This window comes from Ochotona curzoniae, unplaced genomic scaffold (assembly GCF_017591425.1).
Source record: "Ochotona curzoniae isolate NIBS_2020 unplaced genomic scaffold, NIBS_Ocur_1.0 contig_523, whole genome shotgun sequence".
NCBI lineage: Eukaryota > Metazoa > Chordata > Mammalia > Lagomorpha > Ochotonidae > Ochotona > Ochotona curzoniae.
The window spans coordinates 11,063,618-11,130,716 of NW_024466459.1; the positions used below are offsets into that span (position 1 = coordinate 11,063,618).

The window sequence follows — 67,099 nt, forward strand, 5'->3', positions numbered from 1 at the left end:
CCTTGTTCCCGCTCGCCCGGCCCGCCCGGCCCGGCCCGCCCGGCGCGCGGGTCCCGGGAGCCTGTGCACGGCGGCCGGGCCAGATGTGCCGGCGCGGCCAGCTGCGGCGCGATGCGGCCGCCGCCCAGCTCCCCGCTCTCCCCGCTGCCTCGCCTCCTCCTCCCGCCCCACCCCGTTCGCGAGGTGCGAATGCAAATGAACCGGGATTCGCATCTAATTGCTTTTGTTTAAAATAATAATAACGCGAGCGAGTCCGCCTTGGGCTCCAGCCAAGGACCCCAGATCCCAGGAAACCGAGCCGCTCGCTGGGGGGCGGCCTAGCTCTGCCGCGGGAAGTTGCGAGTCCCTCCCCGAAGCTGGGCAGCGCATCTCAAGGTCCCCTTGGCGCAGGGCCTGGCTGAGGTCCCGGGTCACGCTGCTGCGCGCGCTGACGGTGGCCAGGGACGGAGACGTGTCGCTGCCTCCTCGCTCTTCTTCCCCAGCTGTGCCGCTTCCTGCCGGCGGTGGCTGCACTAGCCGGAGATGTTCCCACCTGGGTCCGAGAAGTGTGGGCAGGAAGGGGCTCCGCGCGCTTCCCCCTTCACACACCCACTTGTGTCTCATTTCACTGCCGACCAGAAGAAGAGTTTGGGCTGCTGGGAGGGCACTGGGGCACTGGAGGTCTCAAAGGAGCCCCCTTCCCCATTCGGGATCCCGGTATGGGTGTAGGGGCCTGCTGTCATGCTGATCCAGTTAGCTATGGCTGTGTTTTAGACTAAACCCCAGGTCTCTTCCTTCCCCTGTGGGTAGCTGGTAGGGGTGTTTTCCCGACACACCTCTCCACCGCAGCCCTGCCCAGCTCTGCAGGCCCTGCTGGCCGCGGGCACCTGGACCAGGAGTGTGCTCCCCTCACCATATTGAGATCTCAGCCCTGGCAACATCCCCACTGACCAACTGCTCAGGTGGAGTGCAGCTTCGGCCCCACTTGGGCTCCCGTGCCTGGCGATGTAGGGAGAGCTCTGTGCCCTCCAGCGAGGCCGTTTCCAGTACCATGATGCCACCTATAGAACGTACCTGGAATTTATCTCATCTGCAGCTGCACAGCCAGCAGCGAACAGCAGGGAGTGTCAAGACCAGGGACGTGCAGGCGTGGAGGGCAGGCGTGGAGGGCGGCTGAGGAGGGCCCCTGGCCGGGGGTCTGACAGGCTTGGGTCGGCTGAGTCGGGGCCTCCCGCAGCTGGGACCTCGGCTGGTGCCAATGCATGGGGGGCAGGCAGACTCTAGAGTTCCACATACAGCCTGAGGCTGTGCCCGGTCCACAACCATGGAGACCCCTGACAGATCTGCCCGACCCAACCCTGAAGGCCGCGTGTGGAGACCAGGCAGGCTGCCCGCTCCAAACGCTCGTTCCATAGGGAGGGACTGCGGTTGAGGCAGAGGGTGGCTGGGCTAGCCTGACTCTGGGACCTACCGCTCAGCAAAACGCAGGGGTGTCTCAGCCGCAGCACCGGCTTCTCTGTCCCACTGCCTGCCAGCCAAAGACCCCACAGCCCCGGCGGTTTGGGAATCCGCAATGGCTGTTTCCAGGGCTTCAAAGTGATGGCACCCCAGATCCAGCCAGTCATCACGCTCTCTGGCAAACCTTGGTGGGCTCTGGCCCCGGGGCAGCTGGCCATCTCTTCATTCTGCTGCAGGCTGGGGACAGGAAGAACCAGTGACTCCCGCTGCCCCCATTGCAAGCCTTCCAATGCCAAACCCCGCGTGGGTGCTCGGTGTACGCCCGCCGCGACCTCTGCACCCTCCCTTTGGGCTCCTGGATATCAGCTTTGCGTCCAGTCCTGATCCGAAGCCTCACTTAGTCAGCAGCAAATGGCTTTGCACACCCAGCCTGTCTCCTCATCCTTCTCTCTGGGAGTTTCTTGAAGAGCTAGAACAAAGGAGACCCAAACTCCTGAGCAGGAGCTGCCCTTGCTGGCGGAGAGGGCCCACATCCATGCACGGCACCTCGTGCCAGGCCGGGTGCCAAGTGCTGTGGACACCTACAGCTATAAAACCCTGTGCACACCACAGCCGGGTGCAACTAAGGACTGGCTCCCCGGGGCAGTGGCAGGGCTGGGGCGGGAAGCGGTGTCACCTCCTTTCTGTGCCTACCTGGGCAACCCTCACTTCCCGGCCAGCCCTGTTGCCTGCGCTCCCCGTCCCTCTGCCCCTTGCGCAGCCCAGGCCTCTGAAGTCCTTCACTTGCCCAGTTTCTGGCTTGTCTTCCTTGGGACGCGGGGCAGTGTCTTCCTAGGGAAGTACCTGTGCTGGCAGGGAGGAAGAAGCCCTGGCTGGCTCCAGAAGATGAGCCTGGAACTCCCCTTCTGGGTCCCACAAAAACAGTGGGTGTGTGTGCCTGCATTCCAGGGACCTGTGGATCCATAGCCAACACCTGGAAGGCAGCTTCAGCGAGGGATGGTGCAGAACTCAGGGCACTTTCCTGGAGCCCATCACTGCCCCACTCCCACAAACAGTGCTGGGAGGAACTGCTCCAGGGCACTCCCGGCTTATTCCGCTCATCCCAGGGACCTGGGTGGGAGCAGTGGGGGGATAAGGCAGCTCCCGGCTCCTCCCGTCCCCCACCCCCTTGCTGCCACTCACCAGAGGTCTGAATGGTGGCCCCAGTTGTTATTAGATGTGCCCAGCTACTGACAGGGAAGGTGCCCACCCCACTGCCCGGTGGGGATGCCGTGGCCACAGTCGCTGTTCTCTGTTCTGCCCTCTGGGGGCTCTGCATCTGGGAGGAGAGGTCTGGGGCTGTGGCAGGGAGGTGTCGGGGGGGGGGCACAGTTCCAGGACAGGCTCTCAGGGCAGGGTGGAGATCTGCTGGTGCCCCTCTCCTATCCACCAAAGGGAGGTCTAGGGCACAGGGGCTTCAGCCAGCTCCACCCAGCACCCCCAACCTCTTGTGGGCCACTTCATCCCCTCCTCTTCCCCAGACACAGGGGCCGACCCTTGGGAACCTGATCCAGTGCCCAGGAGCCAACTCCCCCTGCGTTTACTGGCTAGGACAGGACTGCGGGGCAGGATGCCGGGGCACTTCACGGTGGGTGCCTTCTCTCCGGGATGGGGATATTGTCCCTCTCTCGGGAAAGCTGAACCGTCCTGGGGGCAGCAGAGCTGGGACAGGGCGGCAGGAGTGACCACACAGCACAGAGGGAGGAGCAGGAGCCCCTGCTGTCCGGCTGTCCGGCTGTCCGGCTGTCCGGGGAACGCTGCCCCACCTCCAGGCCCTGGGCAAACTTTGTCCTTCCTCAAGGTGCTGCGATCCTCTGCCCACGCCTCCTCCCGCACCTCCCTGACTTTCCATGACTCAAGGGTCACCCAGTGCGGAACTTGGCAGAGCTTCCTCCTCTGAGGCAGAGGGCAGAGCACCTGCAGCCCATGCCCGCCCTGGAGGGGGACGGCGTGGCAGCGGGGGGGGGGGACCTCCGGGCAAACAAATTCTGTTATTAAAGTCAACAGGAGCCCAGTCCCCTCAAATTCATTTATTCGTGGGCTTTTCTCCTCACTGTTCTTCATATTGGAAGATCAAGGCTTCTATTTTATTATAAAAACATACTGTACATAAACACAGATTGTATTATATGTGTCCCCCCACCACGACCCACACCCCCTACCTGTTCTGCTCTGGGTCCAGTCCACAACTGGTCCACCGCACCGTGCTCCCACCCAGTGTGAGGGAGTGCTCTGACCCCATCTGTCCAGAAGTGGGGGACAGTCCCTGAAGGCCCAGCCCCTCCCCACTCTCCCCCTGCGGCCACAGCTCCTGCGGCCGCTGTCTGTGCCCCCTAACTCTGCCATCCCCTTCACCCATGTGGCCAACCCCCCTGAAAGTGGCAAATGAGACAGGCAGGCAGGAGAACGCCTTCTCCTCTACTCTCAACTCCATCCTCCCACTCGCCCCCAGTCCTGGCCAGAACCCCCCTCTCCCAGGCTCTTCCCACCGCTAACCTCCCCCTCTCCCGGCCGCCCCTTCAACTCAGCTCTCCTGACCACCAAGTCTTGGTTTTCAGGCTCTCAAGAACTAGCCCGAGAAAAGAAAATTAATTTCGCCTGTGATTGCAGTGCTATTCCAGATAAGCCATTATTATGCAAATCAGGGCGCGCGCTCGCGGGCTGGAGGGGGACGGGGCGGCAGTGGCGGCGCGAGGCAGCCCCAGATGCGTGTCTTGATGAGTCGGGCCCCAACTTTGGACAGCACGGGACCGAGGGAAGAAGTCGCGCGCGTGGGGACGGCACCGCGTGCCCCCGCGTTGGGCTTTCTGGGGCGAGGATGCGGAAGGCTGTCGGGGCTCCCTGGAGAGGGGCTCCCAGCTCCCCGTGTCCGGGCTGCGCCGCCCGGAGGCCGTTGGGGCCGTGGAGACCCGGGGCTCGCAAGGCCAGCGCGGCGCTTGCGCGGGGACGCAGCCGCCTCTGGCCCCGCGCCTTCCGGCGGCCCAGGAACCGGCTTCCCGGCTTCTGGGCGTGCGCGGAGCCGCTGCAGCCTCGACGCCACCCAGCCCCGGCCGCGCCCCATCCCGGGACAACGACCTGTGGGTGGGTGGGGGCGTACACGCCACGGTCTGGTCCGTGGGCGTCCAGCAAAGGTGCCCGCTGCAGCAGAGGCCTCAGCGGTTTCCCCAAAGTCCCTCTGAAGCAAGAATCCAGGTCTTCCTCGCCTCATCCCGTGGACTCCCAAAAGTTTTACCCGGGCTTGCCCGCACCTGGGCACTCCCGGTTCAGGGCGGGGCCGGACTTTGGATTCTGGCCTGCGCCCAAGGACCCCGCCGTCGGTCCGGAACTAGCTCCTTGAGGTCCTCGGCGAGCCCAGGCCAAGTGGCTTCAATTCCTTCCGCTTGGGGGCAGGGTAGGAGGCAAGACCGGCCGGGAAAGGCCAGGCAGAGCCGAAGGGGCCCTGGGGAGAGCCCGTGTGGAGGCTGCCGTCGGGGTGGGCGCGCAGCCACGGCCGCGCTGGAGGACGCCGTGCCCAGCCCTGCGGGGCTTGGGGTCGGGGCAGCCCAGGGCGCCAGGCGGCCTCGCTGCGCGCAGGCCCTCGGCTCACCGCCCCGCGCCCTGTCCTGCAGCGGGAGGCTGTGTGCGCCCACCTTTCCCGAATGCGGAATCGCGGGGTGAGGGGGCGCGCACGCACCCAGACTCAGCCCGCAGCCAGGGGGTTGAGCCGTCGGGGCCAGCGCCACGCGGTGCGGAGTCGGCCGTCACCCCCACGCCCAGCATCAGCCGGCGCTCCGGCTGCCCTCGGCTCCCTGCAGTCCCGCTCTGGGCTGTGTCTGGTCCCCTCCCTCTGAGCTCCCTTTTCCTCTGGGGTCAGAGGGGAGGACAGGGCACGGAGCCCCCAGATCTACACTTCCAGAACGGGACAGGGGCGCGTAGCCGCCCAGCTCTCTAGGACACCTCCGGATCGCCTTCCCCTGCACCCCCGGGCCGCCTCCGGGCTCCGCCGGCCCCATTTCGCCGGTTACACCGGGCGGCCTTCCCGGGAAAGGGTGAGGAGGGGTCCGTCCCGCGGCGCGCATGCGTGCCCGGCCGGGCGCTGTGCGCGTGCTCCCGGCGCCCCGCGCTCCCCGCCCGCCGGCCCCCCGTTTGCGGGCAGGTGTCCCCCGAGCGAGCCCACCCTGCGCGGGGCAGCGCGCAGTAGGTGTCCCTGCAGGCTCGCCCTGCCGGTGGGCTGGCGCGCGTCCGGGCGGAGGTCACCCCACTGGCAGGAGGCGGTGCTGGGCGCAGGACACGGCCGCCGCCGACCACAGGCGCAGTAATAACTGCTGTTGAGCGCGCCCTTTCCTGTGCCTGCCCGCGTGAGCTCACTTCACCCTGCCATGAACCCTGCCGGGTGAGCCGGCCGAGAGGTGGGAAGACCCCTGGCAGGAGGACCCGGGCGCTCCACCACAATGGAAAGGGGAAGGCACCAGCCACCAGCCGCCAGCCGGGCTGTCCCGCTCGGCTACAGCCTAATCCTCCGCTTCAGTATTGTTATTCTTTCTCCAGAGAGCTTTGGGAAGCCACTCAGCTGGGGGTCGTTTCCAGGAGAAGCCACTAGCCCTTGTCTAACCTTGAACTCTCGGCTCAGGTGCTGCCAGAGCTGCCGAGTCCTGAAACACCTCCTGCGCTGTGTTCCCAGGCCAGCCGCCTGGCCTCCGGGTAGCGGCTGCCAGCTGGGATGTAGGGACAGCAGCGCCCGTCTCCGGGCGGGGCTGTCAAGTTTCAGGGGGCCGGGAAATGCAGCTGCTGGAGGGGGACCCGTCCCTGGTGGACGTTCTGAGCCTGCAGGCTTGTGGGCAGTTCAAGGGCATCCGACCCTCTGCGGGAGCAGCTAGAGGCTGGCGCCCAGGCCCGAGGCGCGGCCAGCCGGCGGGCGCGCCCCGGCAGGGTCGGCCACCTCTGCAGGATGAGCGTGCTGGGGAGGGGGCGAAGGGCACGCCCCTGGGAGCCGGCGGTGTCCCCCGCTCCGCGCAGCAGCCCAGCCCCGGCCCCGGTGCGGGTGCCTGCGAGCTAGGGATGCGGCCCCGGGGTTGCGGGGCGGCGGGGGCGGCGGCACACACGGCCGCGCCTCGCAGCCGCCCGCCCAAGGCAAGCGATTGGCCTCCAAATCCGCCCTCGTCCGCGGCCAAGACCGGGCAGGTCCGACGCCCGCCAAGCCGCCGAGTTGAAAGGATCCCAAGGAACGAGCCGAGGCCGGCCTCAGCCGCGGGCTGGGAGGACGCGCCGGGGCTTGCTGGCCGGGCCGGCTCCCGGGGCGCGGGAGCCGATCCCCGCGTCCCCGCCGCCCCTCCCCTCGGGCCTCGCTCCTCCGAGTCGCTGTCCGTGGGCAGTGGACCCGGGGGAGGCGCCAGCGGCGTTCCAGGACGCCGGGGCTCCGAGTCCAGTCCCGCGCATTCTGGAGGACGCTCTGGAGCAGGTTCGAGGCCCTTCTTCGCGAGGAACAGGAGACCAGGCTTGAGGAAAGTAGGTGTCCCCGGGGTAGGCGAGTGTCCCCATTTCCGTCAACAAAGACTCCAGGACAACTTATTGGGAGAAGGGGGAGCTAAGAGAATCGCCGACAGTCTCCTTCCTAAAAACGCGGATCTGGGAGTATTTGATTTCCACTTTCACTCCCCCACCCCCGCCCCCACGCACGCCCCGTCTCCGAAGACACTCAAATTGCAGCCATATGGGGCGCAAGGAAGAGGCGGCGGCTACCTTATTCACTGCAGAGGCGGCGCACGCGAAGCCGGCTCCGGCAGGGCAGAGGAGCAGCCGCGGGGTTCTCCGCGCTCTGGAACTTGTGCAGGCTCCGGGCACGGGGTTCTCAGCTCTTCCGGATGGAAGAAAGGCTGCGCCAGAACCCCGCCGCTCGGGGAGCCAGGGTGGAATGAGACAGGCGAGGGGCGCGCCGGGTCCCTGCTAGGTCCCTCCCGAGGCCAGTGCCCCGTCCCCACCTGCCAGCAGGCGCCCTCTCCGCCTGCCCGCCTGAACTTACTCGGGCAGACCCTAGCTGCACGTCCTCTGCAAGTTCATTAACCAGAACCTGCCGGGTCCCACCCCGTGGGGGGTGCAGGCTGCCGGGTTCCTGCCTTCTCACCTTCTACCCCACTACCCCAGACCGCTCAATCTCTCAGCAGGGGTGAGACCCCCCTCAGCGGGGGACTGCAGTGGTGTTCCCCTAAAGCTTTGAGCGCAGGGACTCCCTGGAGAGCCAGGTTTGGGCTGAGCTAGGATTACCCGACACCTCTCGTTTCCTTCCACAGAAGTTCCAGAATGCCCGACGTTGGCAAACTCAGGATTCTCACGGGGGACCCTTTTGCTCAGAGCCTGGCCTCTCCCCAAGGAATCGCCACCAGGCATGAGGACTTGGGGGGCGGGGGAGGTGCAGGACAAGCGCAGGAAAGTGCGGTGAGTGACCGGCACCCTGTTACGGGGTGGGAGCCGCGACGGCAGCACCACGGGCGCCCTGGACGCCTCTGGGGTTTGCAGGCAAGAGAAAGAAAAATAAGAAAGTAGGGAAAGCGGAGGAGGAAGAAAGAGGGGGAAAGGAGAAAGGAGCCCCAGGCCAGGACGGGCCAGTCCACCTCTGCTTGCCTTGGGTCGGGGTGCCCCGCAGCAAACAGGAGACCGCCACTCCCTGCAGGCACAGGGGCGAGCCGCGGGGGAGGTTAGGGGCGTGGGGCGGGGGACAAGCGGCTCCTACCCCGGCCCGCTCCCGCCTCCCAGGTGGCCCAGGGGCGCCCCGAGGGCCGCGCCCCCGGCGGGCAGCCGGTCCGGGAGGGGGGCGGGCGGCGCGCGCCCAGCGACCCGGGCCCTGGGCGGAGGGTGGGCTTTCTCCGGCGGGGAAACCAGACACTGATAGGCGGCGGAGGCCGACTTTATTTTTACTGCCCAAACTGTTGGAAAGTATTTATGCTTAAACAGAAACAGCTGTATCGCTGGCACCGGCCGACGAAACGATTTGTTACCGGGAATGACTTTTTATCGTTCGGGACGCAGCCGTCGGCGGCCTCTCGCGGGCGGCCCGCGCGGGTCGCCGGGGCCTTGCGGGGCGTCGTCGGCGCGCGCTGCCTTCCGACGGAGCGGCTCCCCGGGGCCACGCGGCCACCACGCAACGTGGGCGAGCGAGGCCGAAGACCGAGACCCGCGCTTCCAGGGGCGACGGCGGCCCAGTCCCGCGCCACGCCCGCCGCCCGCGGCGCCCCTAGCTTTGGACTAGAGGCCGGTTTTCCGCTCTGGGCTTCCTGCCCCTTCGAGTCAGACTCCTTGGCGCGCAGTACTTTTCTCTCCTGCCTTTCGCCCACCCCACCCCTGGCTGAGGGAAACCGAAGTGTTTCGTGTGTGTATGTGTGTGTTTTGTTTTGAAAACTAAATCTCGGGCTCCCCGGGAGTGGGCCCTGCAGCACGGAGCCTAGACGGTCGGAGGGGCAGATGGGGGTGGCTGGGCCATCAGAACCCAGAGCTCCGAGGGCTGGTCGGCGTGGAGTCCACGGTCCGGCCCGGCCTTCGCCCCGGCGTGCCCGAGCCCGCCACCTTCACGCAGGAGACCCTCGGCTCTGTCCGCCCTGGAGCCGGCGGCGCCCCCTCCCCGCCGCGAGCACTTCCTGCCCCGCCGTTTCTCGCAGGGCGTCCACCCAGCGCGCCTGGACGAGCCGCGGACAGGAAGTGCGTGGGGGTCGGGGGAAGCCGGACGCGCTCCCGGGCCGCTCGTCCCATCCCCACGCTGCGCCCCAGGCTGTGCCCGTCTTGGTCTTCCTCGCCCTTCACACCGCCAGGTCGGGGGATGCGGTGTGTACCAGGGCCCCGGAGGCAGGTGCGGGCGCCGGGGCAGGGGGCAGCAGGAAGGTGCGCGACGTCGCCCCGCGGGGGCTCCGGGGCTCGGCATCCACCGGGTCTGCGTGTGGCGTCCGGGCTGTGCGCACCCGGAGAGTGGCCGAGACGCAGGCACATCGATTTGTTAGCGGGGGCCGGGCCGGCGACGGCGTTGCCATGGAGACCGAGGGTCGGTCGGTGCGCGGCCGGGAGCCGGCCGCCGAGGGGCGCGGGGCGTCGGGGGCCCCCCAGCACCTGTGCATTGTGCACTGTGCGGCGCCGGGGGTGGGGGCGACAGGGGCGCGCGCGCGCGAGTCCGGGGCCGCGGGGTGGGGCGCGCCGTGATCGGGCGCGCGCGGTGCGGCGCGGGGGCCGCCGGCGAGCGCGCGGGGGGCGGGACGCCCCGGTACCGGGAGGGCCGGCCGGCCGGCGGCGAGGGGGCCCTGGCCGGCACCCGGGGCGCGCGGCCCCCCTCGCCAGCCCCGCTGACTGACGGCGGCCCGGCCCGGCCTCCGCGCCGCGTCACATCCGCCGGCGGCCCCCGCCTCTGCGCGCCGGGTCCCCGGAGCGGCCGCGGGCTCCTCCCCTTGGCGATCGGAACGCGGGTCACGTAGCAACGCGGGGGAGACTGGCCGCGAGGCGTGGCCCGGAGCGCGGCCAATGGGCGCGCCGGGCAGCGGGCCCTGGCCGCTCGGCTCCGGCGACGTCGTTGGAACACGTGGGGCGGGCGCCGCGCGCGGGCGGGGCGGCGGGGCGAGCGCGCGCGGGCGGGGGAGCGGCGCTGACGTCAGCGCGGAGTATTATGGGCTGTCGTGCGCTGGCTGCTGCTTTTCTGCTCCTGGAAGCGGCCGAGGGGGGAAGCGGCGAGTCAACATGGAGCTCTCGGCGGTGGGGGAGCGGGTGTTCGCGGCCGAAGCCCTCCTCAAGCGGCGCATCCGGAAAGTAGGTGTCCGGGGGGCGCTCGGGCCTCGGCGCGGCCGGGCCTCGGCTGCCGGCCCAGCTCCCTTCCCCCAGGTCCCGGCCGTGGCGGCGGCGAGCCCAGGCGCTTCCCCCCGGACTGGCGGCGATGCTTGCATGCGTGGGGGGCGGGGTGCGGGATGCAGGCCGGTGCGTGCACTTTGTGCTGCGGGGATGCCGCGGGAGCGTGCGTTGGGTGCATGCGTTTGCGCGTGGCTTTCTGGTTGTGCTCCCGGTGCACGCCCCCGCCCACCCGCGGTTTTTTGCCTTTTGCGCCTGCAGGGACGCATGGAATACCTGGTGAAGTGGAAGGGCTGGTCGCAGAAGTAAGTGGCCCCGTGCAGTCCGCACCCCCGGCGCTCGCTGGGGGGGTCCTTTCTTCCTCTTTGCCCCTGCACGCTGAGACAGCACAATGCCCCCCTAGAAAAAGTTGCACGGCCCTTTGCCCGCTCCAGGCAGTGACGCCCTGTCCTTCCCCTCGGCCTCCAGGTACAGCACATGGGAGCCCGAGGAGAACATCTTGGATGCGCGCCTGCTGGCGGCCTTCGAGGAGAGGTACGGCGGTGCAGACCCGCGGGAGGTAGGGCTGAGCCCCACCTGTGCCCAGTACTCACTCCCTCCCCGTTGTCCCTGCCTCCTTCCTGCAGGGAGCGTGAGATGGAGCTCTATGGCCCTAGAAAGCGAGGACCCAAACCCAAAACCTTCCTTCTCAAGGTAGGGTGGTGGTAGCAGGACGCTGGGCAGACAGCAGGGGCCAGGGGGGTCACCAGCTGCCAGTCTGTCTGTGAGTCACCCCGGAGGGACACTGCCAGGTGCGCGTGGGGGGCCGCTGGGCCACACCGCAGGTATTGTCATGTCCTTAGCACCCCAGCCGGTGGCCTTGCTCGCCATGCTGCCGAGTGTTCCTGGCCCAGGAGACACAACCTAGCTCCGGTGCCCACACCAGCATCTCTCCCACAGGCCCAGGCCAAGGCCAAGGCCAAGACTTACGAGTTCAGAAGCGATTCAGCCAGGGGTATCCGGATCCCCTACCCCGGCCGCTCACCCCAGGACCTGGCCTCCACCTCTCGGGCACGCGAAGGCCTTCGGAACATGGGGCTGTGTCCTGCGGGCAGCAGCAGCAGCACCTGCCGGGCGGAGCCCCCTCGGGACCGCGAGCGGGAACGCGAGCGGGAGAGAGAGCGGGGCGCCAGCCGCATGGACGACAAGGCCAGCTCTCCGGGGGACAGCTCCAAGAAGCGAGGGCCCAAGCCCCGGAAGGAGCTCCTGGACCCCTCCCAGAGGCCTTTGGGAGAATCCAGCGACACCCTGGGAGACTACCTGGACGGCCAGAAGCTGGACGATGGCCCCCCGGGGGCGGGGAACTTCCCTGCGGGCCACAGCGTGATCCAGCTGGCCCGGAGGCAGGACTCCGACCTTGTGCCCTGCGGGGTGAGCAGCCCCAGCCTGGCCGAGGGCACAGGCAAGCTGGCCGTGGACAACTTCCCTGCCAGGGTCATCAAGCACAGGGCTGCCTTTCTGGAGACCAAAGGCCCGGCTGCCCTGGACTCCAGCAACCCCAGGGTGCGGCATAGCTCGGGCACCCCTGGCTCCGTCGGGGGTCTGTATCGGGACATGGGGGCGCAGGGAGGAAGGCCCTCCCTCATTGCCAGGATCCCCGTGGCCAGAATCCTGGGAGACCCAGAGGAGGAGTCCTGGAGCCCCCCGCTGACCAACCTGGAGCAGGTGGTCGTCACCGATGTGACCTCAAACTTTCTGACCGTCACCATTAAGGAAAGTAACACAGACCAAGGCTTCTTTAAGGAGAAACGGTGAAGGCGCCAGGGAGGTTGACGCCAGGACGAGAGGGCAGGGAGGGAGTGCAGCCTGGGCCTAGAGCCCCCCTGGGATGGCCCTTCTGGCCCTGCCCCCAGCCCCGCCCCCTCCCTCCTCCGCACCGGTTTTTGTTGAAAAGATCTCTAGAGCTATGTTTTCTATTAGATGTAAATATGTTATTTAAGAAAAAATATCTAAATATATATATTTCAACTCTTGAAGTTGTTTTATTTAAATGGAGAGAGAGAGACAGTGTGGTGTCATGGGGTAGAGGACCTGAGCGAGGGGCAGGAGCGGACCCCGCCTGCAGGGGTTCCCTCAGTTCCTGAGGGGTCTCCGCCCCACGCACCTCACCCCCCAGCCTTCGCCCCAAGCCCAGTGCCAGACTTTGAGCACCAGGCAGGTCCCGGCTCTCTCCCCATTGGCCAGCCAGGCCAACACAAGGCTGGCTCCCGATCAGGAAAAAAGGGGGTGGGGTCAGCCCGGTTTTTCTTTTTTTTTTTTTTTTCAATACTAAGTCTGTTGAGGGGGGTATCAACTTGCAGAACTTTTTCGTGTGTGACGTTGGAGTTTAAAAGTAGCGGCCAGTGGAGTGCAGGCAGCCTCGTCCCGGAAGCACGCCGGGAAATGCACTTTACGGGAAGGCAGAGCGCGCGGACAGACCCAGTGGCTGTGCGGACACCATCTCCCGTCTGCAGAGACGCGAAACCCAGCGAACGTGTTTACATTCCCCAGATGCCAGGATAAATTGGGAGGATGGCGGCGCTTCCGTGCCCAGAGCAAGTGGTCGGGTGGACGTCTCCCTTTGGCGTCCTCTGGCCTCGCCAGGAGCAGCCGGCGGCCCCCACGTCGCGGAAGAGTCGGCCAAGCCTGCCCCCTTCGGGCAGGGCGGCGGCCAGCTCTGGACACGAGGCCAGACAGCCCCACTGTGCGGGCTGCGCGCGCGGGGACAGAGGGCCCGGCTGGCGGCTTGGGCAGCCAGCTTGGGGGTGCGCGCAAGGCCCTGCGCGGGGCTTGGGTAGGCCTCCCCGCCCCGCGTCCCGGTGGGCTGATGGAGAAGGCGGCCGAGGCGCGCTTTTCCTCCAGGAATGCGCATCAGAACTTTGGCTTTTTCTTTCTCCCCCTCCTTAAAAGCAAAAGCTATAATTTATAGGCCTTTTCGATTCGCGGAGTGTTCTCTATTTGAACTCGACATTCAAATTCCGCCAAGGCAGGGGTGGGGGCGGGGAGGAGCTCCACCGGGGGCGGAGACAGCGGCGGCTGGGGAGGCCGGGCGCGCGGGAATCGCGCGACAGCCCCCGCCCGGGCAGGCTCCCGGTGCCGCGCCACTCGCCACTCTGGCTCAGAAGCACAAATCTGCACCCACACCCACCCCAGCCCAGCCCCGGGGAGCACCTTCGGCTCTTCCCCGCCTTTAAAGGGCCAGCGGGATCTCGCCTCCCGGGGTCCTCGGGGGAGGGGCGCGCCGCTGCGCTCCTCACCCAGCACAGACCCAGCACAGACTGCGTGGGAGCAGGGCGCAGGGGAGGGCCACCCCAGTCTCTGTCCTGCGCCCCACACCTCCGCCTGCCCGGCCGTGTCTCTTCCCAGACTTTCCTGTCCTCGCCGTCCTGGGACTTTGGGGGCTTGGTTTGACGTCCAGAGCGAGGGAGCCCCCCCGCTTTGTCAGCCCGGTGTCTTAGACTCTGTACAAAGCAGCGCCGTGGGCCGCCGAGTCTGTCTCGTTTTTTGTCGAAGCTATTTCCAGACGAAACTTGGCGGGAGGGAGAGGTCGGGCGATGGCAGGGGTGCGCGTCTCCGCCGGCCACCGCCTTCCCTTCCCCCGGGCTGAGCCCTCGGCGGCCCTGCCTCCACCCTTCCCGCGTCGTCGGTCCAGTGCGTGTGTGTGTCCTTGTCGCGACGCTGACCTGGGGGGTGGGTGGGCGGGGGCCGCGTGGCTGGGGAGGGGGTCTGTCTGCGGCCGCGCGCGTGGGGTTTGTGGAACTGTGAGATGTGAACCGATCCCGGGCTGATCCCGCCTCGGCCCGGGAGAGGAGCTGCGGTCTCTTGTCTCGGGCGGTGGGGAACGTCTGTACCCAGTGCGGCTTTCTCTGTGTTCCAATATACACTTTGTAAATACTCTAGAGGCTCGGCTGGCTTTTTTTCCCCCTCTCCCAGTCACCCTCTTCCCACCCCTGGCAAAGGGAAACGGGGCCCAGGAGGAGAGAGGGGTTCCCTCCCGTCGCTGGATCGCTAGCCCCAGCCCCCACCCTTACTCCTTCCCGCCCAGGGTACCCATACCCACCCAGAGATGGGCACGGAAGGGGCGGGGCACCACATCCCGGGGCCGTGGTGATTTTCTTCAGGCACTTTCTGAGCAGAAGTCGGGGACCCTACGGGGTTCCCCACACGGCCAACCCTGCACACACCCCCCTCCTGGCCGTGCTCCATGTCCCATCCGTGGTGGTCCACGGCCTCTCCTTGCACCGTGAGGCGACCCGCCCCCCAGACTCTCCCCAACCACCGCCCCAGCCTCGCCAGCGCTCCCCCAAATGCGAGCTTCGCGCCTATTGATTGAGGGATTGAATTCGCGGGCATTGCTAGGCAACTGCCAGCTCGGAGCCGGCGCACGGCGGCTGATGTGATTAGTGAACCCGCAGCCGCCGCGCCTTCGACGGGCGCCGCAACCCCAAGGCCGGCCGAGGGGAGCGCAGGACGCAGGCCCGCGGCAGAGGAGCGGGGTCGGAGGCCCGCGGGAGCGCCGAGCCCCCCACCGAAAGGCCAGCGTGTTGAGCCGGTTCCCCCTCCGCAGTTGCCCATCCGCTCCACCAAACTGCGCCCTAGGGTACCTCGGCCGCCGGGAGTCCCTGGGCACCCCGCCTCGGGCGGAGCGCCCCGACTTTTCTCCCCAGGGGTTCTCTGACCCTAGGGCGAGGACCCACGTCTGGGCTCCGGGGTCGCGGGGTGCTGAGGGCCCTGAAGACAGGACTGGTGACCGCGTAGGGCTGCAAGTTCCCAGAGCTACAAGACCTGTCGTCCTGCCGTCCCGCAGGGTGCTGGGTGCGGTAACTCTGCGGGGCTGACGGTGGGTAGGGTCGTCCTGGGGTCGGAAGGGGGGCCGCGGCACTACCGGGGCAGCCAAGGCGCTCATCCCGCTGCGTTTCCTGCCTGGGCAGACCTTGTCACCGCCCTTGGCCTAGATAGACCTGGAGCCTCTCGTTGGCCTTCCCACCCTGAGCACATGCCAGCCGCGTGCAGCTGCACGGAGCCTCTCCCGCAGCCTCTCCCGCACCGACAGGGGCTGAACTGGAGAATTTGCAGTTCTCGGTAGGGCATGGGCCGGGCCGTTTTCCATTCTCAGTGTCCCTCCTTGGTCACCTACCTGGCCGAGGCCCAGCACGGTACCCTGTCCCCATTCGTTCTCGGGTTTCAATAGTCCGTCTCCAAGGGCCTGCAGACCACACCGGTGGAGTCCTGGAAGAGGGCAACTCACGGTGCCCAGCCTGGCTCCAGCTGTCCAGGGTGGAGGGCAGCGAAGGCGGCTGTGGGGGGTCGGGACCACCATGGCGCAGGTCGTGCTGCCTATGTGGAATTTCCACCCCTCCCCCCGCCCCGCAGGTGCCAAGGCCCAAACTTTGGGTGGCGTGCGCCCTCTTGAGGAGGCGGCTTCAGCCTCTCCCCCTCCCGTGGAGGCCCCTGCACCCAGGACGCTGGGCATCCCACTGTGGGTGCCCCCTCTGCTCCTGGCCCGAGCGTGAGGGGAGGAGAGGCGGCAGTGTTCAGCTCCGGGTCTGCCCGGGCTGGTGCCCACTTCCCCAACGTGGGCAGGCATGGGCAGGGGGGAGCTGCTCCTGCCCGAGGGACTGATGGCCGCCCTTGCCCACCTGGCCCAGAGCCTGCAGCGTGAGGAAGGGACTTGGGCTCCGCAGACCCTTCGGGTGCCGCTGGGGCTGGGGGCTGGCTTTTGCCTTCTAGTGGGAGGGTCCTCCTCAAAGGAAGCCAGACTCTCCCTGGGGGCTGAGTGATGGAGCCATCCCGCAGAGGGGCAGGCCCACCTGGGGCTGGGGTCTGCCAGGAACAAGCGACTCCCTTGGCCGAGGGTCGCAGAAGCATCGTAGCCACTCCCCCGGAATTCCCTAGCTGCATCCTTTCAAAGTGTTACCACATGTGGCTCAAGAGGGGGTAGCTTGCCAACACAGTATCTGCCGGCTGTGGGGGCGGGGCGGGCCTTGGGTTTGCTGAGAGGGACTAGGAGTTGCCTGGCCCCGAATTCTGGACCTGTACACCCCAGGCAGCCCTCCTCCCAAACTCAGTGTTACTGACAGCCCCCTTTGTCCCATGCCTTGTAGGATGGCCACAACTACCCAGAGGCACCAGGGCACCCCAGCTCTGGCGCCTGGATCACAATCATCCCGTGGGGCAGGAGCTGCCAGCCTACGCAGCCCTTCCCCTGGCCTAGGACAACGTGGCAAAGCCTGAGCAGGGTCCTTCAGCTCAGGGCCCAGCTGGACCACTGGCCTCCAGGGAGGGGCTGTGAGGCCTCTTGTGTCCCCCCCCCCCCCCATCACACAAAATACACCAAGGTAGCAAGTTAAAAAAAATATTTATTGATATACTAGGAGTTAACAAGATGTGGGTGTGTGACACTGGGCAGATGTCTTCCTTCAGCAAAATAAATTAACATCATTCTAGAAAAGACCCTGCCCCTATACTAGTGTTAGCTTTCCAAAATCCTAGAGAAGCTCCAGACTGGGAGGCACGGCCGCTCCCGTAGGCACAGCTGCTCCCGTAGGCACTGCCCCTCCCGTAGGCACTGCCTCCCCCAGCGCAGGGTTTCCTTGAACTGGCTGCTGGTGATAAGCGTGGGGGCAGGGCTGCGCCTCAAGGCTCCCCAGGCAAGGCGGCGGGCAGCCACCACTGACAATGACTTTCCAGCGTTGCAGGGATGATTTGGCTTAAAAAAATAATAATAAATCCAAGCCAGTGAGGTGGGGGTGGCTCAGGCTGGCCCAGGGCCTTCAGCAATCACACTGGGACTGCAACCCAAATGAGCTACGTTTTTTTGTGGGTTTCTTTTTTGGTACCAAAAATATATATAAAAATATTCCAAACCCTTTAAAAAACTGGACAGACGAGCCCCTTCTTCCTCCGTGACACAGAAGCAGACACAAGACAGGGTCATAATGCCACTGAACACACACAAGACCCCAGGACAGAGGACTGATGGCACGGGCAACGGTGCCTACCTACACACAGATAGCAGCAAATAAAATACACCAAGCACTACTTGTCTTCCTCAGTAAACACAGATGTCGCCCACTGCTCCGGGCCACGTGTGTGCACCTGCCTGCCAGGACACAGCTAAGGCCAGTGCCTGGAAGAAGCTGTCCACAGACTCAAACTTTGGGATTGCAGAAACTGGCAAGCAAAGGCACCACGAACAGGGCTGGGTGCAGACACACCTCTCCCCATGGGGGCGGAGGGGGCTATGACAGCTCGTGAGACCCCAGTGCCACCCCAAAGGGCTTGGCATGCTGGCCGTCAAGGGGCCACAAAGCTTGGAAGCAGTGGGGCAGCAGCTGTGGCCCCTGGACTCACTCCCCAGCACAGCAGCGCAGAGACCAACCCCAGCTCTCACTGTCCCCTTCTTGGGGACTTGCGTGGTGGAGGGCGACAGTGGTCCTCACAGCCACGGACACGCTCTGCCCTAAAGGCACACCGTTGAGAACGCCCTGGCTTTGCCAAGGCCAATTCTTCCTATTTGGCATGGAGAGTGGGGTTCCAGAGGCACTGTGGCAGCCCTGCCTGCCCCGACTGTCTCCACCCTCCCACTTGTCTTTTTGGCATCACATCGCCCCAGTGGCCAGCCTACCCTCATTGCCACCTCCAGGTTGCCCACGGACGCTAGTGTTGGACAGCCCCCAAACGCAGCTCCCTGGGACCCAGGCCAGCAGGTAGGCCCTCTGCCAGGGCTGCTTCCTACATGGCAAAGGGACATTGCTTCTAGGAAGAGTGGGAAATGGACCCCCCAGAGGGTGGGGGGCAGGGATTGTCTGGTAAAGCTGATCAGTCCTTCCACCCGGCAAGCACCTGCAAGAGCCGTGGAAGCCTACGGTCTGCCTGACACCCTCCGCCAGCTTGGCAGGGCACGCTTACTCCAGGGGTCCTTCTCAGGCCAGACCACTGGCCCCCGCCAGCCAGCAGTGCCCGTACAGCCTCGCCCCAGAGGACTTCTGTGCCGACACATGGGGCTGCGGGCATCATTCCGAGCTGGGGATCGGCAGCAGCCAGGTCGCCCACTTTTAGGGCTCCTGACTGTGCCCCAGCAACTGTCCTGGCATTAAAGCCATGACCCTCAGCTGCTCAGGCACTGCTTTGGGTGGGTGGGGACACTCCTGCCCCCTTCTTCCCACAGTCTAGTCTGGAGCCATAACACCAGCAGGGACCCTCTGTATCCATCCCATACGATGCACCCCAGGACAGAGCAGTAAGGCTGCAGTGGGAAGGCCTGCTCACCCGGGGAGCTGGGCCCATGGCTCATGTCCCCGGATCCGCCAAGATTTCCTTAGTGGAAAAGCAGGGCCAGGCAGAGGCCCAGAGAGGTAGGACGGTCGGGGGACTACGGCCCCCTGCCCGTGTCGCAGGGCAGGGTGGTGACGGGGGAGAAGTGCCCCACCCATTGTGGCAGCTTCAGTAATGTCTCAGGTTGAAGAAGCCCACACTGGTGGGGGACTCCTTGACGGTGACCGTGATGAGGTTGGCAGTGACATCTGTGACAAAGACGTGCTCGATGAGGCTGCGGGTGGGCTTCCAGTCCTGGCTGGTCTGGACGGACACGGAGAGGTTGTGGCCAGCGCCGGGAAGTGAGGCCGAGTCGGGGTCCGAGTCGGAGCTGCTGCTCTCCTCACCCGTGCTCACCTCTGACAAGGCAGCTGCCTTCCGGCCATCTGCAGGAGCTGCAGGTGCCTCCTGCCCGCCAGGGGCTGCGGTACCCTTGGCACCGTCCCTCTTGCCCGTGGCTGCAGCTGGAGCCCTGGAGGCCAGCCTCTCGCTTTTGCTGGTGTCGGCAGAGGGCATGCCGGCCCCGCTCCCCGCTGCTGGGCCACTTGAGGCGCCTTTCCCTGGGGCAGGCACAGCCTTGGAAGTTGTGGCATGGCGGGCAAGCAGGCCCACGCCAGGCACGCCGTTCTTGACGCTCTGTAAGTCTAACAGCTGCAGGCTCAGCTCCTGGGTGGGGGTCGGCTGGGACCCCAAGCTGCCCATGGAGACTTTGCTGCCACTGTGGGCGAGGGGTGCCCCTGCAGTGCCCCCTGCCTTCTGCTCCACAGCCACACCGCTGCCAGGGGCCTTGGGGCCTTTGCTTCCCGGGGGGCTGGCCTTCATCTCTCCCTTCTGCGTCCTCACCTTCAGGTCGAGCCCCAGGTTGCACTTGCCGGCCGCCTGGGCCTTGAGTGCCAGCCTGCTGGCCGCCTGGGCGTGGCTCTGGCTCATGCGGTTCATGTAGTGTACGATGGAGCTCTGCCAGCTGATGCCGCGGCTGGGGCTGCCCGTCATGCCCTTCATCAGGCTGGCCAGGTTCTCGGGGGTGGCCACGGTGCTGGGGCCCCCGCAGGCCTCCTTGGTGTGGGCCTTGAGGGCCGCCAGGCCGGCCACGGGGGCGCTGAGCGGCGGCGGCCCCAGGTCCTTGCGCGCCGTCTTGAGGACCTTGGCCAGGCTCACGGGCCTGCGTGCCGCCTTCTGCTCTGGGGGCAGCGGCTTGCGGCCCCGCTTCTTGCGGACAGAGTCCTTCAGCTCGGGCTTGGCCACCAGGATCTGTGCCTTCTTCTGGGGCACCGGGTGGGTCTCACGGCCCCGGGATCCCCTCTTGGCTTCCAAGTCACTGTCATCCTCTTCATCTGAGGAAGAGGAGGACGACGTGGAGGAGGAGGAGGAGCTGCTGGACTTGCACTTGGACGGTGTGTCGGATTCCTAGAGGGACAAGGTGGACGGTGTCACAGCCTCTGCTGGTCCAGGGACCTTGCTGTCCCCGACCAGGTGCATTGGGCCCGAGAGCAGTCCCCCACCAGTCTGGTCCAGAGGATGTCTCGAAGCAGAGCCAGGGGACCCCAGATAAGCAGGGGACCCCAGATAAGTGCACCCATCGCTGGCTCTGACAGGAGACTTAATGTAGCTTCAATCCACCAGGCAGTGGCAAAGGGAACTGTGCCCAGGGCAACAGGGTCCCACGTCCCAAGGCCAGTGGTGTGGACCAGCGCAGGTGGACATGAGGTGGTAACCTGCCCGCAGGTCTGCTGGGCGCAGCGTTGGTACCGGCAGCGCCTCCCTGTAGGGGCAGAGCCAGTGGGGAAGCCCCTACGTTGCCCGCTGTGCCTGAAATCTTAAAGGCAAGCTTCCCCCAACTGCACCTGTGGACCCCCTCAAACCCAGGAGAGAGGAGAGTCCTAGGCCTCGGGGGTGTCCCAATCTTGTCACCTCAAGAAAGTCCCAGCACACACGCCTGCAGCACCTCCATCCTGCCGGATACAAAGCATGAAGTCCAGGGAGCCTGGCCTGAAGACCCCCAGTGCCCTGCGAAGGGGTCCTTGTAGCATGGAATCAAAGTGACGCCCATCCCCCTCTCCCCTACCTCTCCTATGGCCGTGGCGGGTGAGAGAAGTGGCATCAGCCAGACCGCACCGGCACAGAGACACCATCGAGGACAGAGGCGGTCGCCCAGCCGGGCAGTGCCGCCCTCCTTCGGGCCCCGTGATGCAGGGTGTCAGGCCTCCTGTGCACTCGCCAGCCTGGGCCCCTAGGAGGCGAATCTGTGGCCTCTTACTGCACGGGGGCTTCCTGTTTCCTGCAGAGCCCCCTGGGCCAGAGTGCAGGGCTGCGCTCAGGCAGCCAGTGACGGACCCACTGCAGCAGGAAATTGCTCTGGAGCGTGCCTGACCCCAGGGCCTCCGGCTGGCAGAGGTCTAGAGGGGAGCCGAGAGGCCTCTCTAGGAAACACCCACCTTGAGCTTGGAGCGCCGACCGGAGGAGGACAGCACCGTGTGCTTCCGGGGCCGGCCCCTGGGCCTCTTGCCGCGCTTCCGGTTCTGCACCTCCTTCTCGTGTTCCCTGTGGACACAGGAGCCGTAACGGCTGGGGAGACGCTGCCCAGAGCCCCCTGTGCCACAGGGCAGTGCCACACTCCTCACACCCATCTATTACCAGTCGCTTCCCTGGCATCTCAGGACCGGCCTCCAGCTTTGCCGACATACCCCGGACGTGCACAGCCCGAGGCAAGGCCCAGACCCTCCCAATCCTGGCCTTAGCATCAGGAACACTTCCCGTGGCCACTGTCTCCTCTGAACTTGGGGGAAAGCAGAGCTGGGGCGCGGGTCCCTGGTCAGTCACATCCAGGGGAGATGCAGCCTTGGGTCATTTGGTTTAAATGGGGGAAGTGGGCTGTGGGCGAGATTGCAAATACCAGCCCGTAACTCAGCCTGGTCCCACTCCCCCTGGCCACCCTCAGCGCCTCCTGTCTCCCGACACGCCCGGTTCCCTGCTCAGGATGGAGGTGTCTGGTCCCAAAGTGGCCTCACGCAGCTCCAGGAGCAAGCATCAGGTGCCACAAGGTGCAACCGCCACCCCCGAGAGCTTGTATTTGAGGCTGAGTGTGGAGGCCAGGCCCGCCCTTGGGTTCCCAGCCGTGTGTGTGAGCGGAGGCCCCAGCACCCGCGCGAGCCACTCCCGGCACCGTGCCTCTAGTCCCTGGGGGCCCCAGCACCCGCGCTGAGCCACTCCCGGCACCGTGCCTGCGTCTAGTCCCCGGGGGCCCCAGCACCCGCGCCGAGCCACTCCCGGCACCGTGCCTGCGTCTTGTCCCGGGACGCACGCCACACTCTGCTACTCTCTTGGATGCTCTGGCCAGTGGAGGACATCTCCAACGGCTAGGACCCAGAGTGCTCAGTCAGGCCACCCCTTCTGCTGCACGGAGAACCTGGCATTGCGGGAAGCTGTCCCCAAGGCCCTGAGGCGAGGGCACGAGGCATCTCCAAGAGATACAGAACCCTATAAAGCATAAGGGGCTTCTGGTGCCAATTTGAAAGCATATCTTTCCACCCCATAGGCACGTCCACTAGCTCTGTCTGTCCCTGCCATCCCTCTGGGAGAGACTGACCCGTCCAGTCCGGTGTCAGCTCTGTGGGCAGACGGGCCGCCAAGGCGAGCTTGGAGAAGCAGGTTGGCCAAGCCAGCCCCGCCTTTACCTGCTGCTATCCCTGGGGTGCCCCACTCGCCAGTGCCACCCTTTCCGGGACGGGGGCAGGACCAACGACCAGGGGCTCCACTCTCCCACCTGGAACTGTGAGGGCTGGGCACCCAGGCCTCCGCACCCGGGAGCTTCAAATATTCCACAGCAAACGCATGTGGGTGTTATTAAAAAAGAAAGAAAAAAATGGCGTGGACCTCAGAAAGCCTTTCTCCGGCTCCCCAAATCCAGGTTTTGTAGACTTCCACAGGGTCGGCAGACATACCTCACGCCCTGCTGAGCTTACACCCCCCACAACCCGCCAGCAAAGGAGGGGCCTTCCTTGGCCCTGCAGCCAGAGCCTCAGACCCCAAACAAGCTCTCAGAGGGCACGCTACTGCAGGGGGCCCTGGGCACCCGCACGCCCCCCCGCACAGCCAGCTCCCCCACACCCTCTGCGTGCCCAGCCCCACCCCCAGGTGCGCTTTCTCACTTCTTCTGGAAGGCCAGGAGCAGCCGCGGGTCCAGTATGTTCTCCTCTGGCTCCCAGCTGTTATGTCTGCAAAGTACAGAGGAGCCAGTGAGCCCCTGGGCAGCTGGCGAGGGCTGACCCTGTGGACGTGCGGGTGGGGGTGCTCCGAGTCCCCGCCGCAGGCCCCGGGAGCCCTCACTCTCACCTCAAGCCCCAATTAAAACAGGCCACAAGAGGGCTCCCACAGCCCCGTTGGCGAGGAAAACATCCCAACACAACAAGAAGTTGCAAAGAGGGAATCCCCCAAATGCTGGCCCAGAGCCAGGCAGGGGGAGGCCGAGGGGGCACCGCCGCAGCCCAGGGCCCGAGAACAATGTGGCAGGCGCGGGATGCCGCAGGGGCAGGGAGACCCGGGCGCAGGAGCAGCCACGGGGGCCACTTGGCCCGTTCCGGGGACACCAAGTTCCCCCCACCTCCATTCAAAGAAAGGGGAAAGAGGGGGAAAAAAACCAAAAACCCCGCCGCGCAGCCATCAATAGCAGCTCAGGTTACAGAGGGGGAACCGGAGCGGGAGGAGGGGAGCTGGAACGGAGGGGGGTAAGGGGCGGGGGGCGCATGCAACAAATGGGCGCGGGGCAGCGCAAGCGACCCGAGGCGGCCGTCTAGCCTGGGGGCCGCCCAGTCCCACTCCCCGCGGGCTTGTAAACAAAGGGTGGCCCGGAGGGACCGGGCGTCCCTGCGCCGCACAGCTCGGAGCGACTCCGCCAACTTCCCGCCCGGCGCACGGTGGTCCCGGGCCCCTGGACGGCGCGGCGCGGCGCGCGGGCGCCGCGTGGTGAGGACTCACTTGGAGGACCAGCCGCGCCACTTGACCAGGTACTCCAGCTTGCCCTGCGGGAGGAGAGAAGAGGGGCGCGTGAGCCGGCGCCGGGGGCGGGCCGGGGCGCGGGGGCCGCACGCACGCACCTTGCGCAGCCGCTTGCTCAGGATGCACTCGGCGGCGAAGACCTGCTCGCCCACGCTGCTCAGCTCCTCCATGCTGCCCGCCCCGCCCGCCGCCCCGCACCGCTCCGCCGCCGCCGCCGCGCTCCCGCCGGCCGCACACAAAGCACCGCCCTCGCCCCGCGCGGCCCGCCCCGCGCACGCGCACCGCCCCGCGCGCTGCCCGAAGCGGACGCAGGCCAATGGGCGCGCGGGGCGAGCGCGGGGCGGGCGCGGGGCGGGGCGCGCATTGTTCGCGGCGGGCTGGGCCTCGCGCCCCGGAGGGGCATCGGCGCGCGGCCGGGGCGCGGGGTCGGGGGCAGCTGCCCGGGGAGCGCCGGGCGCCCCGCTCCGAGCTCGGGTGTCCGGGGACTAAGCCGTGGTTGTGGCCCGCAGGGTGGGCAGCGGCTCGCGGCGCGGCGGGGCGTTGCTCCGGGGCCGCGAGCTGGGGCTCCCCGGGGAGGACGCGCGGCAGGAGGAGAGCCGGACGGAGAGTGGGCGCAACCTAGGGGAGCACGCCCTCCTCCGCCCCCCAAAAATAGGCGTAAAGACGGTGGCCACCGGGGAAGCGCGCGGGGGAAGTGGTGACGCCTTTTCTTCACGTGTTTTGGCAGAATGAACGCGGGCGCGCTGGGGTCCGTAGATAGGGTACCTGGTCCTTGGGGGGGGGTCGCTGTGGTCCGGGTCGAGGGGTGGTGGTGGCTCCTGGGACGTGGCGCTCTTCCTTAAATTTGCCCGGCAAGTTGCTTGGGTTGAGTCAGAGTGGGTGAACCGCCTGGTGCACGGGCCGGCCTTTCTGGTTCTGGTGCTGCCCACGTGGGGTGGCCCGGGACGGTTCATTCTCGGGGCCTGTTCTGCTTGGGACCCCGGAAGGTGTTGTTGCGGGGTTGCTGTGGGAGGGGTGCAGAACTGCGGTTACGGCCGCCTGTGGCTTGCCCTGATGGACGGGCGCGCTGTGCCCAGCACAGAGGGCACACGCTCCCGGGTTTGTTCAGTTCGGGTGGTCGAGCAGCAGCTTACAGGGTCTGAGAAGCTGGTAGAGAGAGGTTTGGCTGTGTGCACGGGAGACTTGGCTCGGAGGGCAGGCGTCCGCCTGTGAAGCCAGGGCTTGGCTGTGAGGTTGGTCTGAGGTTGAATAACAGTGTGGGGAAACCCATGTCCTGAAGCCTGGCGCATGGCTCTGACGGCTGCTCACCTGCCTGCAGGCACCGGCGTCCCACCGCAGCCTCCACCTCTCTCACCCTGCAGACTTTGGGGAGTGAGCCAGCGGTGGAAGATCTTTCCTCCCTGTAAATTTGCGTTTCCTGGAAGGTTTAGTACACACATCGGCTCTCCAGCTGTGAGCACCCACTTGGAGTATAATATTTAGAGAATTCACTTGGATAAACAAATATGGCTAGAACTAAATAATTGAAAAATATAGGAAAGTCGTGTCAAAATGTGTGGTGTGTTCAAAGCCACAGCTGGGGAAGCTCCCCCTCCTCCTCGCTCACACACGCAGGGGGAGGGCACTGCATGGTCCGAGTGTGGGCCAGGCAGACCCTGGCTGAATGCTCGGCTCTTCAATGGCCGTGGGGGAGTATTGCCAGGAACCCTGCCTGGGTCTCACTGCCGAGGCCGGTGGGCCACCTGAGCCCCCAGCACAGGCTCCGCCCTCCCCCAGCCCCGCTGCGCTGCCTCCCCAGGGACACGGGAATGTCCCATATCATTCAGTGCACAAGCCGGACAGGAACGCACACCTTCCCAGTAGCGTTCAGAGATGTGCTGCACAGACAGAAAGTGGCACCCCACGCAGTGCTTCCTGGCGGGTGCACTCTCGGCAGCTCCGTCTCGGCTCTGTTTTGGGCAGGCGTTCAACATCTTCAGCAAAGCAGTTATGTTGACTCAGCCGGCTTACACCTGCTAGAGCCAGGATTCCACATGGGTCCCGGCTGCTCCACTTCCCATCCAGCTCCCTGCCTGCGGCCTGGGAAAGCAGTCGAGGACGGCCCAAAGCCTTGGGACCCTGCACCTGTGTTGGAGACACCAAAGACACTCCTGGTTCCTGGCTTCAGACTGACTTAGCTCTGGCTGTTGGCAGCCACTTGGGGAGTGAATCAGCAGACGGAAGATCTTTCCATCTCTCCTTAAATCTGCCTGTCCAATAAAAATAAGTAAGCCTTAAGAATCCTCACAAGTTGGAGCTGATTACCTCATGTTGGCAGGCAGGCAATGCTGGGTGCAGCACAGGGGAGGCCCTGGGGTCAGGACATCAGTCACATGTGACCATGACAACGGGACGTGGCTGGTGCAGCCAGGCAGCCAAACTCCAGTGCTTAAAGACACCAGCAGCATCCCATTTAGTGCTGGTTTGAGTCCCGGCTGCTCCACTTCCCATCCAGCTCCTTGCTAACACACTTGGGAAAGCAGCCGAGAATGGTTCAAGTGCTCCTAAGCCTGTGTGGGAGATCCAGAAGCTGCAGGCGCCTGGCTTCAGACCAGTCCAGCTCTAAACAGCTACATAAGGTTTTGAAACTTTTTGGTTTGGTCCCCACCCGTAGCTGGAGACCCATGTACTCGGCACGGTGCAGCTCCGTAAAAATCCGAGACGTGCGTTTGCCAGTTTGCAGTGGAATGCCCGGAGCAGGCATGACTAGCCAGCACTCACATAACTGCTTTGCTGAAGATGTTGAACGCCTGCCCAAAACAGAGCCGAGACGGAGCTGCCGAGAGTGCACCCGCCAGGAAGCACTGCGTGGGGTGCCACTTTCTGTCTGTGCAGCACATCTCTGAACGCTACTGGGAAGGTGTGCGTTCCTGTCCGGCTTGTGCACTGAATGATATGGGACATTCCCGTGTCCCTGGGGAGGCAGCGCAGCGGGGCTGGGGGAGGGCGGAGCCTGTGCTGGGGGCTCAGGTGGCCCACCGGCCTCGGCAGTGAGACCCAGGCAGCGTTCCTGGCAATACTCCCCCACGGCCATTGAAGAGCTGAGCGTTCAGCCAGGGTCTGCCTGGCCCACACTCGGACCATGCAGTGCCCTCCCCCTGCGTGTGTGAGCAAGCAGGAGGCGGGGCTCGGAGCTGGCTGTGTGAAGTCGCTTGTATTTGTGGAATGGTAAATATTATGCCTTGGTGACATGCAGCGTTTCCGGAGTCGTGCTCGAGGAAAAATAAGCACAGTAGGGCTTGAGACGTCCCTGGGGGGCTTCGGGCGTGCAGCCCCTCCTGGAGGCCCTGAGCCGGGATGCCTCGGAGCAGCCTGCGACCCCACCGTGGAGAGCGCCCGTGCCAGCCTTGGGTCTGAACCTGTGCCGCTATGGGTTGTGCAGCTGGCTCTGCCCGGTGGAACCCGGCAGGACTCTGGGAAGCAGGGCTGAGGGCTGGCCTAGGGTCCTTGCGAGAATTCTTGTACCTGTGTGGGCTCTGGGGATCCCCCTCCTGCCCTCTGTAGACCCCTAACGCCTCACTCAGATCAACACCCCTCGCACACAGAGGTATCCTGGGCTGGTACAAGATGACACTGGAGATAAATGGTAGCCCCTCCAGGAATCTCCACATCAAACAGTGCGCACCCCTGGTCTCCAGATCCAGTGGCTTAGTGCTCAAGCAACGCAGTGGCCAGTGGCCAACCTGGGCATGCCGAGCAGCTGGCTGAGGGGCCGTGCTGACCATCCCTGGATCCCTCTGTCCCTGAGCTGTCCCCACCTCTGCCCCCATGACACAGCCCAGGCAGGCGGTGAGGGCTGCCCTGCCCCTTGTCTGTTGGGCAGGTGAGTGTGGCCAGGGTCTGAGTCGGGAGAGCCTTCATGGAGAACCACTGGGACACCCAGGCCTGCCCAGGCGGCTCCTGTCCCACAGCGGTGGCTGTGTCCTGAGAGCCCTGCCTGGTGCACAGCCGTCGCTGGCAAACGTGGAGCTCAGCTTTCCAGTGTGGAAAACACTGCTTTCTTTTTCAAAAGGTTGATTTTCTTGATTTGAGAGAGTTAAAAAGAGAGAGAAAGAGGATCTTCCACCTGCAGCAGCCTGGGCCAGGCGGGACTGACACAGGGAAGGAAGCACTCCTGGGCCGGGCGAGACCGACGTGGGGAAGCAGGCACTCTTGGGGCTCCGACACGGGAAGGAGGCACTCCTGGGGTCCCCGTGGCACTGACGCAGGGAAGGAGGCACTCCTGGGGCTCCCGCGGGTGCAGGGCCCAGGCGTCTGGGCCAGCCTCTGCTGCTTCCCAGGGCACCTTAGCAGGGAGCAGTATCGGACACGGAGTGGCCAGCGCTGTGGGTGCGTGCTTTGCAGGCAGCGGCTTCAACCGCAACACCTCAGTGCTGGCCCCAAGATGCGCTGTTTTCACAGTTTGAAAAATAACTTAGAAAAATCTGAAATCCAAGGGAAAGCCCTTATTTAAAAACCACAAGATGAGTTCAGGAACTCTGACCGGCGCGCTGCTGCGCGCTTCAGCAGTCTGGGGCTGGGGTGGGCCCAGTCCTCTGGCCGAGTCCCCGGGGTGCCCTAGGCTCGTGGACCCCGGCTCTGAGTAGTGGTGCCTGCGGAGCTGGCATTGTAAATGCCCGAGTGGTCCATACTCGGCTGAGCCCACCGTCCCTCAGCGAACACGGACCCCTCTGAAAGTTTTTGGCCGCACGTGGGAGATTCCACACTAAGAAGCTTTGTTTCATGCCTTGTGTTACTTTAAAAATGTACAATTACTTTTTAAAAATTTTACTTAACAACAAAAAAAAAGAAATAAAAATTTATTTACTTAATTGAAAGTGTTAGAGAGAGCTCTCCCAGTCACTGTGTAATGGTGAAGGTGCCCTGGGCTTGGAGCAGCCAGGACTGGATGGAACCACAGCTCGTGTCGACATGGCACTGCAGGTGCCAGCCTAACCTGCTGGGTCACGGTGCCTGCCTGGGCACTTCCAGGCTATGTGCACATGAAATGGAAATTCATTTGTGTTCAGACTCAGATCTAACACATTCCGCGACTTCTTGTGTCTAGGCAGACATTCCAGAACTGGAACAAATTCTGCAATTTGAGACCCAGCTGGGCCCCAGCACTTAGAGGACAGAAATGCTAGAAGCAGGACCGTGTGGAGCTGTGAGGACAGGGTGACCCCAGGGTGGAGTGGGCAAGGCCTGAGCCTGGCCCCTGCTCTGTATGGCAGCGCCTGGCCAGCAGCCAGGCCTCCTCCTGTCCCTCTTCTCCCTGCTTCTCCAGCATCCTGGACGCGCCCCTGGCCTGGAGTGACACCTGCCAGGAACGCTGGACAGGGACGGCCGCGGCGTAGCTGTCAATACTCCCCTCTGCCCCCTGTGGCCCGTTTCTGTGTTGGAGATAACAGACGCTGTCTTTCTCTGCGTCCCTTTCCAGAGGTGTGGACGTCCTGGCCAGGGCTCTGGGACACGGCCTCATGGCTGCCCTTCTGCTTGCCTCTTCCTGTCCCACACCCAGCGGCCGGCTGGATCGAGCTGCTCCACCTAGCTGCTTTGCTCAGCGACAGGGCTCCGGGGCCACTCTGCAGCACGTAGACGGACCCGCTGCCATGTAGGTTCTGGCACGGTTTAGCCAACAAGGCCTTGGCTGTTGGGGCGGGGTGAGTGGGACTGACGCCAGTGCGGGCAGGACCAAGGTAGATGGCACCTGGACCAGGGAGGATGGTGAGGCCCTGACTCTGGGGTCTGGGGGATGGAGCTCAGCCAGCCGGAAGTGAAGTTGAGCCCCTCCTTTTGGGGGCGGTGCTGCCAGTCCAGGAGCCCAGGGAAATGCCTGTGTGCCTGTCAAGGCCAAGGTCCCTCGGGCATGGGGGCAGAGGCTGTGATGACCACTGCCTGTCGTGGGAGTCCCTGGGGGCAAGCTTGGGCTCTGCTGCTGACTCCAGCCGTGACAAGTGCCCGTGATGGGACAGGGACTTGGGACCCTGCCACCCGCAGGGATCCAGTCCCCGTCTCAGGGCAGGAAGCAAGTTCCTAGCTGTCCCCGAAGCATGAACCCATGCGTCCATGTTCTCTCCTGTTCACACAGCAGTGTGAGGCGCAGTTGGTAGGTTAGGGTGAGTGGCAGACCCGCAGCAGCCCCGTGACGACATGGAGCAGTGGCTCGGCGCGCTGGGCAGGCTCGCCGGCACGCTGCGAGGTAAATGAGCTTGCAGTTGTCACAGCCGCAGCTGGCTTCGTGTGCTGCCGTGCCCAGCGGGCTGGCAGCGCAGAGAGGTGAGCACCTGTGGACCAGGACACAGCAAGCTGATGTCACCACACTAATCACCGTGGTGTCCGACTTAGGACTTAGCGAGGATCCGAGCTAGAAGTTTCTCGAACTGTGAATGACCATGGGTGAGATTGCCTGGAGAGAGTGGGAGGGGTTACTATTTTTAAAAAATAAATTTAATTTTTATTTGAAAGAGAGAGAAAGAAGTTTTCTATCCACTGGTTCACTCCCCAGATGGCTACAGAAGCTGGAGTTGAGCAGATCTGAAGCCAGGAGCCGGAACTTCTTCTGGGTCCCAAGGCTTTGGGCCATCTTGTGCTATGTCTCCCCCCCCTCCCCCCCGCCACCCACAGCCCATGAGCAAGGGACTGGATGGGAAATGGAGCAGCCAGAACTTGGACCAGTGCCCATTTCGGATCCCAGGGCTTGCAAGGGGAGGATCAGCCAACTGACCCATCAGGTAGAGGGGTACTGCTTTCTTTTTAAAGATTTATTTATATTTATTGGTACGGCAGATCCGATTTACAGAGACAAGGAGAGATGAAGATTTTCCATCTGCTGCTTCATTCCCAAATGGCTGCAGTCAGAGCTGAGCTGATCCAAAACCAGGAGCCTGAAGCTTCTTCCTGGTCTCCCTTGCAGGTGCAGGGTCCCATAGTGTTGGGCCAGGCTTTACTGCATTTCCAGGCCACAAGCAGAGATCTAGATGGAAAATGGAGCAGCCGGGACACAAACTGGGGCCCGGACGGGACAGCGGCGTGTGTGAGGTGAGGAATGAGGATTGCCTTGGGCCCATTTTTTTTATTTAGATGGGGGTACCATTTATTTTCCTTGGTGTGCAAAAATATTACATTTGCTGCCTGTGCTGACTGTGACAAAATATTAGGACTGGATGATGTTAATTTGAAGGGAGAGTAACACACACACACACACACACACACACACACACACACACAGATCTTCCATCTGTTGGTTAGCCCCCAGTTGGTTGCAGCAGCCAAGACTGGGCCAAACCACAGCCAGGAGCCAGGAGCTCCATTGGGATCTCCCACATGGGCGCAGGGGCCCAAGCACGCAGACCAGCTGTATTAGCAGGGAGCTGGGTGGGAAGTGGAGCTGCTGGGACTCCAGCTGCTGCTTGTATGGAATGCTGGCCTCTGAGGTGATGGCTTTATCCATAGCCCCACAGGGCCGGCCCCAAGAGCAAGCATTTGGAAGCGGCTCTGGTCCTGGAGCAGGGACGGGGTGCCCGGAAAGGGTAGAGGCTGCGGCCTGTGAGGCCCCCGGTTCGCAGTGTCACGGGAGGGAAATCTGTTATTGCCAAGAAGGTGTTTCCTGTTCCTTCTTTAACAAATATGTGCTAATTTGTATTTGAAAGGTAGAATGAGAGAGACAGAATTGCATCTGCTGGTTTCCTTCCCAAAGCTCATAGCGTGGGAGGGTAGGGCCGGGCCTGCACTGGGCCTAGGACGCAGCTCAGATCTCCCACATGGGTGATGGGAGCCTGGCTCTCCCCTCCCGGGCTCAGTGGGAGACTTGGCTCAGGGATTAGGTTGCCACGTGGGAGCGAGGCTTGAGTCCCAGCTGCCCTGCCGCTGATCCAACACCTGCTCGTGTGCCTGGAAGGCAGTGGGGGACGGCCTGAGGGTCCCAGCCACCCACGGGGAGCCCCGGGTGGAGTCCTGGCTCTTGACTTCAGCTTAGCCCACCCTGCTTCTTGTAGCCATTTGGGGGGAATGACTGAGTAGGTTGGAAGATAATGTTGTTTTCAAATAAATAATAGATAAATAAATAAGTAAACAAACAAATCCTAAAATACATATTTTTAAAGACTTATTTTTTTCCTGGAAGGTTAGTTGTACAGAGAGGAGGAAGAGAGACAGAGAGGAATAACTTCCGTTCGATGATTCACTCCCCAAGTGACTGCAATGGCTGGTGCTGCGCCGATCCAAGGCCAGGAGCCAGGAGCTTCCTCCAGGTCTCCCACACAGGTGCAGGGTCCCAAGGCTTTGGGCCGTCCTCGACTGCTGTTCCAGGGCGTAGGCAGGGAGCTGGATGGGATGTGGAGCAGCCGAACACAAACCGATGCCCATAAGGTATCCCGGCACTTGAAGTGGGGAGGATTAGCCACTGAGCCGTTGTACCGCCCTCCCCTCATTTTTTTTTTCTCCTGTGTCTGTAGGGGAGGAGGGGGTGGGAGGCCACTCCATGGTGTCAAACTCTGCCAGCACTCGGAGATGGGGGGCTGTCATTGGATGACGCCCTAGAGACCCCGGTGTGGGGAGAGTGTTTCGGGCATTACCCGAGTGGTTTTGAAAGTTCTGAGAGAAGTTGTTTTCGTGGTACCAGGGATGAGATGACCTGGCTGACCAGGTCCACCCCCATGCATCCACAGGCCCACACCTGCTGCGGGGCTTGGCTGGGAGAGGGATCCAGCATGTCCTGTTTTCCACACTGCGATGTGGCAGCCGATGTCCCCTGCTGGCCTAGATGAGCCGCTGTCATGACCGTGTGCACGTGGGCATGCTGTCCACTGCGCAGGCATCTGCAGCTGAGGAGGCCCGGTCCTGACTCATCGCTCCGAGGGGGACCACACAGCCTGTGGTTTTGCCTGTGGCCGGGGAGAGCCCAGTGGTCTAGTCGGGGAGTCCCTCCGGAACCTCGCCTGGAGTGACCTCAGACTTGACTCTTGTGTGAGCCAGCCAGTGCAGGGTCAGATGTGGCCCATCACCTGCTCCAAAAAACGCATTCTGGTGGATGCAGCTGCCTGGTCAGTTCTGTCCCAGCCTAGCATCTCTCACTTGAACTGATGGATGCTGCTGCCTGGCCCAGCCAGCCACAGACCCTGTCCTTGGAGTACACCAGCGGTGGCCCCCACTAGGCCCACTCCCAGCCCCGGATTTTGCACATGTTAGCTTGGTCCTGCCCCCGGACCTGGCCCTCACATACGCTTTCAGATGCCGCTGCCTTGCCCAGCCTGGTCCATCTCCAACCAGCAGTAGGTACAGCCTATTGCTGGGTACTGGGGAGTGCCCACAGTTCTGCCAGGCTTGTTCTCAGCCCCAGAGCTTGCACCTGCCAGGGGATACTGTGGTCCACCGGCCGCTCCACTTCAAATCCAGATCCCTGCTAATGTGCTTGGAAAAGCAGTGAAGGAAGGCCCAAGTCTGTAGATGCTTGAACTCACCTGGAAAACTGGGAACCCCGCCTCCTGTTGCCAGCCGCCCCGCCCCAGCCGCTGCGGCCATGTAAGGCGTGATCCAGCAAATGGGAGACTCTCCTCTCTCTCTCTGCTTTTCAAATAAATAAAACTTTTCCTAAATATTTATTTTGAAATTTAAAACTTAGAGCTAGAGGGAGAGGGAGAGGGGAAGAGAGAAAATCTTCCATCTACTGGTTGACTTCCCAAATGGTTGCAACGGCCAGAACTGGACCAATGTGAAGCCAGGAGCCAGGAGCCTCTTCCGGGTCTCCCATGTGGGTGCAGGGTTCCAAGGTTTTGGGCCGTCCTCAACTGCTTTTCCGGGCCACAGGCAGGGAGCTGGATGGGAAGCAGGACCACCTGGACTGGAACTGATGCCCGTATGGGGTCCTGTGGTTGCAAGGGAAGGATTTAGCCACCACACCATTGTACTAGGCCCATTTTTTTTTTCAACTAAAAATCGGTGTCTTGCCTACTTGGCATCCCAGCGTTCGCTAGGAGCAAGGCTGGGCTCCTTCACGCGGCTGCTCTCCGCTGAGTCGTGGGGACGCGGTATCCAGGTCCTCCGCCTGTCTCCAGCAGGCTGTGCTTTCTGTCCTGTCTACACTAAAGCCGTTGGGACCTGGGCTGGTGCTGTGGCGTTGCGGGTTGAACCATCATCTGTGATGTGGGCATATCACATGGCATCCCTGGGGTGCGGGCGTGGTTCCCCTGGCCTCAAGGAAGGCGTGTGCCGGCCACGAGTTTGGCTCTCGCCCCACCTGTGGGCCATCAAGGTGGCTAAGGGCAGCCAGGGCAGCAGAGAGGGCTTGAGGACGGGGCACAGCTTTTCTCTCCCCCTGCGCCTTGTTCCTGGCCGGGCTCATGCGGCCACTGCCGGCCCGTTAAGGGCTTTGGGTCTGGGCCAAGGAGCTAGAAAACGCCTTAGCTGCCGGGTGATGTTGCTGGTTCTTCCTCCTGCTCATGCGGTACCACCCCATCGGTGGGAAGTGCCCAGGCACCTCTGCCACTCCTTGTCTTTCCCCCAAGCCGCTTTGAGACGGCTTCTGGCCTTTCCACTCCTTCCTTTCCACCCTCAGCCTCCGCTCTCTGACCCAGTACAGCTTGCAGCGCACACATCTGGCAGCAATGTGCCTTCCAGGGCACACTCTGCCTCCTGCCGGCTCATTGCCTCCGACGTGTGGACAGGTGCGCACGGCCGTGTCCACAGCTGCTCTGCCTCCTATGTATGTGGTTCACACTGCGCTGAAGAGCCAAAGCTCTGTGGCACAGAGGGTTAAGTCACCAGCTGGGATGCCGGTGTCTGATCTGAGTGGAGGTTCAAGTCTGGGATGCTCTGGTTCCCCCCCAGCTTCCTGCTAGCGCAGCGGGGGGCACGAGGTCTTGGCTGCCGACTTGCGCCTCCTTCATCCTTGGCTGTTGCGGCCGTTTGGGGAGTGAACCGGTGGATGGAAGATCTCTCTGTAACTGCGTTTCATGTATAACAACAATATATATTTAAAAGATGTTTATTTTTATTGGAAAGGCAGGTCAGATTTATGGAGAAAAGGAGAGACAGAAAGATCTTCCATGTGCTAGCTCACTATCCGAATGTCTGCAAAGGCCGGAGCTGACTTGAAGCTGATCCGAAGCTGGCTACGTGGGTGCAGGGTCCCAAGGCTCTGGGCCGTCCTCTACTGCTTTCCCAGGCCGCAGGCAGGGAGCTGGGTGGGAAGGGGAGCAGCCGGGACACAAACCTGACGCTCGTATGAGATACTGGTGTTTGCAAGGTGAGAATTTAACCATGGAGACATTGCACCAGACCCATACATAAATATGTTTTAAAAATGCCACATTAATTCTTTCACAATGTCTTAACAAGAGCCGGGTGAGCAAGATGTGGTTTGGAAGCCTGTCCTGTCACGGACAGCCCCCTGGGCCTCCCAGGTGCAGATGGCACACAGCTGTCCCTCCCCGTCCGTGACTGAGCTGGCCTGGGGGTCTCTGCTGGCTGCTTGGCTCACCAAAGCTGCTGTTCCCCTTTAGTGCCCAGAGCAGACCCACACCCCAGAGGCGTGGCAGGACAGCCATCCACCAAGCACTCCGGCCGTGACCGGCTGCTGTCTTTCTCCCTGCACAGCCGGAGCCCAAGAAGCTGGAAGGCCAAGGCTGCAGGGCTGCCTGGGTGTCCTGCCCGCCTTCCCTGCACTGCTGCTTGCCTCCACAGGACTGGGTCGTCCCTTCTCTCCTGGCTCTCCGGCTGCCTGTTCCCAGTACTGGAGGACAGCCATGGCGCGGACCCACCCTGGTATGGACTGCGCTGGCGTGGACGCCCCTGACCTCCCACTCTCTCGCCTCTGGGTGGCTCCGTGGCCTCCGTTGCCATTAAATGCTTGTGACACACTGCTGGCCACTTCTGGTTACTGAGAAAGGCACAGTGTGCCAGCCCCGGAGTCCCCGCGTGCGGCCGCCATCGCCACGCTCTGGGTCACGGACACGCCAGATGCAGCAGGTCCTCAGAGGTGGCTCCTGGGAAGGCAGAGTTAGAGAAAGGGAGGGGCAGGAGGCCTTTTGTCACCGGGCTAACTCCCCAGATGGCCAGGAGCTTTTCCTGGGCCTCCCATGTGGGTACAGTGACCTAAGCTGTCCTCTGCTGCTTTCCCAGGCTGCAAACAGGAAGTGGAGCATCTGGGACATGAACCAGTGCCCACATGGGATGCTGGCGCCTTAGGCAGCTGCTTTACCAGCTATGCCACAGTGCCAGGCCTGCCTCTAGGGTTCCAGGACCGTCCTTGCTCATGCAGCTGACTTCCTGCCCCTTCTCGGCTTCACTCTAATTCCTTCTTTCTAATAATGCTGTTTCTGTTTCGCAGTGATTTGCTGTTTGCCAAGCCCTGCCCCCGACCAGCCAGTGCACTTGAGATGTCGTGTTCCCGGGATGGTCAAGGTTACGTGAAGGGAACCCCTGTTTCATACAGTCAATCCCATCAGGACGCGGTAAAACTGCTTTCAATCAGATTTCAGATTTTTTTTAAAGATTTATTTAACTCGAAAGGCAGAGACACAGAGAGAATGTCCATTTTCCAGGACCCAAGTACTTACTTGGGTCACCCTGCACTGCCTTTCCTGGCCACAGGCAGGGAGCTGAAGTGGAGCAGCCGGGACGCGAACCAGCACACATATGGGATGCTGCTGCTGCAGGGAGAGACTTAACCTGCCATACTGTGGTGTGAGCCCCCAGACGACCTGTCATTTTCTAAAAAGATTTATTTGTTTTTATTGGAAAGGCAGACTTACGGAGAGGAGTCAGATCTTCCGTCTGCTGATCCACTCCCCAAGTGCCCACAACGATCAGAGCTGAGGCGACCTAAAGCCAGGAGCCTCTTCCGGGTCTCCCACGCGGGTGCAGGGTCCCAAGGCTTTGGGCCGTCCTCCACTGCTTTCCCAGGACACAGGCAGGGAGCTGGATGGGAAGTGGAGCAGCCAGGACGTGTACTCTCATTGGGATGCTGTGCTTGGAGGTGGAGGATTAGCCAGCTGAGCTAAGGCACTGGCCCCAGGCCTCATACCTTCACCAGAGGTACAGGGCTGTTTTCCAGATGGGACCACAGTGGACACTGCTGGTCATCCCTGCGGCTCAGAATCCATGGCAGCCTGGCTTTCACTTTCATCCGGGTAGAGTTAAAGTCCCACACCTGCATGAGAGGGTGTCAGCATCCCCTGGGCACAGGGAGTCTGCCACCCGCACGGAGCCGGGCACAGAGCTCCCTGGGAGACAGGCCAGGTCCTTCCCTCCAGGCTCGGGTGCAAAGGCCAGAGGGCCCTGCCTTCCGGGGCTCTGACATCCTCGTGTGCCCCACTGCCCGGGCGTGGGCATCCTCGGGCCTCGGCCGGTTGTGCATGGGTCCTGGAGACCGCTGGGGTTGCAGGACCGGCTCCCCGAAAGGGACAGCGCAAGGCCGGGCTGCACCCAGACCTCAGGAACCTGCGGGCACGCTGCTCTGAGTGCGTCCTCAGGGGCCTTGGGGGCGTGCGACTGGGATGCAGGTGCGTGTCTGTGATGTAGGCGCATGGTCCCTGTCGCCACTGCAGCACTGGGAACCTCTGGCTGTGGGCAGTGGGTAACCATGGCAACGGGAGGCCGGCATCCCGCACCTCAGTGGGCAGGCGTGGGGGAGGGGAGAGCTCTCGCCCCCAAGGAACCAGCGGAGGACGCGGACACGCAGGGGACTGAGCCAGGAGAGGCATCCGGGCTTGTCGCCCTCCCCTGCGTCCAGCCCCGGGTTTCCGGCTTGGGCTCCTCGCCTGGGATCCTCTGCAGGCCTGCGGCTGGGGCTCGGCCTCCCGGATCCCACTGGAGAATCTCTGGCTGCTGCAAGGCGCAGTGCCCTGGTGACCAGGACAGAGGGTAAGGCTGGCCTAGCTCCCTGCGCTCCACTGCGGGCACACGCAAAGCCAGCCCAGCGCAGTCACCGCTTCCCGGACTCTCCTAAGTGCTGTGCTTGTTCTTTAAACAGTTATTTATTTGAAAGTGAGAGGCAGAGATGGACACAGAGATCTTCCCTCTGCTGGTTTGCTCTCCCCGTGGCCACAGCAGCCAGAGCTGGGCTGCCCTGAAACCAGGAGCCAGGGGCTTCCTCTGGGTCTCCCACGCGGGTGCAGGGTTCCTAGTACTTGGGCCATGCTTTACTGCTTTTCCAGGCCACAAGCAGGAGCTGTTTAAAATGTCCCAGGCAGTGGAGCAGTGGGACACAAGCTGACACCCATGTGGGATGTGTACCTCACACAGCTGCTTCACCCACTGTGCCACTGTGCTGGCCCCCAAGCCAACAGTGTTAGAATCACTCAGTGCTATTCCCATGCCCTCAGAGCACACGTCCTGAGGTGTGTGTGTGTGTGTGTGTGTGTGTGTGTGTGTGTGTGTGTGTGTGTGTGTAACCCTGCTTGGTTTCCTGGGGTGAGCTGAGGCTGCTGGCACGAGGCCCATGGCAAGTGCTGGTCAGGCAGAGCTGGTGCCCTGCACTGCCATGGGGGCCTTGCTCTCACGTGGCCCCAAAGGAACTCAGTTTATACACTGAACCAGCGGTGTCCCCTCAGGTCTCCCTTGAGACTGTACAGACTGGGTCCATGGCCCCATGTCAGAGAAAGGGGAGGAGGGGAGCAGGACGGAGGACAGGAAGAAAGGAGAGAGGGGAAGGGCGGGGGGCACTGTGCATCCCTCAGGGCGCACGGGTCAAGGTGGCTCACCTGCCTGTTCCAGGCTCCCCCAGTGCTCACCTGCGTGTCATGGGCAGCACAGTGCACAGCTGCCTGTCACACACCCAGTGCGCACCCGCCTGCATGGGCAGCACAGCTCACACCTGCGTCTGGCCCATGTTATTGGCAGCACCTGGACAGACTCGGAGCAGCTGCAGGAGCGGACACTGATACATCGATGACGTGTGAAGTGACGTGTGCAGCTCCCCTCCCTGGGGCCTCAGGACGCAGTGTGTGGCTTTATTCCTGGAATTATGGCGTCAGGGGTCAGCCGGGCCCTGTGCTTGGCCACTGGGCATCTGGAAGATACCCTGTGTCTTCCGGAAGCTTCTTGGCCGGCGAGAGCTGAGGCAGCACTTGGGGGTCCCCCAGCGGTCACTGCTCACTCTCTCCGGTTCTGCGGCTGACACTTAGGAAAAGACAGAAGCCGTCGGCGTACGTGAGAGCTGGACAGCAGTGGCCAAAGCTCGCGCGAGGCTGGACACGTGTCGCCCACACGGTCAGGCATTCCTTCCTGGGGCCGCCGCTGGGCCCTGCTGTGCGCCACAGGACGCGGGCTCACACTCAGTGCGAGCTCCTGCAGGAAGCTTAGCCAAGACCGGGGCTGGAGGGCAAGCCTGAAGGCTCCTTTATTATCATCTGCTTGGCAGGGCAGCAGGCAGAATCTTCCATCCCCTGGTTTGCTCCCCGCTGGGCCAGGCACTCCGTCCGGGTCTCTCACGGGGTGGCGGGGGTCCGTGCCATCGTCTGCTGCCTCGCAGGGTGCAGGTGCAGGGAGCTGGGTTGGAAGGGGGGAGTCAGGACCTGTGCTCTGACATGGGCCTGGGTACCCCGAGTGGCAGCTTCTGCTGCCTCACCTGTCCCTCAGCATGTGTTTATGGGCATATGTGTAACACAGACACATGTTCCAGGTGCACATGCATGAGCATGACATGTGTGACATGTGTGCTAGGTACACACGTCTGCACGCGACACACGCAACCACAAACATACATACAAGCACACACATGGGCCGCACCACGTTGTACATGTGTGTGTGGGGGGAGACAGCCTCACCACTTGACCTGGGTGTGTAAGGGAGGAGCCTGCTGTCCTCGCTGCCCACGTGCCGGGCCCTGTCCCTGTGGTCCCAGTGACCCCTCATGCACTGCGGCTCTCCTTCCTGGCCGGCTGACAGCTGGCTCAGGCCCAAGGCTGCACTTGAGCCCGGGGCCTCTGCTGGGGCCATGCTGCCGGGCACAGGCTTCCCTGGGCCCAGGCCAGGACGGCCAGGCCTGGGTGCACCGGGCCTCAGCCCAAGGCCTCACGCTGGCACTCGCTGAGCTGCAGGGTCAGAGCATAGGCGCCTTTGGGGGTGCAGCCAGGTGCCCAGCGGCTCCAGGTGGACTCGGGCTGGGAAGGATGCCAGCTTGTGGCCTGGGCTCCGGCTTTGCTCCCGCGCGCCGCCGTGTGGCCGCGGGCAGCAGTGCGCCCCGTGGCTGGGGCAGGTTTTGTTCCTGGGAGGGGGGACCCCCTAGGTGGGGTGGCACATCTGGGCAGGTGTCTCCCGCCAGCACCTCTGGAGGCCTGGACCACACGAGGGTGTGGACTCCACATGTGTCCGCGACCTGACTATCCTGCCCCAGCATCTCCCTTCCTGGAATCTGCCTCTTGTCCCCCCCTCTTCCCCAACCTCACACCTGAGACAGCCCCCGCTCCACCCCAACCCCTGCGCTCAGACCCTCGGGGCTATGGCATGCACCGCCCCTGGCTGGGCCAGGCTTTGCACTGACGTTGTCTGTCTTGTCTGTCTTCTGCAAGCCCTGTCCTGTCCACTGCATGTCCCCGGCCCAGAGTGGAGCCTGCGTGGATGTTCAGCAGGAGTCAGTGACCAGTGACCACTGTAACTTTGCAGCACAGAGGTGCCCAGCAGCCAGGCCCACAGGTGGCTGGAACCAGCCTGGCTCGGCAGGGAGGCCAGCCCAGCCCCGCACAGAGGGACTGGGACTGCGTGCCCATGGGTGGCCGGGTGGGCTGGCAGCTTTGGTGGCTCAGCTGTGTGGTGGGCATTGGGCATGGGAATGGGAGTGAGGCAGGTGTAGCCTTCTGCCCTCCGCCCTCCGCCCTCCACCCCGGGCCTCTGACCTTGAACAGGGATGGGATGGCATCAGGCGACCTTGGCCAGCAGCAGCATGACCCCCAGCAGGCCCATCACCGAGGGCGGCCGGCGGCTCAGAGTCGACCCTAGGGAAGGAGAGAAGCCTTGAGGGAGAGAAGGGCCAGTCCTGCCCCAGCTGCCCACCAGGACCCTGCGCCCCTGCCCGACTTCCTTCTTGTCTGTCCCTTGGCTGCATGGAACCCTGGCTAGGAGGTGGGTCGGGCTGGGAGAGGTGCCAGACAGCAGTCCCTCCAGGAGAGTTTGGCTGCTTCCTGAAACCAGGGACGGGACTAGGGCAGGCAGACCCACCCGGGGCTCCAGATCACCAGTGTGGGACCGAGGGTGCGGGTGGGGCACCTTGGCTCACCTGACCGCAGCAGGGGCCGCAGGACAGCCGGGTCCCCGTCATTGGCCTCGGGCTCGATGCCCAGCAGCTGGCACATGAGCTCATAGACGTGCACGCTCTCGAAGGGCTCCACCTCCAGGCCCGCCTTGAAGCTGGGGCCCACGGCCCGGAAGATGGTCTTCATGTCCATGTCCCCGTTGTCGAAGCCGTGTTCCCCGTTGTTGAACTGGACGCTGTATCTCTGTTGGTAGGGGAGGCGGGGGTCCAGATCCACGCCGCGAGCTACGTCTGCCCCCTGCCCCAGCGCTAGCCGGCCTCCTGCAGGTCACCCGCGTAGCCAGGCACGTGTGCGTGCTCACACACCCAGTTGTGTTGCACAGGCATGGGTTCTCCCTTGTGGGCCCGGAGAGGCAGAGGGAATCCTGTCCCCCAACAGCTGACTCACCCCGTGGATGACGTAGCCGGGGTCACTGTACATGAGCAGGGGCGTGATCCTGGGGTGGCCGGCGTAGTGGAAGGCCCTGGGGAACTCCTCCTTGCGGTAGACGTGCAGCCGGGGGTGCGCGCCCCGCAGGGCGGCATACACTTGCTCCAGGCGGCCCTCTTTGGGCAGCAGCATCCCGTTGGGGCCGTAGTCCAGGAGTTCAAAGTCAACATCCTGGAAGGTAAAGTTGGGGAGCTTGTGCAGCTCCACCAGGTCAGGCGCTGTCTTCTGCACGCTGCTCATGCCGTGGTCGGAGGTGACGATGAGGTCCAGGCTGTCCGAGAGGCCGTGGTGCGCGATGCTGTCCCGGATGTAGCCCACGGTGCGGTCAACCTGCTCCACCACGGCCTGCCTCTGTGGGGAGTCGGGACCGTACCTGTGCCCCGTGGAGTCTGGCTCCCCGAAGTAGAGCGTGACGAGGTGCAGGTCGTGCTGCGTGAACCACGTCATCACTGTGTCCACGTTGGCACGCCACTCACTCTCATTCCCATAGTTGTGCAGGGCACCCTCCTTGCGGCTCAGGGTCACGGCCACCCCTTGGTACGTGACGTTGCCGCCAGGATAGAAGAAGGAGCCGGTCCGTAGGCCCTGGCGGAGTAAGGCTGTGTCACTGCCTGGCCGGATCCGTCGCCTCCCACCCCAGGCCTCGCTTGCCCATACGCTCAGAATTCAGGCAGGGCCACGGCGGGGCTCTCCCTGTCCTGGGGGCTCTCGTCCCCGCTTGGGATGGGCAGGCGTCTGTTTCGCTGCCCATCCCGTCCAGCCTTCAGCCTGGCCCCTGTCCCTCATGACACAAACCCATGCTGACTTCACACCTCTATCTGGCCACCTAGCACCCCGAGGTCCTCCACTCTGGCTCACTGCACCCTGGAGAGTCATGTCGGGTGCACTTGGCTCACCCCAGGGTACTGCAGACTGGGCAAGGGACTCCAGGGTGCCCGAGCAGCCCAGCTTCTCTTCATTCTTGGCCCCTTGGAGCCCAGCCGTCCTCCCGGGGGCAGCGCCAGGGCTGCCTCCGAGAAGACACAGCCCTCCACCTTGGTCCTGGGCTCCAGGGAGGGGCTGGAAGGGGGTGGTGTCCACGGGCAGGGCCCCAGCAGCCCTCACCCTCTGCACACCCCACCCCAACCCTGCCGTGGACCTGCCAGGTGCTCCATGCATGGCCGTACCTGCCTCTGGGCGGTGACCCAGATGGGCACGCTGCCGTTGTCCCACCAGCTCTGGATGCCCAGTGTGGTGTAGTAGGGTAGCTTCAGTCGGCTGCTGGTGTTATAGAACATGTTGTGTACCACCCCGTGGTTCTCCACGTATTTCCCTGCAGGGAGGGGCACGGGAGGTGGGCTGCCATGGCGCGTCTCTGCACACCGTACCCTCTGTGGGACCCTCACTGCACCTCAGCCCCAAGTACCACAGCCACGGGCTCACAACCCACAGACGCGTGTCTGAACCTGAGCTGCAGTCTCCTCCGTGCCCACGAGAGATTGGGAGGGGCCCGCGCGGCTCTGGGGTGAAGCTCCCGTAGGAACCCCGGCCCTACTGCCCGTGGCATCCAAGGCCCCGCGGGAAGCAAGGGTTAACTATGGCACAGGACACATGTTCAGCGCACACGAGGGTCTGAGGCCGGGGGGAGAGTGATGGAGACGGTCACACCTGTGTGAGCAACCAGGATGGACTGTGGCGTGAGTGTGACCCGGACAGCATCTGCTCCGGCTGCCCCCCTTGCCACCTCCTCCAGGAGCCCTCGGGGCTGCTGCCCCTGTGGGGACTTGGTGCACCTGCGTGGGGGCTCCCCTGGCTTGGCTTGCTGCAGCGACCCTGACTCGGATCAAAGGCCCCTTGCGGCGGTGCCCAGGTGGCACTGTGTGGCCCAACTCACCGGTGACCAGTGTGAAGTGGCAGGGGCTGGTGAGCGTGATGAAGGCGGGGGTCATGTAGCGTGCCTTCACGCCGTCGCGGGCCATGGCGTCCAGATTGGGGGTGTCCACGTCCTGATCGTAGTCCCAGCGGAAGCCGTCGAAGGACACAAGCAGCAACTTGCTCCGGGGGCTGTGAGCGCTGCCCTGCCTGTGGACGGGCGCCCCAGGGCAGCAGGGGACCAGGACGGCGGCCAGGGCGAGGAGGACCGCCGAGGGCTTCATGCTGGGCTCCGCAGACGACCAGGTGCACCGAGCTGGCTCGTGCCCAGGGTGTGGCCAAAGTCCAGGGCAGCCCAGCTCTGCAGGGGGAGGCTCCAAGTGGTATCCGTGCTACTCTTGCCCCGGGCCTTGCAAGGTGGGGGAACTGGGCATCCACCTGGGTTATGGGTCCCTCACAGCCCTCCAGGCCCTCACTGTGACTGTGGAGGACCCACGGGGCGGGGTGGGGGCACCAGGAGCCCCCCTCCAGCCTGTGGTTGGGGGAGGCCTTGGGGGCCTTGACTGCCCGGCTGAGGGCCACCTTGTCCCCAGAGGGTCCAGCCTGGACACCTGCTGTCCCACTGTGTTGGGGTACTTGGGAGGCAGTGAGCCCTGTATCCCTTCCTTGAGTGCATGGAAGCTCAGGGGGATGCAGGGGGCAGGCCCAGGGCACGGTGGGCATGGGCAGAGGGGAGGCCCAGGGCACGGTGGGCATGAGAGGAGGGGAGGTCCCAGGCACGGTGGGCATGGGCAGAGCGAAGCTCGCCCATGTCTGAGCGCCCACGTGGTACCGCCAGCTGGGGTTATGGCCGTGGGAGCCACAGCTGCTGGGGTTGGGAGGGAGCTGCAGGTTCTGCTAGGGGAGGCCTTGTTGATTGTATGAAACACCTGGGAGCCGCCAGTGTTAACGTTCCGAGCCATGCACCTGCCACCTGCCACCCCACCTCCCGGGCTTCCCGACACCACTGGGACAGGCTCAGGGTGATTCCTAAGTCCGCCTAGGGCTGTGGCTCCCTCCTGGGGGCCCAGGCACCTGCCACCTAAAGCGACAGGCAGAGCCAGTGGGCCACTTGGTGAGTGAGATGGGGGCTTCATTCCTTCAGTGTTGGAGCTTCCATACGGGACCCCAGGATGGACGGAGGTGGGAAGGTAGCTGTGCCCGGGGCCTCCCCTTCGCCCGCACTCTCTGTGCCCGGGGATAGGCATGGAGGTGAGGAAGCATGGAGTGGAGGAGGAGGGCCAGCAGGGGCTGAAGGTGCGCTGGGGCAGCTGGGGTCTGAGCCATGGTGGGGGGCCAGTCGTCTCTTCCATGGCAAGATGGCTTCCAAGGAGAACGACTACATCTCCCAGCATCCCATGCAGTGAGCTTTGGCCATGTGACCAGGTGTGGCCAATGGGGACAAATGCCTCGTGTCATGTGACAGCTCCCTGCCTCTAGAATCTGGCTCCTGCGGTGGTAGGGGTGAGTGGGAGGTGCCTGGTCCCCCAGCTGTCCTGGATGGCTCAGCTTCGAGGGGCCCTGCGGTGCTGGAGGTGCGACTCTTGTGGTCTGGGGCAGCCCCTGCACCTGCTTTCCGCCTACACCCCACCTGCTGGCTTGAACTGCGACCACCCAAAGCCTGGCCAGTGGGCGCAGGGATGGCTGCGTCCTTCCCCGCCTCTCCCTGGCCTCAGCCCTCCATGGGCTCCACTTGCAGCCTCGCAGGGGCCCCACTTCTCTCTGCACCCTGCAAGGAGACATGCCGAGTTGCCTTGGGTCCAAGTCTTGTCCTGTCATCTTTGCTGGACTCTGCTACCCATGTGGACTCCAGGGGTGCCTGGATCGCTGGCCGAGGGTTTTCCAGAAGGGCTTGTCCTGTCCTGGGAGGTTGGTGTCCACCGGCCCTCTTCCCCCGCCCAGCTCGCCCCAGGGGAGGGAGTGGGCTGCACCTGACCAGAGGCCTGGACTGTGGTCGGGTCTGGGGTCCCCGCCCCTCCCCCCAGCATTGGTGGCCCTTAGGGAGGGCTGGGGGCGGGGCGTGGGGGTGCTAAGGATCTTTCTGGAAGCATGTGGCCTCTGTTACTCCTGGATCTTCCCTGGACCCTCCCCTGGGCGGGGGCCTTTTACAGCCCCAGGATGTCTGGCCGTGGCCTGGTACGAGAGGGGACACTGGAGCACAGATAAGGGGCCACCTTTGGCCACACCGGGCTGATAAGGGGCAGCGGCCCAGGTGCCTCTGCTGGGGACAGCGCCTGGTGCAAGGGCGGGCAGCCACCTCCACGGGGCGCCACCTCCACGGGCGCCTGCTGTCCTCCACGGGAACTCTCAGGGCACAGGAGCTGGGGTCAAGCTGGGCCGCAGGACAGCTGGGGAGCAGTGGGGCCGGGGTGCTGAGGTGCCCTGGAGTTGCCTCCAGTGCTGTTGGCGTTTATCGGCTCCTGCCGTGGGCAGCCATGGAAGGAGGTGTACCCTCGCTGTGACAGCCCCCCGACCCCTGCTCCTCCCTTGGGACCCACAAGGCCACCTCCTCGTCAGGTTCCCCAGTCCTCTGCCCCACACCCCCTCCGTGGTAGGCTCTGCAGCCACAGGTTCTGGGGGTCGCGTGGCTTGGTGTGGAGCTGTGGGAGTCCGGGGGAGTCCTCGGAGTGTCTGTGTTGCGCTCAGACCTGCACAGTGATGAAGAGGCTGGGTAAGGACAGGGGCACTGTGTTTCTGCTCAAGCCCGCTCCCTGGAGGGGAGGCCACTGGCCCACGCGCCCACGGGGACCTGAGCCACAGGGAGGCATTGGCAGTGGCTTCCGGCTTTGTCCCCCGTGGATGGGGCAGGAGCGATGCTTGCTTTAGCGGTGTCCCAGGAGGTGCACCTGCCACGGAGGACATCGTGGGTCCAGGAGGTCACAGCCCAGGCTGCTCTGCTGCCTCGCTGCCTTTCAGGTCAAGGAAGATACATGCCAGCACCGAGGACTAGGGGGAGGGGACCAGGTGGAGGTGCTGTGTCACCAGAGGCTGCGAGGCGGTGTTATCTTCCTGGTGCAGGGTGCAGCCCTGCGGGCCAAGGGCTGGCCTTCCCGCAGCCCTTGCGCCTGCAGGCTGATGAGTGGGCGTCCTGGGGTCTCTCTTTGGGCCAGCGGCACCTGTTCCGGGCCTGTGGCTGGGCCAGCTCTGCTCGGCTGGGGTGAAGCTTGGCCTTCCGCAGGCTCCCACATGCCCACCAGGTGGCGCTGCCCAGCTGCAAATCCTCCGGCTTAGAAAGTGGGCAGAGCGGAGTTGGGGGACCCGGGTGGTCGAGGTGCTCTAACACCCTGCAGGGAGGGGTGGGCACCTCTCCCCACCTGGGATTCCTGTCATCTGGGAAGAGAGTGAGAGGGCTGGGGTCCTGGTCCTGCCCAGGGGAGGACTGGGGCACCCCCTTTTCTGCACAGATCTCTGCTCACCCCACACACTCGGGGTGCCTTTGCCGACATGTCTCCCTAGGACCCTGGGCTGTGATCCTGACCTTGGCTTCTGAACACACAGCCGGTGAGCTCGGCGCCAATGCCAGGGCCTGGGGGGTGGAGCCGGCCTGCTGGAATCCCACGGGGATTGTGGCTGTCCCCTGGACTGTGAACCTGGGGTCCCAGCAGGGTCAGGGAGGGGCCTGGATGAAGAAAGTGCATCCAGGCCTCTGTATCAGGAACACGGGGCCACTCAGGCTGGGGGGGGCAGCTCTCAGATGCCCACAGCCTCTCCCCCTTCCCCTCCCTCCACCTGCCTGCACGGCCTGGCCGCCTCAGGGCTGCCCACCTGGCTGTCCCCTGCCTGGCGGCCTCAGGGCTGCCCACCTGGCTGTCCCCTGCCTGGCCCAGTGCCTGCAGCCCCTTTCCTGCAAGTGCTGGAGGCGGCCAGGCCTGGGCTCCGGTGCTGCTCCCCTGACAGACTGCCCAGCCTGGCACATCCCCTCCCTGGGGTCCTGGCGGAGCTGGGCAGAGGGCCTGGCAAAGCCGGCAGATGGTGGACAGGGGGGTGGCTGCTGCCCAGCCGGACGGACCGACTGTTGGGACAGATGGTGGCCGGGCAGGAGTCCGGAGCCTGCCATCTGCCTCGGTCCCTGGCGGGAGTATTATCGGCTTGTGCTGAGAGGAGGTGGTGGCCAGGCCCGCTGGTGGCAGCCCGTGGGCCCGCCCTGTGCCTAGGACCGGCTGGCCCCTGCCTGGCGGATTCCCGGCGCCTGGCACGAGGCCTGTGCTCACCACACCGGAAGGGCCCCGGGGGCTTCAGGTATACCAGGACAGAGCTGTCCAGCTCTCAGACAGGAGGGGCGGGTCCTGCTCCGTCTTCGAGGGACGGTGGGCACAGGGCCTCCTGCAGCTGGCCGGTGCAATGTGAGAGAAGCTGGGACTGGAGCTGCTTCTCGGGGGGCAGGTGCCAATCACAGCTATGGGCTTGCAGACACCCTCCTCCTTTGCCTTCTTATTTCTGGCTCCTCTTTGGGGTTCAAGTACTCCAGCTCCCCATCTTCTCTGGCCCCCCCAGGCTGCCTGAGGCCCCTCAGCTGCAGGAGGGAGCCTGGGGCACTGCCCCTGCCCCCTGGAAACAGCTCCTGAAGGCCATGGAAGGTGGGGGTGGAGTGCCGCCCCCGGTGTCCGGGGGTCCCCATCCCTCTTTCGGGTCCTGGCTCTGGGTGGAGAGAGGGAACAGGAAGTCTCCCTGACTTGCAGTGCCCGCCTGTGCCTGGCCACAGAGCTCACCCATGCCCTGAGTAGCTGCGTCCTGGCTGCTGCCCTTGGCTCTCATCCCAGGGCCCCCGGGCACGCCCTGCTTGTCTGCCCTCCTGACCCCTCTATCCACAGGGTGCTCGGTGTCCAGCAGAGCCCTGTCCCTAGGGTTACCAGCCGTTCTCTGCACCTGGACTCCATGGGTCCCCGGGAGGGGCATGCCTAGGCTGAGTGGGTGGAGACTAGCCGAACCTCCTATGCCACCTGGGAGGCCAGCTGTGGCCCCTGTGACAGCTCAGAGCCAGCTTCAAGATGACTTATTTATTTGAAAGTGTCAGGGGTGGGGAGAGCCACAGGTCCCCTCCCCAAATGTTCACAACAATCAGCACTGAGCCAATCCGATGCCAGGAGCCAAGAGCGTCCTCCGGGTCTCCCGCGTGGGCGCAGGGACCCATGTTCTTGGGCCATCTTTCGCTGCTTCCCCAGGCAGGGAGCTCAAGGGGATGGTCCCCATGACTGAGTGGCAGGTATCTAGGTGGGGTTGGGGAGGCACTGCTCCTCCCTCGGGCCCCAGGCAGAAACCGGCAGCCCTGCCCTTCTCTGGTGGCTCAGGCTGGGGTTGGTCCCGGGGGCGCCGAGGCCGTGCGCGGTCAGGAGGGGTATGATGGGATTGGAGGCCAGTCAGCCCGGGCCAGGGGCCGCCTCGATCTGTGGCAGCCCCTGCACTGCGCCCGTCCCTGGCGTGAGCCACACGTGAAGGATGTCTTATTTCCTTTGCTGGCAGGCCTCTCTTCCTTGCTGTTGCTTTTCAAGTTCCTGCATGGTCTAAAGAAGCCTGTGCGTGTCCCGAGCGCCGGGCCAGTGGCCTCCAGCCGCCAGCCTCCGCTGCGCCAGGGGGGCCGCCTGTCCCAGCAGGGTGGCTGTGCCCCTGGAGGCCCGGCCTGGCCCAGGGTGCCGGCTCTGCCTGCAGGATGGCAAACACATTTCCCATTAAAAGGCAAATCTTTATTTCAAAAGGTTGAATAGGATGCAACTTAAATAAAGCTTTCCAGCTGGTTAAATTTAGGGCGAGGGAGCAGGCCCAATCCCAGAATACCGCCTGGCCACGTGCCCGCCGCACAGCCCGCTCTGCGACGGGGACTTGGCCACTGCCAGCACGCCGCCGGCCGCTCTGGGCTTCTCTCCCCGCTCTGCGATGCCCGCTGGCCCAGGAGGCGAGTCGTGCTGCTTCTGCCGGGCTCACTGGCCTGGAGTGGCCTGCCCCCCCCCCCTCCGCATGCCAGCACGTGTGTGTGCGGGCGTGGGTACCGATGTGTGCACCTGCAGGTGTTTGCAGGGCATGTGTGTTGGGATGTGAGCACGCAGTCACATGTCTGTGAACACTAGCATGTACGCTATACACACATGTACACGCTCCCACCCGTGTGGGGCCGTGGGTGACGCTAGAGAACTCGTGTTGGCGAGTCTCACGGCCCGGAGGCCTCAGGGGTGAACGGAGGAGCCTGCTGGGGCGTGGGCAATGTGAGCCCTTCAGAGTGTCCACAGGAGCGGGACTTGGTGTGACCTCGGCCTGCGCGTGGCCCTGTTCCCCGTCATCCCTTCCCTGCCCCCTCAGGCTGGGGGACCAGCCAACTGCAGCTAAGCACACAGGTCCCACCCGAGCTTGGGGGCTCCTCCTCCCACCACGGCTGAGTCCTCTTCAGCATCCCAGGCTGGATGCTGCGGCCACTGGGCCCAGCTCCCTACCCCTCAGCCCTGGAGGCCAGCAGAGCGGACAGCCGGCTGGACGCTGCGGCCACTGGGCCCAGCTCCCTACCCCGCAGGCTGGGAGGTGGCGTCACCCTGGGAGTCCACCATGGGCTCTCTGGCCCCAGCTTCTCTTCTGCCTGGACCTTTCACCCTCATCTTTCGTGCATGGTGGGGCCTCTCCTCGCCCTCCCTGCCCTGGGTGGGCCGCTCCTCACGAGGTGGGGCCGTGCTGTGCCCCCGGGTGCACAGGCACAGCTTCTTCTAGAGCTCGTGCTGAGTCGGGGAGCGGGGGCCGTGTCCGATGGGTCCTGGTGCCACGTTCTCGCTGCTGGGAGCTGGCCCTGTCACAGCTCCTGGGCTCTGCCGCCAGAAGCGGCTCTCAGGGTGGCTATAGTTCAGCTATGTGTGGGTCCCCGCCGGGCACACGCCTGTCCTCACCTGTCCTCGCGCGATGGCCCGGGTCCCCGCCGGGCACACGCCTGTCCTCACCTGTCCTCGCGCGATGGCCCGGGTCCCCGCCGGGCACACACCTGTCCTTGCCCTGTGAGTTCACTGTGTCTGTTTCCCATGATCTTGTTCCTTTTGTCCTTTAAAGATTTCTCAAAATTTGAAAGAGTTGACAGAGAGAGAGAGGATTTTTCCATCCACTGGTTTGCTCTCAAAGCAGCCACAACAGCCAGAGCTGGGCCAGGCGGAAGCCAGGAGCCAGGCGCTGGGGCGCAAGCACTCGGGCCGTCTGCTGCTGCTGTCCCAGGGTCATTAGCAGGAAGCGGGATGGGGCTGGTGGCTGGGAGCCGCCTTTGCTTGCAGGTCAGGAGCACAGATGCAACAGCGGAGCCTTCTTTTGTAGGGAGCAGGAAGGTTCTGGAAGGGCCGTGATTCTCAGGGGCTGCAGTGACACGGGGCGTGCATTGGCACGTGTGCGTGCACCTGTGGGCGTCTGTGTCCTAGAGTTCCAGGGACCGAGCCTGTGGGAGGGACATCTCTCCATGCCATCTCTGCTTTTCAGGAGGAGAGCCAAGCTGGGGCGTGGGGGGGGGCTTGTTTTTCCTTAAGACACTAGTCACCCTGTTGGGGTGTGAGAGGGAGAGCGTTAGACACACAGATCTACCTGCTGGTTCGCTCCCCAAATAGCCACGATGGTCGGGTCTGGGGCCAGGCTGACACCAGGAGCCTGGAACTCCTTCTGGCTCTCCCACGTCGGGTGCAGGGGTCCAGGGCTTCTTCCGCTGCTTTCCCGGGTGCACCGGTGGGGAGCTGGAAGGGAAGCAGAGCAGCTGGGACTTGATCCTGCACCCATATCGATGCTAGCATCTGGGTGAGAGTGCCCCCTGCTGGCGCCCCAACGCTGCTGCAGTTGTGCAGACCCAAGGAGCCTGGGGTGTCGTGGGGGGGGCAGAGTTTCCCGTTGGGGGGTGAGGGAGTGGCGAGGTGGGTGGGCTGGTGGGGGGGCCGTGTGAACTGGCACGACACTTCGAAACTTTGCACTTCGGTGCTGTGTACAAGAGTTCTGTGGCCTCGCCCACCCGGCAGCGGTGCCCCCTGCCCTGGGGTGGGGGTGCCAGGGCTTCCCGCTGCCTCACAGAAGCCTCTCTCTGAGCCTTCTGGATCTTGGGTTTGTGGCTCTGGTGTCCCCGCGCGTGTCTGGGGTCGTTGTGGCGTCCTCTCTGCCTTGAGACCCCCCCTCCCCAAGTGATGGTCCGAGGTTCTCGCCTGCCCCTCCCCACTGTGGGCGCACACACAGCTCTCCGTGGGAAGCTCCGAATGAACGGTTGCACCAGCTTCATGCCAGCACTGCCCCTTGCCCAGGAGGCTGGTGGGGGTGGGGTCTAGGCGCATGAGTCTCCAGCAGGTGCCGTGCGAAGGGTTTCTACTCATGGATACGGCCCGATCTGTGCCAGCTGAGGGAGGTGTGGGCAGGGTGGCGAAACACAAGAGCCAAGTGACCGGGTCAGGATGCCCGCGGCTCAGAAGTGCCTTGCCAGAGCGAAGCCTTCTGCAGAGGCCTGGAGGGCACAGGGTGGGGCGGGGGACCTCGCGGTGCACACAGGATGGGGGCAGGAGGCCCCTTGGCAGCACCTGGGGAGATGGCACCTGCCGTCAGCCACCCGGGGTCCCCCACGGACTCTGACCCATGGGAACTCCCGGGAAAGGCCATGCCCACAAGGGGCTCCGCTCCGGGGGAGGCAGAATGCCCACTTTCTGCCGAGTCCCTCCCCAAGGTTAATCATTAGCCTAATTAGCAGCTAATCAATTTTTAATTAAAATCCAGCCATGAGTTACAGGAAGTGCGTGGCGGCTGGGGGATTGAGTGTGGCTGGCGTCTCGTGCATGGCTGGAGGCTGAGCTCCTTCCGGGCACCTGGGCTGGGCAGCAGAGGGCAGGAGGGTAGACGGGCTCTTGGGGCCTCGAGCTCAGGCCTGCTCCCCAGGGACCCCACTCCCGCCGTGAAGCGCGTCCCGCGGGCTGCCAAAGCGCTCCTGACCGCTGCTGGGACGCAGACCTCGCACGCATGTCAGGATTCACGCCATGCCTGTTGCCCCGAGCGTCAGGGTCCCAGCCTGGAAGGTTTTAAATTTATTTTCTAAAGGTATAATTAAAAAACATATTTATTTACTTTTATTGGAAAGTCAGATTTACAGAGAAAAAGAGAGACAGAGAGGGAGAGCTCTCTGCTGGTTTGCTCCCAAGTGGCTGCAATGGCCGGAGCTGCGCCAATCTGAAGCCGGGAACCAGGAACCTCTTCCAGGTCTCCCATGCGGGTGCAGGGTCCCAAGGCTTTGGGCCGTCCTCGACTGCTTTCCCAGGCCACAAGCAGGGAGTGGGATGGGAAGTGGAGCTGCTGGGATTAGAACTGGTGCCCATATGGGATCCCGGCGTGTGAAAGGCAAGGACTTTAACCACTATGCTATCACATTGGGCCCTGTTGTCATGTTTTTTTGATCTACTTGCCTGATAGAAATGGAGGGTCAGAAAGTGCCCCATGTGCTGGTCTGTCCCCAATGCCCGCAGCAGCCGGGCTGGCCCAGGCCAGTGGTCGGAGCTCTGTCCCAGGTGGGTGGTAGGGGCTGACCACAGAACCCATCATCTATTGCTCCCCCAGGGTCCAGTGGTGACAAACAGGTGCCTGAACTCGAAGCCAGGTACCCATGTGTGTGACGTGTGTTACCACTGCGCTGAGGACCACTCCTGTCCACTCCTGTCCCTCCTGTCCCTCCTGTCCACTCCTGTCCCTCCTGTCCCTCCTGTCCCTCCGTCCCTCCTGTCCACTCCTGTCCCCCCTGTCACTCCTGTCCTGTCCCTCCTGTCGCTCCTGTCCACTCCTGTCCCTCCGTCCCTCCTGTCCCTCCTGTCTCTCCTGTCCCTCCGTCCCTCCTGTCCCTCCTGTCCTGTCCCCCCTGTCCACTCTTGTCCCCCCTGTCGCTCCTGTCCTGTCCACTCCTGTCCCTCCTGTCCCTCCTGTCCTGTCCCTCCTGTCGCTCCTGTCCCTCCTGTCGCTCCTGTCCTGTCCACTCCTGTCCACTCCTGTCCCTCCTGTCCATTCCTGTCCCTCCTGTCCCTCCTGTCCACTCCTGTCCCTCCTGTCGCTCCTGTCGCTCCTGTCCTGTCCCTCCTGTCCACTCCTGTCCCTCCTGTCCCTCCTGTCGCTCCTGTAGGTCTTTGGAGTTAACAAGGGTGATGACTTTGTTCTGATTGCAACAGAGGCCATTTCCTTTCACTTGGGTCTTACGATCACCCCCCGACTTCCTTCAAGAACACCTCTGGGCTCTGACGGGGACCGCCCTTCTTGAGGTCCTTCCCACAAGGCCGACTTTCCCAGGTCCCCGCACCGCGGCTTCCCGCTGGCCGCACCTCTGCCTGCCCCCTCCAGATGCCATGATTTGCTGGCGCCTGGCATTGCCCAGTGCCGTGCTCAGGTCTTCAGGGTGCTGTTGGGAGCGGGCATGCTTTCCTGTTTCCCCTCAGTGTGTGTGTGTGTGTGTGTGTGTGTGTGTGTGTGTGTTCGCGCGTGCACCCCTGCAGCTCATGTGTGGGTGTTGATTTGGTACGCTTGGCTGTGCCGGGTTTGCCAGTCAGTTGCAGTGGCCTGCTGTCACGGGTCCCTCTGAGCTCCACTGCCATGGGCCATTTTACCTCTGCCCTTCACTCATGGCCACCCTTCCTTTCTTGTGTCCTTTTTTGAGCAGAGGCGTGGCAGGGCACATCCGAGCTGTGCATCTGATCTCGGCAGGCCGCAGTGTCGGCTCTGGGACCTCCACAGCTGCGCCGGGGCAGTGCCCTGCCGTGCCCGCTCTGTGGGGCATCTCTGTCATGACTGGTGCTAGCATGCCCTCTCACTCGCCCACCCTCAGCGCCCTGAGTCCTCCAGCTGCAGCGGCCTCCGCGCTGGCCCACGCAGGACCAGGAGGCTCGGGGAAACTCCAGGCCAAGAGGCAGCCCCGGTGGAGGGCGGGTCTCTCCTGCCATCTCTCTAGCTTTGAGTCGAGTCAGCCATCTGCCCTGGAGACTGCCAGAGGATGGGCAGAGCCTCGCGCTGCTGGGCACGGCTGGGCAGCTGGGAATGCCTTCTGAACCCCTTCCAAGGGTTATAGGAGATGCAGAGGTCCCAAAGCTGGAGCCCAGGCGATCCACTTGGCATGCGGGCTTGAGCCTATGTCTTGGGGACTATCGGAGTCCCAGGAGTGTGAGTGGGTCCACGGTGGGAGGAGGCACCCCCAGCCCTTGCTGCTCCAGCAGCACTGTGGCTCAGGTCACAGGCAGCTGTCTGCTCCCCAGTCCCCATCCTGCCTCCACAGGATGCCAGAGCCAGGAGCGACCAGAGAAGCTTTGTAAGAGGACGGGCATTAACGGCATGGGAGGCAAGCAGGCAGGTGCCGGAGGCTGAGGGAGCCTGGGCTTGTCAGGTGCCTCCCAGCATTGGAGCCCAGAGGCCAGGCAAGCACCGGGGTCCTGGGACTGGCCGGAGCTGCCTACCTCATCCCTGTCCCCATCTGCGGTCCCTCCTCCTGCAGCTTTGTGTGTGGACCACACCCACTCAGTGTCTCAGTCCTTCCTGGGTCAGCAGAGGGAAGGGGGCCACTGCGGGCCCCCACAACCTGGGGTCTGTGGAGAGGCTTGGGAGCTGGGACCCAGCAACTGCCCCGAGGCCCAGGCGTGGTCCAGGCCAGTGCGTCCTGAGGCTCGGCCTTGGTGGCCCATTCCCTCAACAGGGCCAGAGGGCAGAAAGTCACAGGACCGACTGGAGCCGGGCTGCCCGTCACAGGGAGGGAGGGTGCCCCCTGCTGCTGCCCCTGGCCGCCCTCGGCCTCTCGCCCCACCTCCTCTGGCTCCTGGGGCAGGGGCTGCTGGACTGCACTCTGCCCCTCACTCCTTGTGCCTGCTGAGTGTAGACCCTGACAGCGAAGCACCCGTCCCCAGTGATTCTGGGTTGTTCCTGCTTTCAAATATTAAATTCTGTCCAGAATATTAAATAATTTCCTCTCCAACGATCCTGGGAAATGTAATTAGTCCCTTTCCTCCCAGCTGGGCTGTCTCCTCATCTTTGTTAAGGCTTGTGTCCCATGGCACGTGGGGCGGCCCCAGGCATCAGCGCTCTGGTCCCTGTGCCGGGGCAGGGCTCACGTGGCCCCTAACTCTGCCATCGCAAGCCCTTTCGCTCTTAGGGTAGGAGTAGGGCTCTGGCAGTGGGGGCAGCTTGGACCCACAGGACTGGCACTCTGAAACGGGAGTCAGGAGCAGGGTCCCCTCACTGGCCACCCTGTGCCCTTCTGTGGAAGGAGGTTGGCTCCATGCTGAGCAGGCAGTGTCTCCCCCGAGATGTAACAGGGTTCCCGGGGGAGGCCACAGCCACCTTTGTGTCCCCGGGTGTCCTGCGTGGGGCACAGGCTTCCCGGAGGTGTGTCCCGGGTGTCCTGCGTGGGGCACAGGCTTTCCGGGGAGCAGCTGGGACTCGAGCCAGAGGCGGAGCAAGGACAGTCTTGAAACGGTGTTCTGCCTAAGGACTAGGACAGTGCTGCTTGGAGGAGCCCCTTGCACCGGCAGCTCAGACAGCATCCAGCCCCTGGGGGACCCTGCCTCTGCTCTTCCCCCACCTCCACCAGGAGCCGGATGTGGCTTCAGGGGTGACCAGATGCTCCCAACAGCTGCCAACCAGCAGGGGCAGATGCCCCATCCTGAGGGTGCTGCCGTGCGAGGCCTCTGTAGCCCGGGGGCAGCATGAGGCTTTCTCAATGGCTTGGGCCCAGCCCTTCAATGAGTGGTGGCCACCTCGGGGTGGGTGACACAGCAGAGGGCAGCAGTGGGAGAGGTCCCATCTGTGTGTGAGGCCTTGATGTGGCTGGGGTGCCAGCTGGGTATGGGGGGCTCCTGAGACCCCAAATGGTGCTAAGAGGGTGGGGACCTGATCCCCTTGTGTGTTCGGGAGCTTTGGGGTATGACTTGGTGCATGGTGGGGCCTGGCCCCTGCTGCCCTCAGAATGTGGCCCTGTCGAGAAAGTTCCTGGTGAGGGTGAGGGTGCACTGGTGGGGTGGGCCTCCAGCAGGGCGAAGGTGAGGGCACGGGGGAGGAGTCTGAGCTGCCAAGGGGCCAGGCGAGAGGCGGCCTTTGGAGGGACCCTGGCTCGGCCGTGGGCTCCCTTGGGAGTTGTTCACTTCTGGTCTCCGGAACCGTGAGAGCATCCGGTAGCATTGCTTTTTAAGATGCCTTAACTGGGGCCCTGCGGCACAGCGCTCTGGCGGCAGGAGAGCCACGGAGCCAGTTCCCGTCCCGGGAAAGCTGCCGGCGATGGCCAAGGGTGCCTGGATGGAGTCTGGCTTCAGCCTGGCCCAGGGCCCGCTGCCAAGGTCTTTGGGGGAATGAACCGGAGGGTGGAAGGGTTCTCTGTCAATCGCTCTGCCTAACGCTGCCTTGCACATGACTGAAAGGAAACGTGTTTATTTCAAGCATACCGTTACAGAGAGGAAGCGACAGGGCAGCCGGGACGCGAAGGCGCTGGGACCTGGGAGTGGGCAGCGGCCGCTCCACAGCGCCCGCCCCAGACACGCTCGCAGGCTGCAGAGGGCGGGCGCCTCTCCAGGCTCCCCTCCTCACACCTGCTTGGCTGCAGGAAGTGGGGGTGGGCAGGAGCCGACCAAGATCCGATCCGAGACGGATCACCCACACAGTTCCAAACACCTGGGGCTTGGGAAACCTAGCTCAGATTGATTTTGCAGACGCTTCCAGATGTTTCCAGTCACGTGGACATCTGGCGCTTCTCCGTCATTCGCAGAATCTCTGGGTGCCTGTGGTGTGGCCTCCCCCGTCTCCGGCCACGCACAACAGGGACAAGAGCTGCGCTGGGCGGGGGGCACAGCCCCCTTCCCCCCGGGGCCCCCCAGGTTGCCTAGCAATCCGCCACGGCTGGGCCTGCACGTGGGAGGCTGGGACGAGATCCTGCTGTTTGGTTTGCGTTCTGAGCAGTCACAGCTGAGCAGCCGACGTCTGGCCACGGGGATGAGTCAAGAGGATGGGGCCATGACTGCGGGGGACAAGGCTCCTGTCTTGGAGACCCCTGGCTCCAGCCCCCACAGCCCAGCTCCCCTACTCCCCCAGCGCCTTGCCTGAGGGGCGACTCAGGCGCTTTACCCAGCAGCGTGGGCAGGGCCTGGACCCTGAATGCCTGGACCTCCGACCTCTGACCCCTGGCTGACATTTCCATCCTCTCGGAAGGGAGCCCGGGATGGGGCGGGGGTGGCTCATTCTCAGAGCTCTATGTCAGAATTGCCCGCACAGCCACACACTCCGAGGCGAGCGTCGACCTGGGCAGCGCGTGCGTGATGTGGCCCACACACCTGCCAGCTTCCTCACGGACAGGGCGAGATGACGGCTCTGCGGGCGGCATCTGCAGTGTCCTGGGGCAGTGCGGCACGCCCTCCGGAGTGACCCCCTCCTCTGGGAGGCAAGAATGGAATCAGGAGGGGGATGCGGAGGGGCGAGGCGAGGTGGACCCTGGACTCCCTGGTAGCAAGGCCATGGAGGCGTCAGAGCCGTGGCCTTGGGAAGGTGAGGAAGAAACTTCTAGAAAGGGGGTAGGCAGCAGGGCCACCACCTTAAGTGACCTAGTGCACTGAGGAGGGGGCGCCGGCCAGGCTGACGACTGGGGGTGACTGTCGAATGTGTCTGTGGGTGTTGGTGGGTGTTGCTGTGGAGGTGGGAGCCCTTGAGAAGGGAATGGGAGGAGGCAGAGAGGGCGGGGGCTCCGCCTCGGCCAGCTGGCAGGTGCATGTCCGGGACTCACTGCCACCAGCAGCCCTCTTGGGCCAAGGAGCTCTCTGCCAGGGGTCCCTGACTACCTGCACAGCATGCTGCACCTGCTCATAGCCCGGGAGGGAGACCCTGGCTGTGCGTGGCTGCCCGCGGGCCGGGGCACTGGACGGGGCACACAGACATACCAGTCATTCAGGGATCTGCAGTGCCAACAGCTCATTTTGTTGTGAAATATTCTCAACCTCAAGCAAATGAGGAGATCTCCCATACAGTCGTGGAAGGGGCTGGCATCGGGGCGAGCAGTGAGGGCATTGCTTGGGGCACCCCCCCTAGCGTGAGGCGCCCCAGCCCGTTCCTGGCTGCAGCTCCCTGCCCATGCCCACCCTGAGCGACAGCAGGTGAAGGCTCGGGTGCTGGGTCCCTGCCATCCGGTGGGAGCCCCGGATGAGCTCCTGGCTTCAGCTCAGCCAGGTCTGGCTCAGGCCCAGCTGCCGAGGGCATTTGGGGACTAAGGCGGCAGACGGGTACTCTCTGGCCTGCTGTCAAATAAGGAAGGAAAAAGTCACGGGAAACACATATTATGAGGGAAAAAAAAGCTGCATGGATTAAATTTTTTTTTTTTTTTGCCCCAAAATAAACTCATCTTTTGATTGTGTCTTTCCACAGACCTTTCGACGCACCCTTGGAGATGTGTGTGTGGCTGCGTGAGAGAGAGAGACTGTTAAACGAGGCTGTCCCTGCGTTAAGGCGATCGTACGACTTACTCCTTTGGACTCACAGCCCAAAGGGGGCCTCCCAGGCCCGGGCAGCACCCGGGCTCCCAGCAGCCCTCAGCAACGGCCCTCTTTGAGCTCAGGGCAGCCCAGGGAGAGCTGTCCCCTTCTGCCCTGCTTCCCGCGGGTATTTTGTTGTAGCACCACCGGCTTCCACGTAAATGCCTGTGAGGGCTACTTGGAATAAACACTGGGTCCTGGGACTGCTTGTGCCCAAGGTGGCTTTGGAGGATGTCTCGGGCCTCGGGCCCTCTGCGGGACTCAGCCAGCGGGGCCTCGGGCCCCACGGGGTGTCTGGTCCCTAGGTTTCCTCCTTGGCCTTCTGGTATGTTGAGGGCAGCATGGCCCAAGGCGACTGGGCAGGTGGTACGTGGGCGACGAAGACAGCCCTCGGCATGTCACCCTCCTGCCGGCTGCCCGGCTGCCTTCCTCCTGCCCGTCCTTGGCTCCCCCTGGACCCGTTGTCTCATCCACCCCCTTGTGCTGTGGGATTGCATCCTGGCACGGCAGAGGGCAGCTGTCTGGGAAGTCACAGCGCCTGCCCGAGCAGACACCTTCAACCTCACCCAGGATTGGGATGTGGACCAAGTAAGGGGTTCGAGGCCAGAAGCCACTATCCTTCAACGGTTTGGGGGTGCTGCCCCACTCTGATAGCTCCTGGGGGGGCTGTTTACAGAAACCTGTCCCCAGGGCTTGCTTTCTGGGATGGCATAGCTTAATTTCCACCCACTGAGTGTGGAATCTGCAAGTTAGTTTCTAGGAAGATGTCTTGAATGAAGGTAACCACTGGCCCTGGCCTGCTCCCCCACCCCTGCTGCCGCCACTCTCTCCTCTCCCTTATGGGGCCGGGGCCTTTGTGAGGACGCTGGGTCTCAGGAAGGCTCATCTGATGTTTTGCCCTTTCTTATTTTTCTCCTTTTTGTCTTTTTCGCTTTGCCTGCTAGGCCCTTCCCTTACTTTTGTCCTCCAGCCAGTCTGTTGAGATTCTTTGTTAAAAAAAAAAAAAAAAGACAGAAATTCTGTTCTCCTGCTTTTAATTTCCCAGCCCTTTTGTTCTCTAAATGCTCTCCCTAAAATAGCATCCTGCTCTTGGTTCGGAGGCGGTGTGGCCTGCGTTCTCCGGAGGGGATTAGGCGCTCTCTGATGCTCCTCCCCGCCTGGGGTCCCAGGCCTCCAAGGCCGGCCCTCTTCGTGCCTTCTCTTCAGGGCTGGCATTGGAACCCCAGGCAACCCTGGGCCGCCTGCCTACCTTTCGGGCAAGGGCCTGGGAAGGCAGCCGGCCAGCTGGAAGCAGGACCCTCTGAGAATGAAGGCAGGCAGGTGATGGCTGCGACTTGAGAGGCCTGCAGTGTGCTGAGCGCCTACGCTGGGGCTGGCACCGTGATGCAGTGGGTTGAGCCGCTGCATGTGCTGTCGGCACCTAGAATGAGTTCCCGGCTTGCTTCTGGCTGCTCTGCTTCCCATCCAGACCCCTGTCACTGTCCCTGGGAAGGCACCCTGCGACTCAGGTGGGAGTCCAGGATGACTCTCACGGCTCCGGGCTTCAGCCTGGCCTGGCCCCAGCACTTGTGGCCATTTGGGGAGTGGACCAGCAGATGGAAGATCTCTCTGTCTCTCTCTGTAACTCTGTCTTTCACATAAATAAAATACATCTTAGCAGAAAAAAGGAAACATTTACTATTCACCGCCTGGGGACACCTTAGGTCCCCCCCCCGCCTTACCACACCTGTGCTTGGGACACCAAGCTGCCCCTGGCGGGCCAGACCAGGTAACAGAGCCCTCCCTGGGAAGGACTGGGCCTGGGAGAGACGGAGACTCAGGTGCAGTAGCCTAGTGGCTAAAGTTCTCACCTTGCATGTGTCAGAATCCCACATGGGCACCGGTTCGTGTCCCAGCTGTTCCACTTCCCTCCTAGCTCCCTGCTTGTGTCCTGGAAAAGCAGTAGAGGATGGCTCAAAGTCTTGGGACCCTGCACCTGCATGGGAGACCTGGAAGAAGCTCCTGGCTCCTGGCTTTGGATTGGCTCAGCTCTGGCTGTTGTGGCAACTTGGGGAGTGAACCAGTGGATGGAAGATCTTTCTCCCTGTTTCTCTGTAAATCTTCCTTACAAATAAAGACAAATCTTAAAAAAAAAAATCAAAGTGTGGCTCTTGCTGAATACCAGCCAGCCTGGGGCTTCCTGAAGGTGGGCACCCCTGCCATGCCAGCCAGCCTGGGGCTTCCTGAAGGTGGGCACCCCTGCCATGCCAGCCAGCCTGGGGCTTCCTGAAGGTGGGCACCCCTGCCATGCCAGCCAGCCTGGGGCTTCCTGAAGGTGGGCACCCCTGCCATGCCAGCCAGCCTGGGGCTTCCTGAAGGCGGGCACCCCTGCCATGCCAGCCAGCCTGGGGCTTCCTGAAGGCGGGCACCCCTGCCATGCCAGCCAGCCTGGGGCTTCCTGAAGGCGGGCACCCCTGCCATGCCAGCCAGCCTGGGGCTTCCTGAAGGCGGGCACCCCTGCCATGCCAGCCAGCCTGGGGCTTCCTGAAGGCGGGCACCCCTGCCATGCCAGCCAGCCTGGGGCTTCCTGAAGGCGGGTACCCTGCCATGCAGCCAGCCTGGGGCTTCCTGAAGGTGGGCGCCCCTGCCTTGGTCTCCAGGTTTCTCTGGCCTCTTTGCTGCAGCGAGCAGTGCAGGGCGGGAGCCTGGTGCCACGGAGGGGGGTGGTGGTATCCCCAGTGGAGAAGGCCCCAGGCCGCACAGCCCCTCCTCTGCCTCAGCCCTGGTCTCATCCTCCAGGCCGCCGTCATGGGGTTCCCTTCCTGGTGGTTGAAAAGGCCCATCTTCCTGCTTCTGCTGGGCTGGGACTGCCCTCTGTCAGCAGGCATCCATTCTGCCGGTCACTGGCACCATGGCTAATCCTCCACCTTGAGGCACCAGCATCCTACATAAGCATCAGTTTGAGTCCCGGCTGCTCCACTTCGATCCAGCTCCCTGCTTAGGCACTCGGAGAACAGTGGAGGATGGCTCAAGTCCTGGGGCACCTGCACCTGCGTGGGAGGCCCAAAGTCTCCTGCCTTCGGATTGGATCAGCTCCGGCTGTTGTGGCCATCTGGGGGAGTGAACCAGTGGATGGAAGGTTTTAGGAGTTCTCTCAGATGACATCCTGGAGGACCACCCGGTGAGGGTCCCAATGGAGCCGGACACACAAGCCTGTCTGACCCCCACGACGGACAGGTGGCCACGCAGGTGCGCGAGCGGGCCTGCTATGTGCTGACCGCTGGACTGGTTTGGAGCGTGCTGTCCTTTTCCGGGTGGCCCAGTGACAGCAGTGTTCTGTGAACTCGTGGCTGGGCAGGTAAACATCCCCCCGGGAACGTCACAGGCTCACGCAGCACTGGAAGGCCAGGAGGCTTGCACCAGGAACACACAGGAGCGACAGGGGGCGCTGCTGGCGCAGGGAGGCAGGGAGCGCAGCCAGTGACAGCTGGGGGGTGTGGAAGGAGGCCAGTGGCCCAGGCTGGAGGGCGTCACTCAGGGCCACTTGGGGACACTGCGGCCGGGGGAGCCTGTGCAGTGGCAGCCACCTTGGGATGAGAGCCGCGCTCCCCCGGCGTGCAGCTCTGGGGCCCTGCGGCGTTTGTGTGGCCATGGGCAGGCAAGGACCCACCGGCCAGGACCCAGTCAGGCCCTGGGGCCAGAGAAGGTGAATGGACAGTCATGGCTTGGACACTCTGCAGGGCCCCTCCCCTACCTTACCGTGAATCATCCAGACCCCAGAAGTGGGGTCTGTCCACACAGCAAAGCGGGACGATCAGGAGCTACCTGCTGCATAGGCGACATACAGAGGGCTGGCTGCATGTTCTTATGTGTATTTGAAGAGGTATTCATTTATTTGAGACAGTGTATGGTTAGTGGTGGTGGGGGGGCCATCTCCTGGTTCACTCTGCAGATGGCTGCCATGGCCCACAGGGTGGGCCTGGGCCAGGAACTTCATTCAGGTCTCCCACGCGGGTGCAGGGTCCCAAGGCTTTGGGCCGTCCTCCACTGCTTTCCCAGGCCACAAGCAGGGAGCTGGATGGGAAGTGGAGCAGTTGGGACACGAACCGGTGCCCATGTGGGCTGCTGGCACTGCAGGGGTGCCACTATGGGGGCCCTCCCTTCCTGCTGAAGCTGGACAAGTTATTCCAGCCACAGGCCCAGCTCCCTGACCCCAACCACCATGCTGGTCAGCGCTGTTTCCCCGGGTGACGATGGTCAGCTGACCCACGGCCCTGCCTGGTCTCCAAGCCCAGTCATCCCTCCCTCACCTCTCAGGCCCTACAGCAGTGTCCCTTGCCTTGGGTAAGGGGATGCTGGGAGTGGGCGCAGGAGCCACCTGCTGTGGTGACGTCACACCCCAGGCTCATCTCCCAGAGCCCAGCCTCTCCAGCCAGTCCCAACCTAGGTCCAGGGGTGGCCAAAGTCTCAGCTTCGTCCCTCTGTTGATGCTGGGACACGAAGGGGGGGAGGGCAGGGAGGGTGCAACCCTGCCCGGGGGGTGGAGGGAGGACCCCTCTCCCCAGGGACAGGCAGATACAGGCCAGGGTCTGCACAAGGGCCCGCTGCGTTGGCCGGTCCCCAAGGCAGCACCAGGCTCCAGGGTCAGCGCCCAGCACTTCAGCAGGGCAGAGCCTGCCCGAGCCCGCGGGCTGCGCGCTCTGCCCGAGCCCCGCCGCGTGCTCCCAGCTGCCTCCTCGCTCCAGCCGAGCGAGCCAGAGGAACGCGAGAGAGAGAGAGAGAGAGAGAGAGAGAGAGAGAGAGAGAGAGAGAGAGAGAGAGAGAGAGAGAGAATACGAACGGAGAGGGGTACAGACACACGGAGCGAGCAGGCGGCGAGGGAAGAGCCAGAGCGGAGCGCCGAGCTGCTCCGGAGCCCGGCAGCCTCCTCGGACAGCCGCCCGGGTCCGGGCCCCAGCAGCTCGCGTGGTCGGAGGAGACGCGGCCGCCGCCGCCGCCCGAGCCCGGCCTCGCTCGCCCCTTGCCGCGCCGGCTCGCCGGTGCCCGTGTGGCCCCGGGACGCCGCAGCCCCTCGGCGGCCGGGATGCAGCCGGGGCATGGCCGCCGGGCCTCCGTCACCTGCCGCGGGGAGCGCTGAGCCCGTGAGTACCCCAGCCCTGGCCGCCCGCCTCTCCCTGCGGCGGTCCTCGCCACGGCGGCGAGCGGGTGGGGGTGGGCGCACGGGACCCCGCAGTGGGAGGCGGGGCTGCAGAGCGCGGCTGGGGACCGAGCTGCGGGCGCTCCAGCAGGGGTCGGGCCCCCCAGCTCCTCCGGGTCTGCGGCCGGGGCGCGTGATCCCGCCGGGGTCCGGTTCTGTGAATGGGGAGGCCCCGGGATCAGGCTCCTTGCAGATGCCGGGGAGTCCCGCGCGCTGCGTGGCCGTGGCGGCGGCGGCACAATGCCCGGCGCCGGGAACTCCCGGCGGGGAGGGCCGAGGCGCGCAGGTCCGGGGAAGCGGCCGGAGCCCGCGCCGCTGGCAGTCGAGGCCGGGAGCCCGCAGTCGTGTCGCCCGCTTCCCTCGCACCATCCAGGCCACTGGAGCCCTGCCGGGTCCTCTGAGGGGTGGAAGACCCCAAGGAGTTTTGTCGGGAGCAAGGGGCTCCCGCTACTCTCCGAAGAGAAGCAGGGCGCGCGGCTGCCGAGGCGAACGCGGGGGAGCGGGGCGGAGCAGGCTGTGCGCAGGACCCTCCAGGGGACTGGCTGGGGGCGTGGGGGGCTGCATCCCCCCTCCCCCAGCCTCGGCCGCCCCCAGGGGAGGCCTCAGCCCGGCCGGGGAGGCGGCGTCAGGGAGGTCAGGCCCGCTTCTGGCCCAAACTTTCTGCCCCTGCTGTCCCGGGAGGCAGCCAGGGTCGGCCCTGCGGAGGGCATCTGGGTGCCCTGGGGCGCCGAGCTTCCCCGCAGTGGCCCCTCGTCGCCCGGGGCCCGCCCCCAGTGGACGGAAGGAGGAAGCGCGGCGTCCCGCGCAGCTGGGCATCGAGGCCCCGGAGCGGCCCTGGGATTCCGGGACTCCCGTGGGAGCGGGGGCAGCTGCGCCTGGAGAGCCCTGGCACGGGCGGCGGCGGTGTGTGTGTGTTGTGGGGGCTGGCACTGGCAGGGGGCTTGGCTGGGTCTCCCTGGCCGGCCAGGGTCCGCTGCGCCGCCGGTGCGGGGGCGTCTCGGCGACTTCCTGCCCGCCGGGTGCGGGGACGCCCTGGGCGCGCACCTGGACCCCTCCGCGCGCCGCCGAGCAGGTGGGAGGCTCCCGGAGCGCGGGGGGCTGCGGGGCTGAGGTTTTCTGTGCCTGGGTTGGGGGGAAGCGACGGAGAAAGTCTTCACGTTGCGGCAGAAGCAGCTCATTAAGTGCGCTGCGCGGCTGCGGCGCGGATGTCTTAATTAGGCTGCGTTGTTAACGGGGATATTACACTAATTAAAACCAGACCCTCCAGGTGAGCCGGAAGTGGCGGCGGGAGGGGAGGGAGAAAAGTTGTGGAGAAAGAGCTGCCTGAGGAAAGCGGGGTGCGGGCGCCCGGGGTGGTATCTGGGGGTGCCTGCCCAGGACCCGGCGGGCCGGGCGCACCGCCTTCCCATCCCGAGCCCCGCGTGGGCGAGGCGCTCCTTTGCGCGCCGGGGCCGAGGACGAGGCTGCCACCCCCGCCGCTCCCCGGGGACTGGAGGCCTCCCTGCGTGGGCGCCCGACTCGCCGTCGCCGCCGCGCGCTCCTGCGAGCAGCACTTAACCCCTCCAGTCCCGGCCGGGAGCTCCAAGCACCCAGCCCTGGAGGGCACTGAAGCCGGTGAGGCGGGCCGCCTAAAGGGGAGGGAGCTGTCGGGGAGGCGGCGGCGGGACCGGCCGGGCCGAGGTTGGTGCTGGGCGCAGGGGCTGTAGATGTTTCCCGCAGAAGTTGGCCAGTTCCAACAGCCTTACCCTCCGCCTTGTGCACCCAGCAGGGGCTAGGTCTACAGAGCCCATTCCATCAGGGACCACCCATGGCTCGGAGGGGCTGCGGACGTCCAACAGCTCCCTGAAGTCCCTGCCCTCGGTGGGCTCTTCCTCCCAGTAGCACGCTCCGGGGGCCAGCAAGCTTGGCAGGAACCCCGATGCCTAGCGGTGCTGGCCGGAAGCCCAGTGGCCAGGGTGGCAGAGACCACAGACAGGGCCAGGGGTGCACCCCCACCCAATTCTCCTCGCCCCCGGGTGTCCTACAGGGTCCTGAGGGCCTTTGGGGGTGCTGCTGGGGAACAAGTGAGAGGGGGTGCTCCTGGGGTCAGCGAACAGGTGCTGGCTGGGCTGTCAGGAGGCCCCTGGGTAGTCCTACAGGGGTGAGGCTGAGAGCTGACTGCACTGTGGTGGCTGGGCTGTGAGGGGTGGGGATGGCCCGGCCTGTGGGCTTGCCTGGTCGTGCGTGCCCTGCAGCCTCCCTCTCCATGCTCCCGCCTGGTGCTGCTAGGCAGACAGGAGATGGGCGACGGACTGAGGGATCTTTTTAAATAGTGGAAGGGAAAACCAGTGTGAAAGCTTGCCCCTGCAGCCGTGGCTTCCGGGGGTCTCCTACCTGCACTGCCTTGCCCTTGGCTTCCGGGGGGTCTCCTACCTACACTGCCTTGCCCTTGCAGCCATGGCTTCCCGGGGGTCTCCTACCTGCACTGCCTTGGCCTTGCAGCCGTGGCTTCCCGGGGGTCTCCTACCTGCACTGCCTTGGCCTTGCAGCCGTGGCTTCCCGGGGGCTCTCCTACCTGCACTGCCTTGGCCTTGCAGCAGGCGCCATGGTTTCCAGGTTAGAGGTAGGGGTCTCCCCCTGTCCTACCATAAAGCGGCCAGCACCCCAGTCTGCTGCCCTTCTCCCTGCTGTTCTTGGCTTGTTTATGAGGTTCCCTGCGCCCCACCCTGTCTGCTCCAGGGCACTCTGGCTGGCCGTGCGTGTCGGAGATGGTGTGCTGTTTGCAGCTGGCTGATGTTTGGGACGTGGTTCTGGGCTGGGGAGCCCAGGGAGGAAGTGAGTACCCCTCTCCAGGGAGACCCTCACCACCCAGGCCGAGTCGGTTGGCAGAGGGGCACTTTCGAGGGTGAGGCACTTAGCACAGTAGCTTGCGATCACACCTCTGCTGTTTGGAGCTGGTGCTGAAGCCTGCCCTGGCAGGTGGCTGTGTGGTCTGTGACATTCCTGGAAGGCTCCCTGGGCCCGGGGTAACTGGAGTTCAGCAAGGGGCAGGGACAATGGGAGCCACTGTGAGTGCTGGCTGGCAGGTGAGGGCCCCCCGCTTCTGTCTGGGGCTGCCCGAGGGGCGGACACCCAGGCCCCTGCACAGTGCACGGGTGACACGTGGAGGGGCAGCAGGGTGGTCCCTGTAGAAGCAGGGAGTATGGGTCCATGGAGCTCAGGTACTCCGCCTCACCAGCCCCTGTGAGAGACGCAGGGGTCTGGGCGCTCCTGGCTCTTCTGTGCCTTGGGGGTGGGTGGTCAAGGTGGATCCT

General features: G+C 64.0%; 3 protein-coding genes across 3 annotated transcripts; 1 reads left to right on the forward strand and 2 right to left on the reverse strand.

Moving 5' to 3' along the window:
- Nucleotides 1-10,097: 10,097 nt before the first annotated feature.
- Nucleotides 10,098-12,281, forward strand: CBX8 (chromobox 8). Its single transcript, XM_040989819.1, has 5 exons — nt 10,098-10,233; nt 10,531-10,574; nt 10,738-10,803; nt 10,896-10,962; nt 11,209-12,281. Exons 1-5 carry the CDS (start codon nt 10,165-10,167, stop codon nt 12,061-12,063), a joined length of 1,101 nt encoding a protein of 366 aa, XP_040845753.1. The 5' UTR covers nt 10,098-10,164; the 3' UTR covers nt 12,064-12,281.
- A 5,870-nt stretch (nt 12,282-18,151) lies between these two features.
- On the reverse strand, nt 18,152-23,768 carry CBX2 (chromobox 2). Its single transcript, XM_040989817.1, has 5 exons — nt 23,697-23,768; nt 23,578-23,621; nt 22,752-22,817; nt 21,039-21,144; nt 18,152-20,010 (listed from the first exon to the last, which is right to left on the reverse strand). Exons 1-5 carry the CDS (start codon nt 23,766-23,768, stop codon nt 18,733-18,735), a joined length of 1,566 nt encoding a protein of 521 aa, XP_040845751.1. The 3' UTR covers nt 18,152-18,732.
- Nucleotides 23,769-40,473: 16,705 nt separating this feature from the next.
- On the reverse strand, nt 40,474-43,432 carry ENPP7 (ectonucleotide pyrophosphatase/phosphodiesterase 7). Its single transcript, XM_040989378.1, has 5 exons — nt 43,171-43,432; nt 42,464-42,609; nt 41,256-41,882; nt 40,832-41,051; nt 40,474-40,550 (listed from the first exon to the last, which is right to left on the reverse strand). Exons 1-5 carry the CDS (start codon nt 43,430-43,432, stop codon nt 40,474-40,476), a joined length of 1,332 nt encoding a protein of 443 aa, XP_040845312.1.
- Between the last annotated feature and the right edge of the window lie 23,667 nt (nt 43,433-67,099).

Excerpts from the sequence above, each read along its gene's own strand:
- CBX8 (XM_040989819.1), top strand. The coding sequence starts at position 10,165 with ATGGAGCTCTCGGCGGTGGGGGAGCGGGTGTTCGCGGCCGAAGCCCTC. Across the intron at positions 10,234-10,530 it reads TCAAGCGGCGCATCCGGAAA|GGACGCATGGAATACCTGGT; the intron begins GTAGGTGTCCGG and ends TTGCGCCTGCAG. Across the intron at positions 10,804-10,895 it reads CTGGCGGCCTTCGAGGAGAG|GGAGCGTGAGATGGAGCTCT; the intron begins GTACGGCGGTGC and ends TCCTTCCTGCAG.
- ENPP7 (XM_040989378.1), bottom strand. The coding sequence starts at position 43,432 with ATGAAGCCCTCGGCGGTCCTCCTCGCCCTGGCCGCCGTCCTGGTCCCC. Across the intron at positions 42,610-43,170 it reads CCACTTCACACTGGTCACCG|GGAAATACGTGGAGAACCAC; the intron begins GTGAGTTGGGCC and ends CCCTCCCTGCAG. Across the intron at positions 41,883-42,463 it reads GGGTCACCGCCCAGAGGCAG|GGCCTACGGACCGGCTCCTT; the intron begins GTACGGCCATGC and ends TTACTCCGCCAG.
- CBX2 (XM_040989817.1), bottom strand. The coding sequence starts at position 23,768 with ATGGAGGAGCTGAGCAGCGTGGGCGAGCAGGTCTTCGCCGCCGAGTGC. Across the intron at positions 23,622-23,696 it reads TGAGCAAGCGGCTGCGCAAG|GGCAAGCTGGAGTACCTGGT; the intron begins GTGCGTGCGTGC and ends CTCCTCCCGCAG. Across the intron at positions 22,818-23,577 it reads TGGCGCGGCTGGTCCTCCAA|ACATAACAGCTGGGAGCCAG; the intron begins GTGAGTCCTCAC and ends TGTACTTTGCAG.